The sequence below is a fragment of the Micromys minutus genome (genome assembly GCF_963924665.1).
Source record: "Micromys minutus genome assembly, chromosome: 1".
Classification (NCBI taxonomy): domain Eukaryota; kingdom Metazoa; phylum Chordata; class Mammalia; order Rodentia; family Muridae; genus Micromys; species Micromys minutus.
Genome location: NC_137969.1, coordinates 87,222,044 through 87,294,132, shown reverse-complemented (window position 1 = coordinate 87,294,132; position 72,089 = coordinate 87,222,044). Strand labels below are relative to the sequence as shown.

At 41.8% G+C, this 72,089-nt stretch overlaps 1 pseudogene across 1 annotated transcript; it reads left to right on the top strand.

The window, feature by feature from the left end:
• The first annotated feature begins 30,294 nt into the window (after positions 1–30,294).
• On the top strand, positions 30,295–37,773 carry LOC308433474 (preferentially expressed antigen in melanoma-like protein 7; annotated as a pseudogene). Its single transcript has 3 exons — positions 30,295–30,455; positions 36,566–37,158; positions 37,258–37,773. The product of its transcript is annotated as a preferentially expressed antigen in melanoma-like protein 7 (transcript).
• Positions 37,774–72,089: the final 34,316 nt, after the last annotated feature.

Here is a 72,089-nt window from a genome sequence, read left to right as displayed (position 1 = left end):
CAGTTGAGGAACACCGAATGGCCGAAAAACATCTGAGGAAGTGCTCGACATCCTTAGCCATCAGGGAAATGCAAATCAAAACAACCCTAAGATTCCACCTCACACCAGTCAGATTGGCCAAGATCCAAAACTCAGATGACAGCAGATGCTGGCGAGGCTGCGGAGAAATAGGAACACTTCTCCACTGTTGGTGGGGTTGCAAGCTAATACAACCACTCTGGAAATCTGTCTGGCGATACCTCAGAAAATTGGATATAGTACTACCTGAAGACCCAGCTATTCCACTTCTGGGCATATACCCCAGAGACACTTTAATACACAACAAAGATATATGCACCACAATGTTCATAGCGGCTCTATTCATAATAGCCAGAAGCTGGAAGGAACCCAGATGTCCTTCAGAAGACGAATGGATACAAAAATTGTGGTACATATACACAATGGAATACTACTCAGCCACCAGAAACAATGACTTAACCAAATTCTTAAGAAAATGGCTGCATCTAGAGAACATCATCCTGAGTGAGATAACCCAGTCACAAAAGAACAGACATAATATGCAGTCACTGATAGTGGGATGCTAACCCCAGAGGCTTGCACTCCCCCAGAAACAACTCACAGACTGTATGAAGTCCAAGAAATAAAGAAAACAAAAAATATACATATATTCACAAAACAAGAAGACTTTGACTATTTCCATGTTGCGTTTTGTTTTGCATGTACTTTACGCTTATTGCAACTAGTAGGTTTTCAATGCATACTGTCAAGCCCTTGAAAAAAATCAAGTACTGACTAAAAAACATATTCACATGGTTTTATGTAAAATTTATTTTAATGTCTGAAAAACAGTACTGACAAAAATGTATAATTTTAAGCAAAAAATGTTTAAAATCTTTACATTTATCTTTGTTTTGCAAAATAAAGTCGTTTAAAAAAAGAGCAAGTCTTCTACTAATTATACAGCTGGACATAAATGTATGAATTATCATATTTTTAATGTTTAGAGCTTCAGTTTTGCTGTACAAACATGTATGACTGGGGCTAGAGGTATGGATCAGCAGTTAAGCACGTTCGCCGTCCTTCTGGAGGACCTGAGTTTGGTTCCCAGCATTCATATCGCGTGGTTCACAACGGCTTGTAAGTCTAGCTTCCGGGTTTCTAATGCCTCTGGTCCCCATGGGCACTTGGTGTCTCATTCACATATTGACACACAGATACACATGCACACCCATAACTAAAAATAATAAAGATAAAGTATTTAAATCATGACTGACCATTTTCATCCTGTTTTATTATTGTATAATGATTTCTATTTCTTTTTTTAAACATTAGAACTATCTTTAAGGAATTTGTTATTTTTCTATCATTTGTATTTCTTTTATTTCTCTAGAGTTTTGCATCTCGTTTCTCTCTCTTTTGTATTTCTCTGTCTCTGGGATTATAAACATGTACTGTGAACTCATCCTCTATGGAGTTGTTTCCACAAGATTAACGCGTACGGGTTTATGGAGTTATCTATGAGATAAAAGCAGGTTGGTTTTTTTTTTTTTTCACACTCCTAAGTGTTTCAGTAAACTAAGACTTTATCATAAGGGATTTTCCACAGACAGATTAATGCAAATCATACAACACCTCCAGCAAGGTTTAGGGGTAAGCTTCTCATTAGTTGACCTGTTTCTTCGCAGTGTCAGTGGCTTAGTGAGTACAATGTTCTAGTTTCTATGGTATAGATTGACTTCCACTTTAAAGAATTAATTTGTAAATTTAATTTTTCTTCAGTCTTTAGACTTAAGCTTATGACCCTGGTACATGTTAAACCCTAGGCCTTGGGGAATTTACCTCATGTCTTTTTCATAGTTCACTGAGTTTAGGTTTTTGAATATTTTATTTTTTTATACCTGGGGAATTCCTTTGCTTCTTTCCAGTATTAGTTCTGTATTTAAAATTAATTTGGATTCATTATATTCAGTTTTCTAATCATTTTGTGTGGTTAAGGAAACTTCAAGAGTCAGAAAATCTACCACAATATTTCTTTGGTCTATATTATAGGAAGGGTTCCATTTGTCTGTTAAGTAAAACATTTTCTTGAATAATTTTTTTACTTTTAGGGGATATGCTATCAACCCATGCCTTCCTATCAAAAGAAACCAAAGTGTTAGAATATGAAAGTTTTCATTATTGTGGATCATGTTAATTTAATCTGTACCATCTAGGACTCCAAGTAGAACAGCAATCAAGTAGAATTTTAGAAGTATGCATGAGTTTTGCAGGCAAATGGATGGAATTAGAAAATATCATCCTGAGTGAGGTAACCCATATCCAAAAGGATATGCATGGTGTGTACTCACTAGTAAGTGGATATTAGGCAAAAAAGTACAGAATTCCCAGGATATAAACCACAGAACTCAAGAAGACTAACAAGTGTAAGGGCCCAAGTGAGGGGGGCCTTGATCCTGCTTGGGAGGGAGAAGAAAGCAATCACAGGATGGGGGAAGGGAGGCAGGTACCTGGGTGGGAAAGTTGACAGGGAGGAGAAGAGGGGAACAGGACTGGGTATTGGGGAGAACAGGACTGAAGACCTGAGGGCCAACAGGAAGAAGTGAAATAGTCATCCTTAGGAGGTAGGAGGTGGGGGAGGGGCTCTAGAATGTGCCAGAAACCTGGGAGATAAAAGGATGTCAGGACTCAAAGGGAGAAAGGTTAGATGAAATGCTCTACAGTGGGGAGAGGGAACTTGTAGAGCCCACCTCCAGGAGACAGACAGGGCATCAGTGGAGGGATGGGGTTGCCATCCCAAAGTTAAAAACTCTGAACCAGAATTGCTCCTGTCTGAAAGAACTGCAGGAACAAAAATGGAGAAAAGTCCGAGAAAAAGGAGGTCCAGTGACAGACCCAAATTTGAATCTGGCTCAGGGGGAAGCCTCAAGGCCTGACACTATTACTGAAGCTATGCTGCGTTTACAAACAGGAGCCTAGCATGGCTGCCCTCTGAAAGACTCAGATGTAGATATTTACACCCAAATAATGGACAGAAGCTGGTGACCCCTGTGGTTGAATTAGGGGAAAATTGGAAGAAGCTGAGGAAGAGGGTGAACCTATAGGAAGACCAGCAGTCTCAACTAACCTGGACCCCCAGGATCTTTCAGACACTGAGCCACCAACCAGGCAGCATATGTCAGCTGATATGAGGACCCTCAACACATATCCAGTAGAGGACTGCTGGATCTGGACTCAGTCAGACAAGATGTACCTAACTCTTGAGAAACTTGGGGTCCCAGGAAGTGGGGAGGTCTGGTGGGGTGGGGTGGGGCAGAGGGAAGGAGGTGTGGGGTGTAGAACAGTCAGATGGTGGACTGGGAGGGAAATAAAGTCTGTCTGGACTGTAAAAAGATTAAAGAATTTTTTTTTTAAGTCCACTAAAAAGAATACAATGATGATTCCGAAATTTCGATAAGAATGCATATTTTTTAAAATATAAAACTTCAAGGCCTGGTGAGACTGAGCTGTGCGTAACCAAAGCGCAGAGAAGGCTAGGCGGAGCACATGGAAAACTCGGCCCTTCAGTTCAGTGGAGCCAGAACTCTGGCATAAGGACTTGGCATCCGCCAGGAAAGCCCTGGCTCAAAGTCTAGACACACAGGCTCACAGTAAGGCACAAGCCCTTGTCAGTGGGAGTTGAGGTTTCCCTGGGAAAGGCAGTGCTTGAAGTTCAACTCTACAGATCCTCTTACACCTGGACCAGAGAGGAACCTGACAAATAGGCTTAGGGAAAGCAAATCTGGAATCCTCAGAGAGCTGAAAGTACTGTGCCATTGGGAAAAGGATCCATTGTGGCCTAGAGAAAGAGCCAGGTCCCTGCCAGTAGTACTCAGGACCTGTGGGCACAGGGCTGAGATACCAGAACAGCCTCACAAGAGCTCCCACATCTGAGCCCACAAAGACAGAGCTGACTCACTGCTACCAGAACAGACTGCTTGCCCACCAAAAGCCAAACACTCAGAAGCGGTTTTCTTCCTGAACCCACGGGCCCTCAGGTCCACGGGAGAGATGGGTACCAATCACTGACAACAAGACCACATATAATCACAGACAACAAGATGGCAAGAGGAAAACAAAAGAACTTAAGCAATGGAAACCAAGACAACCTGGCAACATCAGAACCCAGCTCTCTCACCACAGAAAGCAGTGGATTGCCAAACACTCTAGATAAAGAAGACTCAGACCTGAAATCATCTTGAGGACACAATGAGAAGACCAAACCTAAGGAATAGAAGAGGGCGAAGAATATCAACTAAGAGGCACAGTAAATATCTTCAACAAAACTGTAGAAGAAAACTTTCCTACCCTTAAGAATGAGATGACCATGAGCATAAAAGAAGCCTTCAGAACTGCAAATAGAGTGTACTAGAAATGAAATTCTTCCCAACACATAATAGTCAAAACGCCAAGTGTTCAAAACAAAAAAAAGAATACTAAAAGCAGTAAGGGGAAAAGGTCATGTAACATATAAAGGCCAATCCGAATTATACCAGACTTCTCAACAGAGACTATGAAAGCTAGAATATCCTGGACATACATTATACAGACACTAAGAGAACACAAATGTCAGCCCTGGCTGCTATATCCAGCAAAACTCTCAATCACTATAGATGGAGAGACCAAGATATTCCAGGACAAAACTGAATTTATACAACATCTGACCACAAATCCAGCCCAACAAAGAATAATAGGTGGAAGACCCAACATGAGGAGGGAAACTACATCCTAGAAATAACAAGAAAACATTTAAGCAAGAAAACCAAAAGAAGAAAGACACACAGACACAATACTACCCCTAAAAGCAAAAATAGTAGGAAACAGCAACCACTATTTCTTAATATCTGTTAAAATAAATGGACTTAATTCCTCAATAAAAAGACATAGGCTATCAGACTAGATACATAAACAGAATCCAGTATTTTGCTGCATACAGGAAACTCATCTCAGAGACAAAGCCAGACACTATCTCAGAGTAAAAGGGTGGGAAAAAAACATTTCAAGCAAATGGTCCCAAGAAACAGGCTGGAATAGCCATTCTAATATTGAATAAAGTAGATTTTCAACCAAAAGATACCAAAAAAGGTAAGGAAGGAAACTATTTACTCATTACAGGGAAACTTTATCAGGAGGAACTCTCAATCCTTAACATATATGCTTCAAATACAAGAGCACCCATATTCATAAAAGAAACTTTACTAAAGCTCAAAAAAGTACATTGCACCACACACAATAATAGTGAGAGACTTCAACACCACACTCTCATCAATGGACAGATCATAGAAGCAGAAACTGAACAAGAACACAGTGAAACAAGAAGAGGTTATGAACCAATTGGAATTAATAGACATCTACAGAACATTTCACCCTAAGACAAAAGAATACACCTTCTCAGCACCTCACAGCACATCTCCAAAATTGACTATATAGTCGGTCACAAAACAAGCCTCAATAGATATAAGAAGATTGAAATACTCCCATGCATCCTATCAGATCACCATGGACTAAGGCTGGTCTTTAATAACAACAAAGACAACAAAAAGCCCATATACACATGGAAGCAGAACAATGCTCTATTAAATGATAGCAGGGTCAAAGAAGAAATAAAGAAAGAAATTAAGGATTTTCTAGCATTTAATGAAAATGAAAACACAACATACCCAAACCTATGGGAAGCAATGAAAGCAGTACTAAGAGGAAAACTCATAGCTCTGAGTACCTCCAAAAAGAAACTGGAGAGAGCATACACTAGCAACTTGACAGCACAGTTGAAAGCTCTAGAACAAAAAGAAGCAGATACACCCAGGAGCAGTAGAAAGCAAGAAATAATCAAACTCAGAGCAGAAATTGACAAAAGAGAAACAAAAAGTATCATTCAAAGAATCAACAAAACCAAGAGGTGGTTCTTTGAGGAAATTAATAAAATTGATAAACCATTGGCCAGACTAACTAGAGAGCAAAAAGAGTGTATCCAAATTAACAAAATCAGAAATGAAAGTGGAGACATAACAACTGAAACTGAGGAAATTCAAGAAATCATCAGATCCTACTACAAAAGTCTATACTTAACAAAGCTGGAAAATCTCAAAGAAATGGGTGAATTCCTAGACAGATACCAGATATTAAAGTTAAACCAGGACCAGGTAAACCATCTAAATAATCCCATAATACCTAAAGAAATAGAAGCAGTCATCAAAAGCCTCCCAACCAAAAAAAAGCCCAGGACCAAATGGGTTCAGTGCAGAATTCTATCAGACATTTATGGACGAACTAATACCAATACTCTCCAAACTATTCCACAAAACAGAGTCAGATGGAACACTACCAAACTCAATTTTTAAGGCTACAATAAGAATCATTCCTGAACCACACAAAGACCCTACAAGGAAAGAGAACTTCAGAAAAATTTCCCTTATGAATATTGATGCAAAAATACTCAACAAAATCCTTGCAAACCGAATCCAAGAACACATCAAAACGATCATTCACCATGATTCATACCTGGAATGCAGGATTGGTTTAATATACAGAAATCCATCAACGTAATCCACCATATAAACAAACTCAAAGAAAATAACCACATGGTCATCTCACTAGATGCTGAGAAAACATTTGACAAAATTCAACACCCCTTCATGTTAAAAGTCTTGGAAAGAACAGGAATCCAAGGCCCATACTTAAACATAATAAAAGCAATATACAGCAAACCAATATCAAACTTAATGGTGAGAAACTTGAAGCAATCCCACTAAAATCAGGGACTCGACAAGGCTGCCCACTCTCCCCCTACCTATTCAATATAGTACTGGAAGTCGTGGCCAGAGCAATTAGACAGCAAAAGGAAATCAAAGGGATAGAAATTGGAAAGGAAGAAGTAAAAATATCACTATTTGCAGATGACATGATAGTGTACTTAAGTGACCCCAAAAATTCTACCAGAGAACATTTACAGCTGATAAACAAGTTCAGCCAAGTGTCTGTATATAAAATTAACTCAAACAAATCAGTAGCCTTTCTCTACTCAAAGGACAAACATGTGGAGAAAGAATTTAGATAAAAGATACCCTTCACAATAGTCACAAACAATACGAAATATCCTGGTGTGACTCTAACTAAGCAAGTGAAGGACCTGTATGACAAGAACTTTAAAGCTCTGAAGAAGGAAATTGAGGAAGATCTCAGAAGATGGAAAAATCTCCCATGCCCATGGATTGGAAGGATCAACATTATAAAAAATGGCCATCTTACCAAAAGCAATCTACAGATTCAATGCAATCCCCATCAAAATTCCAACCCAATTCTTCATAGAGTTGGAAAGAGCAATGTGAAAATTCATCTGGAATAACAAAAACCCAAGAATATCGAAATCCATTCTCAACAAAAAGAAAACATCCACGGGAATCACTATCCCTGACCTCAAGCTGTATTACAAGACAATTGTGTTAAAAACCGCATGGTACTGGTACAGAGATAGGCACGTTCATCAATGGAACAGAATAGAAGATCCAGAAATGAACCCTCACAAATATGGTCACTTGATTTTTTACAAAGGAGCTGAAAACATTCAATTGAAAAAGAACAGCCTCTTCAACAAATGGTGTTAGTTCAACTGGCACTCAGTATGCAGAAGAATGAAAATAGACCCTTTCTTATCTTCTTATACAAAGCTCAAGTGCAAGTGGATCAAAGATCTACACATTAATCCAGGTACACTGAAACTATTAGAAGAGAAAATAGAGAAAATCTTAGAACACATAGGCACAGGGGAAAACTTCCTGAAGAGAACACCAATGGCTTGTGCTCTAAGGGACTTAATTATATAAGGAAGGCTAAGGACACTGTGAAGAAAACAAAATGGCAGCCAACAGAGTGGGAAAAGATCTTTACCAACCCCACATCTGATAGAGGTCTACTATCTAATGTATACAAAGAACTCAAGAAGTTAGATGCCAGAGAACCAAACAATCGTATTAAAAATGGGGTAGAGAGCTAAACAAAAAATTCTTAGTTGAGGAATATCAAATGGCTGAGAAGCATCTAAGGAAGTGCTTGTCATCCCTAGTCATCAGGGAAATGCAAATCAAAACAACCCTGAGATTCCACCTCACACCAGTCAGAATGGCTAAGACCAAAAACTCAGATGACAGCAGATGCTGGCAAGGATGCAGAGAAAGAGGAACACTCCTCCACTGTGGGTGGGGTTGTACACTGGTACAACCACTTTGTAAATCACTCTGGCAGTTCCTCAGAAAATTGGACATAGTCCTACCTGAAGACCTAGTTATTCCACTTCTGAGCATATACCCCATAGATGCTCCAACATACAATAAGGGCACATGCACCACAAAATTCATAGCAGCCCTATTTATAATAGCCAGAAGCTGGAAAGAACCAAGATGTCCTTCAGTAGATGAATGGATACAAAAATTGTGGTATGTTTACACAATGGAGTACTACTCAGCTATCAGAAACAATGACTTTATGAAATTCTTAGGAAAATGGTTGTATCTAGAAAATATCACCCTGAGTGAGGTAACCCAGTCACAAAAGAACAGACATAATATGCAGTTACTGATAATTGGATACTAACTCCAGAAAGCTCTGAGCATCCCAGAAACAACTCACAGGCCATTTGAAGCCCAAGAAAAATAAAGGACAAATAATGAAAGACTCAGTCCTTTTTAGGAAAAAATAAATGTATAGCACCCTCTCAGAGTGTGGTACACCTGGACCTTAAATCATTAAAAATCTAAGAGCTAAGAATCTAGCCTTGTGGCAATTTTTGGTATTCAAAGATCATCATGCTTAATCTATACTCACTATGAAATCTGTTTCCATGTTATGTTCTGTCTGACATGTACTCTATGCTTATGGTAACTAGTGGGATTTCAATGCATGCTATCAAACCTCTAAAAGAATTAAGTACTGATAAAAAATATAAATATAGTGTTATGCCAAAATGCCTTTAAAAATCTGTATATGTACCCCTTCTTTTTTATAACAAAGTTATAAGAGAGATAAAAAATAAAATAAAAATAAATAAAACTCCACACAAAAATTCAGCTTTGTCTCATGTGCTCAATGTTATCTAAGTCTGTAAATAATTCTTCAACTAGCAGGTATTTTTCATCATTGAGAAGATATAGTACTCGGATAAAACAGCATTGAGGAGATGGCTTAATCAATAGAATTCTTGTCATACAAGCATAAGTATCTGCGTTCCTATCCTAGATATCTTTTTTTTAAAGGCTAGGCATGGCAGTGTATAGTTGTAATCCTAGCACTGGAAGGTAGAAACAGGTGAACCATTAAGATTTTATGGCGAGCTAGAATTCAACGGTCAGCTATCCCAGTCAATGAAAAGCATTGGATTCAATGAGAGATTTTGTCTCAAAAAGCAAAAGAAACTAATTAAACAAAACAAAGTAAGAATAATAGAAGACAATATCCCAGTATTTACTCAATATTAATCTGAATGTGCATGGACCCTAATACAAATGTTCTCATGTGCTGGTTAGTTTTTGTCAACACACAAAATAGAGTTACCTGAAAAGAGGGAACCCCAATTAAGAAATTGTCTCCATCAAATTGTCATGTGGATATGTCTGTGGGGCATTTTCTTAATGATTGATTTGGGAGGACCCAGTCCTGTTTAGGCTGGACATACAATGGAGAGCAAGTCACTAAGCAGCTTTCCTCCAAGCTACTGCCTTTCCTCAAGTTCATGTCCTGAATTACCTTCATGATAGACTGTTTCCTGGGAGTTTCAAGATGGCTAAACCCCTTTCTCACCAAGTTTCTTTTAGTTATGATGTTTTATCACATCAATAGAAATTAAACAGCATACACACACACACACACACACACATAAAGTATGTATACTGTCCACACAAAAAAGAATACATAAAAATAGTAAGAAGTAATGATAATATAGATTAGAATACATTTAACTTTATTCTGTTTAACTAACAAATATATATATTTATGTTTTATAACTGTAAGTATATAATTAATATCCAGTGAAGGACCAGGGAGGAATAGCTGGCCATGCTCTTAGGAAACAGTGTTCGTAGTCTTAAAGTGCAGCATTCAGGATCTGGATCTGAAGCCTGTGAGCTGTGGTATGTGTCCTTATGGGAGGAGAAACAGGAAACCGTAGATGTCCTGAAACTCTCTTGCCTTTTCAAAAGAAGCAACGGTCTATTAAAGAGACCATATACTGTAGTGACGACAATAATCTCCAATTGACTTCAAATCTGGAGAAGCTAGAAAGATATGTCTTCAATTTAAGAAAATTCTTTATGCCTTTGGATTATACCATATTTTTCTTAAGATGACTTTAACTCTGGTCTTTGTAAATGAATGAATTATCTGTAAGTCTTTGATTCTGCAGTACTTTGGAATGTGCATATATGTATTAGTGTATGTGTTGGGGAGCTGTTGTGTGATATTGTTCCTGAGAAGATGTGAACAAATGTCTACTCACCCCAAATAAGAAACCAACGACAGACCAAAATACAAGTAATACTAAAGTCCAAGTTGGAGAACCAGTTAATTTTGTTGGGGTTGCTTACAGGATCAGAAATGACTCAGACAACAGTACCATTAAAGCCCACCCCAGCATGGATAACAGCCCATGGAAAAGAAATCCTGAGCTCTCTGCACTACTTGCAGGCAGATTGGACAGTGTCCTTTCCTGATGTTCCAGTTGGTCTGAGCTCTTCTGTGAAGCTCAGCTCCTTTGGACAATTTGGCTGGTCATTGCTCCTTCCAGGGAGCTAAGCTTTTCTGAGAGTTTTCTTTCAACAGTCTTTACTGTTAATATACTCCTTGGGAAGGAAGGTCTTAGTGAATATGGTCAGTTCCAGGAACTTCTTGATAGTATTATCAGTTATTTGCTTTCTGTCATATGAGCTTCCTTGTAGTATTTTACCTTTCCTTATAACATCCTGATGGTTCAAAAGTAGGAATAAGTATTAAAGATTGAGAGCAGAATGACCCAGATTGACCTTGGGCAGAGGGCAGTATTCAAGGGGCGAGTCTTCTTTAAAGGTGGTCTAGAAGAAGACTTTAAAGAAATCCTAACTATATATTATAAAGTTGTAAAGAGCCCAAATAATCTCTAATTTTAAAATGTAAATATTAGTTTGCTAAGGTAAAGAAAGAGGAATCTAATGGTATTGTTTTGCTTTGTTTGGGGCAGAATTAGTCAAAGACAATTCTGCTTCTCTCACCAAAGTACATTGTCAGTCCTTTTGGCATAATTAAATGTTACTACACTGATAAAACTTTCTGAGTTTAAAGGAACCAGATGCAGAGAGTATCAGAGTTCTTTCTTGGAAGAACATATGTCAAGCTTGCTTTAGTTGATTTTACATAACTCTTACAGAATTGATTTATTTCATAACTAGGGACTTTTCTTAAGTGAAGGTCATCCCCAAAAGAAAATATTGTTTCTTCCTTGTATAACAACAGATAAACTGTCGTAACATTGATGACTCCTACCCCCCCCAAACTGTAATTTTTATACAGTCCACACTTCAGATGTTTCATCTAATATAGAAATTAATGTGCAAATATTTACAATATTTTTATGCCACGTGTTGGCATAAGTGTAACTGATTAAAGTTTACTTAGGTGTATAAAAAAGGAAAACAGAACATCTTCCGTTAAAAATAGCTGTGTCTGAAAAGAGACTTAATTATTAGCAATTCAGTTTAACTAATACTTGACCAAATTTAGTTTTCCACAACCATAAAATACTCTTATGTATGAAGGTTTCTGATACTTCCTAAATGTTGTACTTATAAATATCTCCAGAAATGGGTAGTAAATGACTATAAAATCTACTAAAGATCATCAAGAAGCATGATAAAGTTTAATTTAAAAATTTAAGGCCAGAGAGATGGCTCAGCAGTTAAGAGCACTGACTACTCTTCCAAAGGTCCTGAGTTCAATTCCCAGCGGCCACATGGGGGTTTAAAACCATTTGTAATAGGATGTGATGCCCTCTTCTTGTATGACTGAAGACAGCTACAGAGTCCTCATTAAAAAAATTAGATATAGGCCAGGCATTACCTCTTAGCAATCTTCCTGACTCAGCCTCCCAACTACCAAGATTACATGTCTAAGACTGCTTGGCAGCATATGCCAACATTGAAAAAGTGTTCAGAATTTTGTTTTTTTTTTATTAAGGAATAGTAAAGAATCAATATACACAACAATAGAAAACTTAATAGCACTCAGAATTCACAGATTAATTTTCAGAACAAGTCTGGAGACTGTGTATTTACTTTGTCAATTCTGCCTAAAATGCTATTCCACTGTTCATTGTAGATTAAAGGCTACATTTAAACCATGGGAAAGTTCCTTTGTTATTTCTACATTTATGTTTATAGTGGAAATGCTTCATCTCTATTATGATATATTACTATATATAATAACCATATATCCATATATATTCATTTATATATTTATATAAACTACAATCATGGTGGAGAGATATCATCCAAGTCAGATCTTTATGTAAAAACATTACATAAATTTGAATGTTATAAGATACTTCAAATGATTTTCTAATTAATTAAAAATTATGTTAAAATTAAAATTTTCACAATTAAGTTTTATGGTCCTGTTGTGTATATCAAGCAAAATATTTCAGCAGAATTTTTTTTCTGTATTGTTCCAATTTTAGTATATGTGCTGCCAAAGCAAGCACTCAGCAAAATTTTCTCAATACTGAGTGCTAAAAATTTTAAGCGTGATGGAAATTGACAATTAATGTCACTTCACTTGCATATCTCTTAATAACTTGCAAGGCTGAGGGTTTTGCCATATGCTTATTAATTGTTCATTCCTTAAAAATAAGTTATTTTTTGATTTACTATTATTAATCCAGCTGTCTTTTTATTTGTTCGACTGTAGAATTCATTACACATCAGCCATTGCTTATTTCACCAGTTGCAATTATTTCTTTTCTGATTTAAAATTAGATTGGTTTTATCACGTGATTTCTTTATTTTATTTTATTTTATTAGTTTTATTTTTCTGTGTTAGTAAACAGTGCATTTCTGTATAGTCCTTACTGGCCTGAAACTCACTATGCTGGCTAGGTTTGTTTTGAGTTTGCAAGAGTGCTCCTGTCTGTCCCTCCTAAGCCATTTTGTCCTGGACCATGCCAGCCTTATCACTCACATTTTAATGTAGCCATTTCCCTTTCTGTGTAGTCTTGTGTTTGTTTAAGTTCATTAACTTATTTTTCTCAATTCTTGTGTTAAAGTTTATTCAATTGTTTTTCTTAATCATGTTAGTATATATCGAATATGTTGTATATGCAGATGGTCCTGCAGCCGTTTGTATTTTGTTGTTAATTCTACTTCCCCAAGAAGGGCTGCCTAGTGAAGTACTCAGGTGACTTCATCTGAACCTTCCCATTTTTAATGAGTAAAATAAAGGCAAGAGCCAGTGATTGGGCGGGGCGGGGGGAGAAAGAGAGAGAGGGTCAGAGGGGAGGGGAGGGGAGAAAGAAAGGGAGGAGAGAGGACCAAGGTGGAGCTCAAGAAGGATGAGTTGGACCCAGGTGGACTCAATTGGCACTAGGTAACTATGAACATTTTAAGGATTTTATAGGTCTGTTATCTCATATGGAAGGGCAGTTTGTATCTCTGTCTATTTGATGTAATCTTATTGTGTAGAGGGTTTGTAGTTTGAGAGTTTGATAAATAACCTATATGAAAAGCTATTGGGCCTTAGAGTCATGTTTGTGCTGGGCGAGGTGGTAATTCCACCCGGGGTGGAGGCAGTCCTGTGGGCAGAGTGAGACCGTGGGGGAGGCTTGGACCAAGGGACAGAGTCCTTGCGCTGGCTCCATACTAGAAGCAGCGCCCGAGGAGTGAGACTGTGGGGCCGATAAAGAGACAAGCCTTTCCATCTTTAATATTTACTGCAACAGTATATGTAACAGAGAAGAAAGTATATGTGTTTAAGTTGTAGAATCTTTGGACAGAAATTTCTTTTTACGGAATTTCACTCTATTGGTTTATATATTACACGATTCACATTAGTGCTCTTTATGATGAACTTTGTTGTTTGACAAGCCTTTCCCCCAAAATTTAAAGATATATAAACAATGATATGAGTACATTAAAAACGATTCTTAAATGCAATGTGAATGTTTCCTTCATATGAACAGTTCTGTTTGCTCTTCTTTATGAAGAAGTCAGAAAGTCAGAAATCAAATGGTTCTTATTTTCAATACCTAAACACCAGAGTGTCTTTGCTTTGATATTGTTTTTGCAATAAATAGCTTCATTGTCTGAATTTGAGTGTTTTTCTGTGTCAAATGAATTTGTTTTTTTTTTTTTTTTCCTTTTGGCAACAGTGTGGCATATTGTCTCATTACAAAGAACCTACACTTAGCTGAAAGAATCCCCCAACCTCGCCCTGAGTGGGACTTTCACTAACTAAAAGTCCCATCAACTACTTAACATATGGTGGCCTGGTCCAAAGGAAAAGCTCCTCAGAGCCACTGTTACATGCAGATTATGCAGTTCCATAATAATCAGAAAGTGTCAGAGTTTTTTTTTATTAGCTCTTTTAAGAAGCTAATCTCAGTACATATTTAAATTTATGTATCTATTTTCTAAAATATATAGATATGTGTGAGTCTTCTACAAAAAGAGTTGGGAAACTGTTTCTTCTTTGTCATTGTTCAACATGTGTAACAGAGTCCCAGTTTTTAAATTGATTTTCATAGCAAAATTTAAAGAGTTTTTGTTTTTTCTTATATTAGCAATTGCTCCGAGGAAACATGACTGGACTGAAATGTTGCACAAACGAACAGTCTCAGAACAGTTCAACTCCCGTGACTCAGAGAGAGGACCGTTTGTCTCTAACCTGCTCTGGGGCAGCTTTGACAAGTGTTATAACAGGCCTGCTTTGAGCCACAGCGAATATGCGTTTATAAAACAGTATCTGTTCACTAAAAGAAAGATGTATAATTCATAAACTTCTTGAATGGGATAGATAATATGTCATATTCTCAGCTTTCTCTACTGTTCACAAAAGTCCTAGCAAACATTTTGCCTATGCTTTATATAGGCCTGGATTAAACGACAGGGAGTCTGTGCTTATAAAAGAGAATCTATTGATGGCAGGCAAACGATGTATCAAAAGACGGACCTTTGAGCGTATCTGTCTTGATTTATCTTCGGTATAGGAATGGGTGTGTGAAAAAGTCATCTTAATTGTGGTATGACTGTTCCCCGGCAGGGTGTCCTAAGTTGTACGTAATAAACAATCTAAGCAGTGAGTAGGCAACCCTGGCTTAATAATTCCGTAGTCTATACATCGTTACTGTGAATGCAATGTGACCAGCTGCTTGAACGTCTCATTTCGGTGACTTCCATGAAATTATAGACTGTAACCTTGAACAGTGAATTAAAATTAATTCTGTGGAAATCAGTATTAGGGTCAGGAGTCAGATTCAGGATTCAGGGTTCAGAGTTAGGGATCAGGTTTGGGGTTAGGGTTAAATTTTAAACAACAACAAAAAAAAGCAAAGGAAACTTGGGCAGGAAATGCTTGATATTGTCAGGGGCTATCCTACTGTCTATGATTCCTCCAAAGACTATCTTGGGTTTTGTGGGACCCAGTTTCATTCTGGTCTCAGAATGAAATGTGTTGGGAATGTAACATTCTTGTTTAGAAGATGAATGTCTCTGAAGTTTTCAAATAAACCTCAGCTTTCTTGCCATCTGTATCATGTTATAATAACTGCACCATTCCCCAAGAGTGTTCCAGGACACATCATTCATAGGAGGCAGGGTGGCTGTAGAAGAGGTGCTTGGTATGGTTCTTCTTGAGTGTTTGATTCCCTCATACCTCATCAGAGAATGGACTAGTGGTTTGTGGTCTATGTTTGAAGAAACAATTGGTATGATATTCTTTGGTTGGCTCCTCAGTAAATGGGATCAGCATTAAAACCACACTTTGTTCATTCCCATCTTTCTCAGATTGGTTCTTGTTGTAAGTCTCCTGGCTGAGGTATCACATTTTCAGGTAGGTTTGGGAGAAGGCCAAGACCATAAATATTATTATTTTCTATTTTCATCATAGTGGATTCTGTCTTTAATGTGTTCTTGGATTCAGTTTCCAGTATTTTATTAGTAATTTTATGAATAAGTATCCCCTTACATTTATAGCATAGATATTCATAACCAAGACATCTCATAGTTCATTTAAAATTTTTTTTAATGTGAAGTTTCTGTCCTTCCATAACTTTCACTGAAACTATGTAAAATATTAGGATGGCTCCACTAACTAGTTTCTTGATCTGTTTTCTTGGAAAGACTTTTTCCAGCCCTTTACATTAAGGTAATGACTATCTTTGTTGTTGAGGTCTGTTTCTTGTATGCAGCAAAATGAAGAACCTTGTTTTCATGTCCATTCTGTTAGTCTGTGTCTTTTTACAGGGAAATTGAGTTCATTGATGTTGAGAGATATTGATGACTAATGATTGGTAATTTCTGTTTTCATGTAGATGATGATGATGACGACAATGTGTGTGTGTGTATGTGTGTGTGTGTGTTTCTAGTTTGGGTTTGGTGGTGTGGAATTATTTTATTTCCTGTGTTTTCTTGTGTATAGTTAACCTCCTTGGGTAGGGGCTTTCCTTCTAGTATCTTCTGTAGGACTGTATCTGTAAATAGTTATTGTTAAATTTGCTATTATTAAAGGCAACCTTGTTTTCTCCATCTCTGGTGATGCAAAGTTTTGCCTGGATATAGTAGTCTGGGCCAGCCATCTGTGGTCTCCTAAGGTTTGCTAGATATTTGCCAAAGACCCTCTGGCTTTTCAAGTACTCTTTTGAGAAGTTGGATGTAATTCTAATAGGTCTCCCTTTATATATTACTTGGCCTTCTTCCCGTGCAGCTTTTAATATACTTTTTTGTTTGTTAAATTTAGGATTTTATTGGTATGGGCAAGATCTATTTGGTGTTTTTTAAGCATTTTATATATTTACAAGCAACTCTAGCTTTAGAATAGAATTTTTTTTCTTCTATGATTTTTGTTTAAAATATTTTCTGGGTCTTTGGGCTAGGAATCATCTCCTTCTTCTATTCCTACTATTCTTAGGTTTGGCTTTTTCATGGTGTTACAAATTTCCTAAATATTTTGTGTCATAATATTTTTTAATTTAACATTTTCATTGACAGATGTATCAATTTTTCTCTACTGGAACTTTGACACCTGAGATTTGTTTGCCATCTCTTATATTATGTTAGAGATGCTTGTACCTGTGCTGTCTGTTCTCTTACCTAGGTTTTTTTTATCTATAGGGTTGCTTCAGTTTGTATTTTGTTTACTGCTTCTATTTCTATTTAAGGTCTTAAACAGTTTTATTAATTTCTTTCACTGGCTTGGTTATATTTTCTGTTTCTTTAAGAGATTTATTTATTGCTTCTTTAAAGGTGGCTATTATCTCCATAAAACTGGATTGAGGGTCATTTTTCTTGTGTGTCGGCTACATTAAGACATCAAGGGCTTACTTTAATAGGATATCTGGGATTTGGAGGAGCCATATTGCCCTGGTTCTGGTTGGTAGCTTCTCTCTGATGCCACCAAGACTTCTGAAAAGTAAGCAAATTTGTGAGACAGCAGACTGAGGGCAGAGTACAAGATGCAATTTGCTCTGTTGTGTGTGGCCTGAGAGTATCTTGGAAAGGAACCTACCTGAACTTCTCAGACTCTGAGAGGACTGCAGAAATGCAGGTAGATTCATGGTCTGGAAAATGGGCTCAATGGACAGGGCACAGCTGGGTGTGATCAAGGAAGATCTATGGCAGGCAGGTGACATGACAGTAGATGGAATATTTTTAAGAAACTATAATTTCAATGTGTTTGGTTTTGTAGACTGTGAAACTCTTAGTTTTCCTGCCTTAAATTCCTGATAATTTTTAACTGGAGATCTTAGTGATGAATACCTCAAACCCCTACACCACAACAAGGAAGGGTTATTTTCTCAAAAAGTGTTTTTGTATCAAGTAGACAGGGGTCAATTGTGCTAGAAAATGTTATGTCAACTCACACAATCTAGAGTCATCTGAGAGGAAGGGAACTCATGTTGAGAAAATGTCTTTATAAGCTTGGACTCTAGACAAGCCAACAAAGAATTATCTTAGTGACTGATTGGGATGATCCAGACTATTTTTGATGGTGTTATCCCTGGGCTGGTGGTCCAAGTTTCTACAAAAAAAAAAAAATCAAGATACAGAGAGCAATCCAGCACATAGCACCTTTCCTTGACCTCTGCATCAGCTCTGGCTTGTAGTTTTCTACCCTGATTTCTGTCTTGGCTTCCTACAATGACAGACTAAATTGTGGAAATGTCAGCCAAATAAATCCTTTCCTCCCCAGCTTGCATTTGGTTATGACCTTTCACCACATCAATGAAATCCCTATGACACCTTGGGGTGTGTGTGTGTGTGTGTGTGTGTGTGTGTTTCAATGATCTTACCACACAGTTCTTAGTGGCTTGGAACATATTTGTGGAAGAGGCTGGAAAGCAAACTATCCACATCTTTGTTCCCTGAGTGCTGGAATAAAAGGCGTAGTCTCCCATGTTTTGGGCAAACTTTTTGTTTGCTTGTTTTTGTTTTAAAATGTCTGGATTTATTTAGGTGTTCTCCACTAGCATAGTTGGTCTGGAAATACCTATCCCATGGCTCTTCTACCTTCTACCCTATTCTGGGAGAAGAGGCCAGAACCCCCAAGTCTGAAAAAATATGTTTAGTAACTTAATCAGATTGTAAGCCTTTAGTGATACTTCTTGGATACCGATTTTTGTGTTTGTGTGCATTAAAGTTTCTTTGGCTGTCCTTTCTTGGAAGGTTCCCCAGGATCCATCAGGATGGCAGTTCATGGCCCACACACTTTTCTGGAGCTGAAAAGGAAGAAGGTACTGAAGGATGAGGCCTGGTTGTCTTCCCCTGCACTGTTCAAGGATGCCTTTACTGACAGAGTCACTAATGGTGTGAAGGCTCTGGTGCCAGCCTGGCCTACCTTCTACCTCCTTTGGGTGCCCTGCTGTACAAACCCCAGAAGGAACTATTTCATGCTATGCTGGATAGACTATATGTCCTGTTGACACAGAAGGTTCAGGGCAGGTAAACTTGACCCATGTTGCATCAAATACACTGGTATTTAGAGAAGCAAACTACTGGGTCCGGCAGTGTGGGAGCAGAGGTAGATCCGATATTTCAATAGCATCAGCTTGGAAGACTGCAGAAGCCTTGACTTCTGCTATTCTCTGATGGCAGAGTACGATTCTGTAGAGTGGAGGAATAGAAAGGATGTAGGCACAGTGGAAGGAGCCTGCCCTGGTGTCTCCCGCAGCCTCCTTCACAGTACCAGGTCAAGAGTAATTGAATGGAGTCAAGTCAGAGGGCTATAGAGCCATTACCTGGCACCATGAGGAACTCGTTGGACACTCAGCACTGGGAGAAAAACCAAGCATTACCTAGACAGGATAGGAGAAATAAAGAGCTAATGATACCAATGTGAAACACAGCTGACTCAATGGAATGTCATCTCTTGTCTTCAGACACTTAACCCATAGGAGGCAGAAACTTCAATTACTCAATGTGAAGAATGAGCACAATGCTAGAACCTGCACAAAGGCCGGCTGTGAGGCTGATAACTGCTTGCTTCTGCTATGGGAGCCTTGAAGTTGAATGCAGAATATACTTCTAGGATTGGGCCAGGAGATAAAAGTTCTCTTACAATTCCAATGTATAAAGTTGACATTTTCATCTGCAAATAGCCAGCTTAAACCTCTATGGTAAACTGAGGCTGGACATGGTACCTGATTACTCAGCATACTTTTGTCTGAAGGAGCAAAGAATGATTCTCAGGGGTTGACAAGCAGCAATCTGTGGCCAGCAAAATACTCCTTGGGGCTGGCAAGAAGGATTGAGAGAGTCATACACAATCACACACACACACACACACACACACACACACACGCACATGCACATGCATACACACACTTGGTGGTATGAAGCACACTTCAACAACATCCAACTTCATACTATTCATAGGTACAAACACATTTGATGGATGAAACAATGCTCCAACAGTTTTTTATCCATCACATCTTAATATCTAACAATATCTTTTAAGCAGTACAAAATAACAATATACTTACATTCTATTGTCTTTAAGTGAAAGGTTACAATGAGTTTACTAAGAGAAAAATGTTTCCCAATACCCTCACCTGATCAAATGTCTTATGTATTCTGGATAAAAAAAATCCCAAGAACATATGTAATTACATTACAAATACATTTATAACTAAGCAAGTTGTTATATATCAGCAAAGTGTAAACAAGCAATGTTTTTTTCTCAGCCAGTTTCTCGTACAAGCAGGTTGCAATTTGTGGTTAAAAAGTAATCTTACCAAAAAATCAAGAGCATCGGAAATCTAAACGTCTATATAAAAATCAGTCATTTCTACTTTAAATCCTTAGAGTGCACTTCTACTCATTAACAATTTCTTATTAAATCATATCATGAAAATGATGACAGAAAGAAATTAATCATCAGCTTAAACATCAACCTAAGTTTAGCAATGAAGGCACATGAGCTACTGCCTGTAATCACCTCACCCTGGCACAAGAAGTCACTGCAGGACTAGGTACATCTCTCCAGTTGAGACTAGAAAAGAAGCCCAGTTACATTCTTAGACATGCAGATATTGAGTTAGACCAGCACCATCTGTTGAAGATTTTTTTGTTCTGTTTTACGGTTTGGCTTTGTCAAAAATCAATTGTCCATAGTTGTGTGAGTCATCAGTTCAATTACATTGATAGGGGTGTCTGTCTCAGTACCACCATGCAGTCTTTATTACTACTGCTCTCTAGTACCTCTTAAATTAAGGGATAGTGATAACTCCAGAAGTTCTTCTATTGTATAGGATTATTTTAACTATCATGGATTTTTTTTGTTTATTTGTGTAAAATTGAGAACTGCTCTTTCAAGGACTGTAACTAATGGAGTTGGAATTTTGATGGAAATTGCATGGAATCTGTAGATTGCTTTTGATAAGATGACTTTTTTCACGATGTTAATCCTACCAATCTGTAGAGAAATGGCACGATTCCCAGCCTGCTACCTGTGAGGTAACATATGGATTTCTGTAAATCTCAACATACTGGGCCATCTGGAGACAATTTCTCAGCAGAGAATCCTGATGTTCAGCCAATTTAGATGCATACCCGAGGAAGTGAGCTTCATGATTATTTTCTCAGGGAAACTTACTTTGTTTTTAGTTAAACTAAGAACACTTCAAAGACATGGAATGCAGACAGATGTTTTAGTCTGCAAGGAGGTTTCAGTCAGCTTGAACCTAGATAAGTTATTGCTTGTGATACGGAAGCTGTTGAGAATTAGAAGGTATAGGAAATCTTTTTTTTTAATTGAAAACTTTATTTTTAAAAACAAAGATAAATGTACAGATTTTAAGCATTTTTGCATAAAAGTATATGAATACATTTTTGTCAGTACTTGACGTTTTTTTAAGGTTTGATAGTGTGCATTAAGATCTTACTACTTACAATGAGCATAAAGTACATGTAAAACAAGATGTAACCTGGAAATAGTCAAAGATTTCTTGGTGTGTAAAGATTAAGCATAATGGTTTTTCATTTTCTTTTCTTTCTTTTTTTGGGGGGGCCTTAGTTTTTCTTGAACTTTGTTTTTCTTGAACTTCATATAGTCTGTGAGTTGTTTCTAGGGTGTTCAGAGCTTTCTGGGGTTAGTATCCAATTATCAGGGACTACATATTATGTCTGTTCTTTTGTGACTGGGCTACCTCACTCAGGATGATATTGTCTAGATGCATCCATTTTCTTAAGAATTTCGTGAGGTCATTGTTTCTGATAGCTGAGTAGTAGTCCATTGTGTAAATGTACCACAATTTTTGTATCCATTCATCTACTGAAGGACATCTGGGTTCTTTCCAACTTCTGGCTATTATAAATAGGGCTGCTATGAACATTGTGGTGCATGTGTCTTTGTTGTATGTTGGAGCTTCTCTGGGGTATATGCCCAGAAGTGGAATAATTGGGTCTTCAGGTAGGACTATGTCCAATTTTCTGAGGAATCGCCAGACTGATTTCCAGAGTGGTTGTACAAGTTTATGACCCCGGAAATCCTTATCCTGCTTGCCTATAAAAAATGCTTGAACATTCAATAAACTATGCATTCTCTCACTGTTGCTATGCATACCCTGTGTACTGTTTAATGTGACTCCACCCTTGGGACCACAATATGCTAGACATTGTTACTGATCCGTGAGCCTAGGGGATCTTGCCATGTTGTGATATCTTCCTCATTTTCTTTTCCCAAAGACTTGACATTCTTGTCATACAGGTCTTTTACTTAATAGGTTACACGAAAATATTTTATATTATTTGTGACCATTGTGAAAGACATTGTTTTTCTAATTTCTTTTTCAGCACATTTATTATTTGTGTAAAGGCAGGTTACTGACTCTTTAGTTAATTTCCTACCCAGCCATTTTGTTGAAGGTGTTGTTCAGCTTTTGCAGTTTTTTGGTAGAATATTTGGGTTCATATACATATATTATCATATCATCTGTGAATAGCAATGCTTTGAATTCCTCTTTTCCAATATGTATCCTTTTGATCTCTTTTAGTTGTCTTATCCCTCTAGCTGGGACTTCAAGTACTACTTTAAAGAGACAGGGAGAGGGTGGACAGCCTTGTACCTATTTTTAGTGGAATTACTTTAAGTTTCTTCCCTTTATTTTGATGTTGGTTTTTGTCTTGCTGCATATTGTCTTTATTGTATTTAGGTATGTGCCTTGATCGCTGATCTCTCTAAGCCTTTCAACATAATATGATGTTGGATTTTGTTAAAGTCTTTCTCAGAATTATGTAGTTTTTTCCCCCACAGTGTGCTTATATGGTAGATTATATTTATGAATTTTTGTATTTTAAACCATCCCTACTTTCCTGGTATAAAGCCTACTTGATCATTGTGGATTATGTCTTTGATATTTTCTTTAGTTCCGTTTCCCAATATTATACTGAGTATTTTTCACCAATGTTCATAAGGGAAATGTGTCTGACATTTTCTTTCCTTTTGAGGCTTTGTATGGTATATGTGTTAGGGGAAGTCTGGCCTCAGAGATTAGGTTTGGCAATGTTCCTTCTATTTCTATTTTGTGGAATAGTTTGAGGAGTAGTGCTATTACCTGTTCTTAGAAAGTATGGTAAAATTCTGCACTAAACCCATCTTTCCCTGGGTTAGTTTTGGTTTTGAGACTTTTAATGACTACTTTTTATTTTCTTGGAAGTTTGCATTAGTTATGGTTTTACTGCTTTAAAGAGACACCATGACCAAGGCAACTCTTATATGACAATATTTAATTGGGGCTAGCATGCAGGTTCAGAGGTTCAGTGGTTTATGTTACACTGACGTGATCAATGGAGACACACCCTTCTATGAAGGAGATTTTAGAAATAACAAACCATTCAAATCCACGGTGCTCAGTCCTGGAGTCACCTTGGATGCTTCAAGCATAACCAAAGGAAAGTAGCACAGGGCGGGGGAATGGACCGGAAGCCACAGGATTCACTCTGCTTTGCATCTTTCTTTATACAATTGCCAGGTAACCTGTTAGTCTTGAACTGTGTTACATAATTTTTTTTCCATCATTTAATTATTTGAGGAGGCATTATACTAGTGCAAGTGCTAGAAGCATAGGAGGCTGGAGGTGTCGGGTCCTTAGAGTAGAGTTAGACAGCTGGGACCTGTCTGCCATGTGGAGAGAAACAGAACTTCTCTCCTCTGAAGGAGGAGCAAGTGTTCCAAAATGCGGATCCCCCACCACCTGATGGTCCAGAATTCTTGCTTCTCTTATTGGTTGCGTCTCCACTGAGATAACAAACATGGGCTACTGCATCCGCCCTGCCTGCCACATGGCTATTGGGCCACACTCTTCTGGACTTCTAAGAGCTGGGTGATTAATGGTATATGAAGGTCCTCAACAGAATTTTTTAAGTATCTTAAATCACTCAATGGATCAAATTTTACACTTTGATTGTAATCTACAATTATTTTTTTCTCTTTAACAGTCTTTAAATAATCAATTATACCTTGTTTTATGGATATAATATAGTAATAATGAAAGATTTATCCTGTACGTTTTACTGTTTATTAAAATACAAACTGAATAGGTGGGGTTTTTTTGTCATTGTTATTGGCTTAGAAACTGTAAATTGGGTGTTTTTTTCTTTTTGCTTGTTTTGTTTTGTTTTTGTCATTGTTACTGTAAAAGGGTTTCCTCAGGACATGTTTGAGGGTAAGATCACATAGCTAAGCCTTGTTCTGTGTCTGGCCATGAAACTTACAATCCCCTGGCTAGTCTGGTGCTAAGACATTTTGTTCTGGTAGGTCGCTGCCCTCTACCACATATGCAGGTGTAGCAGCTGCTTCAGAGTTGTGCCCTTGGTATTTAGCCTTCCACATCTACCTAGCCCATGCTATTCCTTTCTGTTTTCACTCCTGAGCCTCCACAGTTGGAACTGGGAAGAAATACCATTAGCCTCAGAGAAACACCGCTTTGTTGCCCAAAGCCAGGAGCAGCCATTTCCTTCATTGCTTGGAAGTTGCACTCAACCAGCAGAGGTATGGGGCTGAAGATTTGGATTCCAAAGGAATTGCTGAACTTGGCTTCTCCATCTTATTTCTACAGAAATTGGGCTGTTACAGGACACTGGCCACATCTAGGGTTGGTCCTCAGCTTTTGCAAATCTAGAAACTCTCTGCCAGATGTGCCTAGAGAGTAACCTCAGGAGTCACTTTAGTATCACTTTTTCCAGGAGGACAGACAGCATCAACCACACAGGACACAAAGGACAGTGTATAACACAGATCTGTTGCCTTTCAGTCTAGGGAACAACTTTGAATGGCTTACCAGCTACACGTGTGTCAACAACCTTTCCTTAAGACCGTGGCTAACTTTAATTGGGGTATTTCTTGTGTGGATATCTGATATTTTGTTGTATTTATAGGGTTTGAATATCATCTCTCCATCAGATGTAGGGTTGGTAAAGATAGTCTTCCAATATTTAAACTGCCATTTTGGCTGCTGATACACTCCTTTGCCCCATAGAAGCCTTTCGGTTCCATTAAATCCCCTTATTATTGTTGGTCTTATTTCTGTTCAGGAAGTTATCTCATGTGTCAATGTGTTCAAGGCTAATCCTCCACTTTCTCTTGTATTAGATGCTGTGTATCCAGTTTTATGTGGACATCACTGACCAATTGGACTTGAGAGTATTGGAGGATGACAAATATAGAGCAACTTGCCTTCTACACTCAGACATCCATTTAGACGGGCATCATTTGTTGATGATGCTTTCTTTTTTTCCAACTTCTCTTTTGCCTTCTCTGTTAAAAATCAAGTGGCAATAGTTGATAGTTGTGTGGGTTTATTTCTGGGTCTTCAGTTTTATTCCAGTGATCAACCGTTTTCCTGCCAACACCATGCTGTTTTTATTATGCTATGGGGATGTGATACAACATCAGAGATCAGAAGATCAGAGATGGTGATACTTCTAAAAATTCTTTTATCATAGAGGATTGTTTTAGCTGTCATGGTGTTTTTAGCTTTCCATATGGAGTAGAGAATTGCTCCTTTAAAGTCTGTAAGAATTTTGTTGGAGTTTAATGGGACTTGCTTTGAATCAATAGAATGCTGTCAGTAAGATGACATCTGTACTACATTAATTCTCTAGATACAGGAGCAGGAGTGACCTTTGTATCTTCAAGTAGATTCTTCAATTTGTTTCTTCAGAAACTTGATGTTCTTTTCACACAGGTAGTTTGCTTGCTCAGATAGAGTTACACCTATACATTTTATAGAGTTTTGCTCTTTTGTAAGGTGTTGTTTCCCTAATTTCTTTCTTAGCCCTTTTATCTCTTGTGATAAGGAGGGCTTCTGAATTATTTGAGTTAACTTTATTTCTAACCACGTTGCTGAAAGTGTTTATCAGCTGAAGCAATTCTCTGGTAGAATTTCAGGGGTCTTTTATTTATAATAACATATTGCCTGTGAATAGAGATACTATGACTTCATCCTTTCCAACTTTTTCCCCCTCAGTCCCATTATTTTTCTATTGCTTGGGCTAGAATATAAAATTTTATATTGAATTGATAGAGAGATAGTGGACTGCCTTCTCTTGTTCCTGTTTTTAGTGGAATTGCTTTACCTTTCTCTCCATTTAATTTAATGTTGGTTATCAGCTTTCTGTATATTTCATTTATTGTGTTTGTTTATATGCCTTTTATCCCTGGTCTTTACAGTATTTTTATCATGAAGGGTGCTGGATTTTGTCAATGATTTTTTTTTTTTTCTGCATCTCATGAGATGACCATGTGGCCTTTTCCTGTTTGTTTATATGGTGGATTATACTGCTGTGTTTATTTTACTATGTTGAACCTTTCCATTCAAACCATGGTATGAAGCCTACTGGATCATGATAGATAATGTTTTTGAAGTGTCCTTGGATTTGAACTCCCAGTATTTTATGTAGTATTTTGTATCAATATTCATATGGAAAAAATGGTCTGAAATTCTAATTTGTTTGTTGAGTCATTGTTGTTTGGTCTGGGTATCAATATGAGTATGACTTCATAGAATAGATAGACAGACAGAAAGACAGACAGGCAGGCAGACAGGCAGACAGACACAGTTTTCTAATGCAAACTGCTAATACTCTTTCATTCCTCCATGCTGCAGGCCTTAAACTAGAACCCAGAGTGAACTAGGCAAATGCTCACCAATTGAGCTCAATGCACACACCTGAAACTCCACATACACTCTTCATTGTGTGATGTAGGGGAATAACATTGGAGCCACAAAGTCAGGCAGAAACCATGCTAGTTAACATCACCATTTTAATTAATTAGTTTTATTGAAGTCTTTGTGAAATAGAGTTTTTCCAAGACATTCTCAATTAGGTGTATATGCATAGGTATTGTGCATTTAAAAGCTGAGATCCACAAAGGTCTGAAGAGATGGGCCTCGAATCTGAAACCTGAGTTCCAGCTGAGAGCCATTGATGATATTAATTCTGAAACCAAACATTGGTCTTTTTTTAAAGCAACATGTGCTCTTAAAACATGAGGCATATACATCATGTATGTATGGGTTGCTGGACTTTTGTTTATTTGTTTATTTGTCTGATGAACAAGAAACAAGTTTATTGTGATTAAACCTCGAGCAGGTTTACAGGTTCCAAGCAAAAAGGCCTGCAAGACTGGCAGGCAGACGGAGAGACAGCGTGTGTGTGTGGGGGGGGGGGAGCAAGAAAGAAACAAGGAGTGTGAGGGACATAGAGGTTGTTTCTGTGATTTTTCTGTACCACAGGCTAACCTAAATGTTCATATGTGAACCACCTTAGCTAATAACTTTGAATCATGACATGCCAGGCATCTATGTGTATATTTTGACTCTCTCGGGAGGACATTTGTTGCAGATTTCTTAAATTTCGTTACTTTATTCTACTCAGACAACAATAATGACATCTAAAGAAAGTATCAATGATTTATGTATTCACTAAATATTACAATGAAAAACAAAAAGTTTAAATAAAGATGAAAAATCACCTATTTAAACAATTCTGCCAAGTTGTGTTTCTGTCTGCACAAGGCCTCTCTTCCACAGTTTATCTGACTATTCTCCATGTCAAGTTCAGATTCCAAGATCCCAGTCACTGTACATCTTTTTGTTTCCAACCACCTGAGCAGTGTCTGACGTCACAATCTCTGAGAATCCCAGATATCTAGACATCTGGATTAATGCAGGGTGCACAGAAAGACATTAAAACAACCTTTCTGTCTCTCCCCACACACTTTCTCAGGGCAGGGCCAAACTCACAACATACCTTGTTATACTGAGTATGTTCTGAGGTTTGCTAATATTTATGGAATTACACAATCACAAGTTATAGAGATTCCCAACCTTAATCTTAGCAGGAAGAAGGATGCAGAGGCAAAGAATTGCTGGAACTTAGAGTTCTAAAACAACCCTGGTTTCACAGAAAGACCCAGTCCTGCGACAAACTCAAAACTATGTAATAATTAAGCAAATGAAGGGAAAAACCCACAAGTTCAGTGATACGTTGTTAATCAACAAGTGAAATGTTTGATGGGTGGTGTGGAGGTAGGTATTCATAGAGCTCCCATTCAACCAATGAAGTTGATGGATGTTATATATAGATTTAAAAGGGTGGAGTGGAACCATCTCATCCAATTCCAGTTTGAGGTTGGAGGGTGTGGCTGCAAGAGGGAGGAGTGAGCAGAAAGGTATACAAAGGCCACAGTGGAGCCCGAGAAAGTACTTAGACCCGGAGCCAGAATAGCTGTTTGGTTTGGCTGGGACATGAAGACCTATGTGCAGTGCTCCGAGCTGGTATGCAATTGGTTTTCCTTAGGTCATATGGTCTGTAGTAAAGACCTGTAGACTCCCCGATATGCCAAGACATTTTACTTTGTTTCTTTAGATGAACACAATGAAGATCTTGGTTTTAATTCCAAATGAAATTTTAGCTTCATCTGAAACATCTATGTTAGCCAGTTGTTTTTATTCTTATGGTTGATTTTGGAAAAGGAAGTCTTACTATGTTGTCCAAACTCTCCTAGAAATGGCCATGTGGCTCTGAGTTGGCTAGAAATCAAGATCCTCCTAACTCAGTCCCCTCCACAGTGGTAAGATTACTAGCATGTTCCCTCATATCTTCATTCACACAAATGTTTGCATTCATTTGTATTTCTGAGATCCTGGCTCACACTGTAGACCTGTAGGCCATGTATCTTTGATCTGCTTTAATTTACAGTAGCTAGAATTATACTTGTGAGTTACTCAAATGCCTTGCCTTAGGCTTTGCTTTGCATGTTTTTTCCAGTAACTTTGGTTTTTGGATATGGTCTGCTTTTGGGACCTAGAAACTTGAAAATTGTACCAATCCACTTAGTAGAAATTCAATATTGGTCAACAAGACAAGGGTTTTTTGTTTTGTTTTGTTTTATTGTTTGTTTTATTTTTTGTTGTTTGTTTTGATTTTTCCTTTTTCCTTTTATATTGATTATCTTATTTATTTACATTTCAAATATTCTACGTCTTTTCAAACTTCCCTAGGCAAGCTACCCACCCAACTTCCCTCCCCTTTGCCTCTAAAGGGGTACTCTCCCAGCAACCCACACACTCCTCCCTCACCTCTCTAGCATCACCCTACGCTGAGTCAACAAGCCTCCACAGGACCAAGCACCTCCCCTTCCATTGATGCCAGATAAGGCAATGCTCAGCTGCATATATATCGGGAGCCATAGATCCATCTATGTATACTGTTTGGTTGGTGGTTTAGTTCCTTGGAGCTCTGAGGGATCCAGTTAGTTGATATTGTTGTTCTTCCTATGAGGTTGCAATCTCCTTCAGTTCCTCCTGTTCTTCCCTATCTCTTCCCTTGGGGTCCCCAGCCTCAGTCCAATAGTTACCTGTGAGTGTCTGTAATTGTCTTAGACAGGTGTTGGCAGAGCCTCTCAGAGGACAGCCATACCAGGCTCCTATATCTAAGTACATCTTGGCATCAACAATAGTGTTGGGGTTTGATGTCTGCTGATGGGATGGAACCAAAGGTTGGCAGTCTCTGGATGGCCTCTCCTTCACCCTGTACTAAAATTTTTGTCCCTATTTTTTCTTTAGACAGGAATAATTCTAGGTTAAAAATGTTGAGATAGGTGAGTGACCCCTTCTCTCAACTGAGAGGCATGCCTATTCAGTGGTGGTGGTCTATTCAGGTACTTTCGCCCCTCTATTGCATATTTTAGCTAGTGTCAACCCCATTGGGTCCTGGGAAATCTCTCCCATTTTTGTGTCTTTCTTTTGTCATTTCTTTTTATTTTAACAGAAGAGTCACACATAAAATATTTGGCCAGAAAAGTATATAACCATTTGAGTAAAAGAACGGCTCCCCTGATACCACTGAGGGCGTCTGTCTTTTCACACCAGTTTAGGATGAAGTAAATTTATGTTTCTACCATTGCCAGAGCAGTAAGTCAGAAGAATAGTGGTTGATTTGATGGTGAGGAAGTTTTATAAACTTTGTCTTGAAGGTATAATCTTTTCTGACTTGTTCCCAGGAGCCTTCTGACTGGAGACCTTAGAGGATGAGTGTTCGGAGCCCACCCACACTCCAGAAGCTGGCAATTCAGACTCTGCTGAGAGACGAGGCTTTGCCATGGGCTCTTCCCAGCACTGGTGAAGGAGGCCTGCACTGGCAGATACACAATGCTCCTGAAGGCAATAGTGGCAGCATAGCCTTTCCCCTGTCTGCCTATGGGGGCATTGATGAAGACACCTAATCTGGAAACTTTGCCTAAAGGGAAGAAGACAACATAGGAGAAAGTAAGCAGGCTTCCCACTCTGGCTTTGAACTCTGATCGTTTTGTCATGTCTCCATGAGATTACTAAGGAGCACGTCTATAGCCAGTCTTTATGCCACATGTCCTATGGACTCCCAAGCTTTATGGAGTACCCATAATGCATATAAAGATGTACAATTATATGTAGGTCCCTCTACTACATAAAGCATTTACTTTACAAAAGAATTGTATTTTAAGGCTTTGGTTTTAAAAAAATAGAAAAAAAAAATCACCTTCAGTCTAGTCATTATACCCCCTGTCTATATAGTAAACTATCAATAAAATAATCTTTTTTTGAATGGTTTCTGTATTTATTGAATTATCACTGTACTTATTAAATACATAAAACATAGGTTTGTTTAAATATCATTGTTATTGTCTGAATCGAATAACATATCTAAATTTAAGGACTCTGCAACAAATGCTGTCTGGAAAGAAACCAGAATAAACTCAGTGATACTAAAAATGTCATTTACAATCTTGGGAAGGTTGTTGAAGGTATTGGGTAAGGTGGGACACTTATGGACATCTAGGCTGGCCTAAGGTACAGTGGAAGATAAAAACAATCAAACCTCTCTCAGGCTACTTCTTTCTGTCTTTCCCCACAACCTCTCTGTACATCCAGTTCCCTAACCTTGTTCCTTGGGACCACTGAACTCACCTGAGAGTTGCTCACAATAAACATGCTTTTATTTTTTTTTTAAAGATTTAGTTATTTAATATATGTGAGTACAACATGGCTCACTTCAGACACACCAGAAGAGGACATCAGATCCCACTACAGATGGTTGTGAGTCACCATGTAGTTGCTGGGAATTGAACTCAGGACCTTTGGAAGAGCAGTCAGTGCTCTTAACCACTGAGCTGTCTTTCCAGCCCAATGCTTTCATATTCTTAAATCAAACAATCCATAGATTGGAAGAGATTGCTCACAGATTAAGAGAACATGCTGCTTTTGCAGAGGACCAAAATTTGATTTCAGAGTTAATAATCATTGGCTTTCAAATGGAGCTCAGGCTTCAGGTGATAGGGCCCTCTTTTCTGGACTGTGTGGATCCTGGCTTTCATAGGAACAAATCTACACAATACACATACAGATCTAGCTGAAGAAGACTTTAAATAAAACGGACTCAATTTCACAAAGGAATAAAATATGGCCCAATAATGGAAAATGGGGATGTTGATCAGTAGCACATGCATGGCTCTGTGAAGAGAGCACGTGGGGTTTCAGGTGTGTCCACTGAGCTCAGTTGGTGAGCAATGGCCTAGTTTGCTCTGAGCTTCAGAGTCTGAGCTCCTGCACCGTGGGTGAGTGAGAGAAAAAACTAGGAGTTTGTCAGTGTACTACATTTATTTCTGTATGCATTTGATGTATATTCCTGTTCCATTTTTCGTATGCTTGCATGAGTGAATGAAAGCATCGGAACCCTGTATGGTTATGAGCTGCCAGGTGCTTGCCTAGAATTGAACTCAGGTTGTCTGAAAAAGAAGCCAGGACTCTTAATTATCGAGCCATCATCCCTCCAGGTCCATGTTTGACTGCAAAAAGCACTTGTGCAAATAGAATCACAAGGAATCGGGTGTCTTTTTTTTTTTTTTTTTTTTTTTTTTTTTGCATAAAAACTTACCGGTGTGGCATGACTTTAATTCATTACATTTTAAATGTTTTCTATGTGTGTATGTGTTGATGGTTTGCTTGGTTGGTTTGTTCTTTCTTTCTTTCTTCCTTCCTTCCTTCCTTCCTTCCTTCCTTTCTTTCTTTCTTTCTTTCTTTCTTTCTTTCTTTCTTTCTTTCTTTCAGATAGTTACTACCTAGATCTGCCAAAACAATTCCAATGTCCTGACACTCCAAGAAAGGTCTGGATTTAGTTCATAAAGTGCTTACCTATCTGTGAATACCATTAAACAGGATGTGATAATATGTAACAGTTATCTCAACACACTACAGGTTGGGACTTAAGAGCAGAAATTCAATACCGTTCTATTTACTTGGAATACTTAATATGAATATGAAAATTCAAGAAACTTCCTCTTGACATGGAACTAGAATCTCTCAGCACTTTTCTTCTGTTCTCTCTGAACTTTATCTAATCCCTGATCAGGAATGCAAGAAAAGCTGTGAAACATAAGTAAAAAAAATTAAAATAATAAAAACCTGAACAAGTTTTATGGTATAAACTTTAAGCATGTATTGATATGAGAAGAGAAGGAGAAAATGTGCAGAGAAAGGGAGATAAAAAACTAAAATAAATATACCCTAATCTATTTATATCTATAGGAAAGTGTCTGACTGAAACTACATTGGTTGTATAATTTACAGATGCTAATTATGTTATAAGTACACACTAGCTGTGGCCACCAAGCTTCACAACAATCCACACAACTTTATCTCATAGCAAAAAAAAAAAAAAAAAAAGTATATTTAATGATTTTTTTAGTGTACGTATAAGTGGCCCATGAAAACATACGTTGCTAATGTGTTTCAGAAAGAACTTGTTTCTATTCAGTGTGCAGTAGACATAGTTTAAATGTTAAAAATATCTGTCTCCCTATCTGTCATTTCTTTTTATTTTCATTAATTCATTTATTTATTCACTATACCACCTGATCACATCCTGTCTTTCTTTTCCTCCCAGTCCTATGCTTGGACCCTTTTCCCTCATTTTCTGCTCCCATTTCCCCAGAGAAGGAGAGGCACCCATTCCCCACTGCCACAAGTTACCAAACCACCCTGGCATACCACATTGCATCAGGACTAAATGGATCCTCTTTCACTGAGTGTGGAGAGCCGCGATAACATTTGCCACCACTAGATGGCGCTGACTTCTGTTGCGGCAGCCTGGCTCCTCCCTGTAAACAAACTGGGCGCATGCGCATAGAGTGGTGCGCGCCAAGTCACCGCCCATCCGGGGCAGAAGGATCCTGGTGTCCGCGTGCGTTCTTGCTGGCGAGACGGTAGCGCGGGACAACTGAGGCCAGACAAGGCAGCCCAGATAGGGAAAAAGGTTCCAAAGGAAGACAACGAAGTTTAATAAGAGACAACTCCCATTCTTATTTTTAGGAGACCCACAGTAAGACCAAGTTTCACATCTGCTCCACGTCTAGACCATGCATGTTCTTTGGTTGGTGGTTCAGTCTTTGTGAACCCCAGTGGTTCCAGGTGACTTGGTTCTGTAGGTCTCCTCCTGGTATACTTGACCCCATCTGGCTCCTTCTATTCTTCCTCTGACTATTCCACAACACGTCCTGAATCCTGCCTAATGCTTTGCTATGGGTATTTATCTGTGCCAGCCACTGGAAATCCTGACTGGCTACAGGAGGTGGCCACTTCTGTCTTCTTATCCCCATCTACTTCGGTCTCAGCCAAGGTAATTCCCATGTCACCCCAGGAGCCAGCACCATCCCAGGTCTCTGGATTGTCCTCCACATTGATTATTCTTCCCTTTCCCAGTCTTCTCACCCCCACCACCACTCCCACCATACCTGATCTCCAAAACTGTTTCTGTCCCCATACCCTCTCCCATCTAGTTCCCTGTAATGAACCCCTACTGATATACATTCTATTTTCCCTTCTGCGTGAGATTCAATCATATTACCCTGGGCCCTATTGTTCCTTAACTTCTTTGGGTATTTGGATTGTAGCTTGGTTACCCTGTACTCTGACTGATAACCACTTATCAGTGAGTAAAAACCATGCAAGTCTTTCTAAGTCTGGGTCACCTCACTCAGAATGGATATTTTCTAGTTTCACCCATTTGCCCAAAAATTACATAATATTCATTATTTTTTAACAGATACTTAGTATTCTGTGGCATAAATGTACAAGATTTTTCTTGTCAATTCTAAAGTTGAGGGACAGTTTCTGGTTAATGAATAAGGGTGCTATGAACGTAGTTGAGCACATGTCCTTGTGCTATGGGGGGAGCATCTTTTGAGTGTATGCCCAGGAGTGGTATACCCGGATCTTGAGGTAGAATTTTTGTGAGAAATACCCAGATAGATTTTCAAATTTGTTTGAAAGGTTGGCACACTTACCAGAAATGCAGGATGCTCTCCCTTGCTCCATATCCTTACTAGCATGTGCTGTTAATTGAGATTTTGTTCTTAACCATGAGGATGTGTCTAGGATGTAATATTAGTGTCCTTTCAATTTGCATGTGCCTAGGAATTTTAAATATGTTTAAGTGCTTCTTGGTCATTAGAATTTCCTTTGTTGAAAATTCTCTTTGACCTCTGCACAATTTTTTAAGTGGGATATTTGGTTGGTTGATGTCTAGTCTCTTGAGGTATTTATATTGTTTGGATATTAGCTCTCTGTTGAATGTACAGTTGGTGAAGACCGTTTTCTATTTTTTTAGGCTGCTGCTTTCACCTACTGGTGCTGTATCTTGCCTTACTGAAGATTTTTAGTTTCTTGAGGTCCCATTTATTAATTGTTGGTCCTAGCACCTGAACTATGGGTGGTCTGTTCAGGAAGTAGTTACTTTTACAGTGTAACTCGCTGAGATTGAACCACCAACCAGAGAGCACGCATAAGAAGAGACCCAGGTCCCTTACACATATATAACAGATGTACAGCTTGGCCTTCATGTGAGACCTGGAACAGCAGGAACAAGGGTTGTCTGTGGCTTTTGTTTGCCTTTGGATCTCTTTCCCCTGACTGGGCTGCTTTGTCTACCCTCAGTAGAGAAGGGTGCATCTGATAAACTAAGGCATATCCATGGGAGGCCTCTCTTATTCTGGGGGGAAAAGGGGACATGAAGGAAGGGTAAGTAAGAGGAAGAAGAAGCTGTGATCTGGATATAAATGTCCTAAATTAATTCAGACAAACTAATGAGTCAATGCAAACATACCAAGGCCTCTTTTCCTCCTATTGTGTTACCATGTACAACCTTGATATGGAGAGATCTGCCCGGTCTTATAGCGTCTTCATTTGTCCTGTCTGGCTGTCTTCTCTGGGGGCGAGCGTGTGTCTCTGGGGAGGAGCGTGTGTCTCTGGGGAGGAGTGTGTGGGGGGAGCTAGTAGGAGTGGATACTGAACATTCGCACTATTACAGTTTGTTTGGTTCTAAACTTTTATCACTGTGTCTTGTTTTTTTTTTTTTTTTTTAAATTCTTCTTGAAGTAAGAAAATACTTAATTTTGTTTTTACAGGAGCCCACGTTTGAGAGACTGTGTAAGCAGCTTCCTCCAAGCACCCTTACTCCACAGTCTAAGTGAGGGAGCACCACACATGGCCTTTTTATCTCATGACACTAGGATCAGGTAGTCTGCGTTACCTCTGTGCCCTACACCCAAGAGTCACCATAAGCTTCACCCTAAAGAGGAAGTTGCTGTTTCTGTGAACTTGGGACCGTTGAGCAAGTGTGAGGAAGAGAGACTGGCCTTTCTCATCAACGGTTGCCTTACTCACCAAGCTATACTGCTAGAAAAGGCAGAAAAGGAAAAGATGAAAACGGGTGGAGTAAAATCACTCTGAGGCCCAGGTGAGTCGAACAACCTTGAAGACACATGAGAACACTGTAGCACACTTCCTATTGCCAGAAAGATCAGTACAAGCCCGGCTTTTGTTAGCTTCATTTCTAAAGAATGTACATCTACTTACATTTTAAAATACAAACTAATCGTGCTGGGGGCGGGGGGGGGGGGAATGTCATGGAGGGAACCCAAGCACCACAAGCACCACTTTTTCTGTGTGTCAGTGCTGCCCTCTGCTGGCCAAGAGGTTGACCACAGTCACAGGAGTGCTTTAGAACCTTAGGCCTTAAGGAAACTAAGACCTACACTCCCAACCAATAAGGATCATTCTTCAAAATAGGATGTATTTTCTGAGACAAAAAGATCACAATCCGTTCATTGCTATGTTCTATGGACTTGAGTAGATCTTATGGACCAACTTAATTATCTTCCTTATGGTTTCTATTGCTGCAATGCAAACTCATGACCAAAGCAAGTATTTTGTTGGGAAAGAGTGACCTCCATGAATCTGCTGACACTTTACCTGTTTCACCCTCAGCAGGGGAAAACTTCAGGTGCTGGACCTGAGGAATATGTACCATGCCTTCTGGAACACACGGGATGATGGAGATGACATAAGCTGTCCTTCAGAGACCTTGAATGAGAACCAAGGAGTGAAGGTCCATCCCAGATATGTGTTTAGCAGGCAGCTGAAGGTGGTAGCTGAGCTGTGCCTCAGGTTCCACCTCGATGAAGCACAGGCATGCTTCTTGAAGTGGGTTCAAGAGAGAAAGGGCTCATTACATTTTTGGTGTATAAGATGAAGATCTGAGCTATGCCCTGGACTTTATCAGAGAGTTCTTGAATATTTCATCCAGAGCACTTCGAGGAATTGGAACTGAACACCGAGTGGAATGTCTTCAAGCTGGCCTGTTTTGCTCCCTGTCTTGGGCAGATGAAAAATCTTCGAAAACTCCTTCTGTCACCCCTCTACATGAAAGTCTTCAAGATTGCCGTTAGGACAGGAAACAGAGAAGACAAGTGTGTCAAGGTGTTCATTGCTCTCTTCTCTAAATTCAGTTGTCTCCAGCATGTCTCCATGAGTGGTGGCCAAGTTCTCACTGACCACTTGAATCAGGTCTTCAGGTCAAGGTCAGCAGATCAACCTGGATTCGAATTGAGTAAGCTGATTCCAAAAGGGAGCATTTTAAACATTATCTTTGCTGATTTGGTCGCCTGGTAAACCCCACCCCATGCTCCCCTGAAGACCCTTTCCATCACTTACTACTAAATTTCACAGTCAAACTTGGATTCCTTCTTCTACTCTCAGAGCCTGTTTCAGCTAAAATATCTGGAGATGTAAGGTGTGGTCTTAGTGGCTTTGGATATTATGCCTCTGGGAGGTCTTCTAGAGAAAGTGGCAGACACTCTTGAGACTGGATTTGCAGGGATGTAGGATGAAAGACTTCCAGCTCAATGCCCTCCTACCTGCCCCCAGACAATGCTCTCGGCTCAACAAGGTCAACTTCTACAACGATGACATCTCCCATTTTGAAGAACCCTTTGCAGCACATGAACAACGACAAGAACAAACGCAAACAAGCAAGATTGATGCGGAACAGCACTCTGACGCTCTGGAGAAAGATTTGCCCAACTCTGCCTGAAGCTTATGGATACCCTCTGGGCAAAAGGTAGCCCAAGAGCATCTCTTTCACTACAGATATGTGCCACAAGTGTGGAAAGCACTGTCTCTTTTGCTGGCAGTAAACATACATACAAGAAGTCCGGATGTGAATAAATGACAGATTTGTGATACATCTGTTATCCAGAGTGCTCAGAGACTGTGACGTCAGACACTGCTCAGATGGTTGGAAACAAAGGAATGTATACTGACTGGGATCTTGGTGACTGAGCTTGACATGGGGAACATTCAGGTGGACTGTGGAAACAGGGACTTAGCAGAGCCAGGGACAACTTTGCAGTTTTGAATGACTTCTGCCAGGACAGTTTGACTAGATGTTTTCTTATGAACTTGTAAACAAACCCTTTGTTCTTCACTAAGAGATTTAATGAGTGAATACAACATGTGTTGTTTCTTTAGATACCAGTACTGCTGCTTCACTGGAAAAAATGTATCTAATTTAAAGGATTTTGCCACAAATGCCCTCTGGAGAGAATCAAATAGTAGACATTGATGCCAAGCATGTCAGGATACAAAATCTAGGGCAAGTGGGTAAACTTATCAGCTAAGGTGGTTCACATATAAACATCTAGTTGGCTTGTGATACAGATTAAGTAATAAAAACAACTTCTATGTCTCTCATTTTTTTTTCTCCTTCGCATATAGTATCTCCCTGTTGACCTGTCAACTTTTCAGGCCTTGTTGCTTGGACCTGTGAACCTGCTTGAGGTTTGCTTACACTAAACTCATTTCATGCTCTTCAGACAAACAAACAACCCATAGATGAAGGACGATGATTCATGTCCTAAGAGCATATACTGCTTTAAAAAGAGGACCTAAGTTTGGTTTCAGAATTATGATCAACATGATCAACAGATGGCTCTCATCTGTAATTTACGCTTCATGTGGTAGGGCCATTATTTCTTCCAGCCTCTGTGGATCTGAGGTTTTACATGCAAAATATACACAACACCTATCTGTATACACCCAACTGAGAAAGTCTTGGAAAAAATCCTCCATTTCACAAAGTCTTCAACAAGTGAACTAAGTAATTAAAATGGAGATGTTCAGTAGCTCTCGGTGCTTTACTGAGTGGCTCCAATATTATTCCCCTGCACTACACAATAAAGAGAGTATGTGGAGTTTCTTGGGTAATCTGAGATTTTGGGCTAATATCCACTTATCAATGAGTGCATACCATGGGTGAATTTTTGTGATTGGGTTATCTCACTCGGGATAATAGCTTCTAGTTCCAACCATTTGCCCAAAAATTTCATGAAGTCATTGTTTTTAACAGCCGAGTAGTACTCCACTGCATACAGGTACCACATTATCTGAATCCATTCCTCTGTTGAAGGACATCCGGGTTCTTTCCAGCTCCTGGCTATTATAAATAAGGCTACTATGAACATAGCGGAGTATGTATCGAGTACAAGTGGATCAAAGATCTCCACATAAAACCAGGTACACCGAAGCTATTAGAAGAGAAAGTGGGGAAAAGCTTAGAACACATAGGCACAGGGGAAAATTTCTTGAACTGAACACCAATGGCTTATGCTCTAAGATCAAGAATCCACAAATGGGACCTTCTGAAATTGCAAAGTTTCAGTAAGGCTAAGGAACTGTCAAGAAGACAATAAGGCAGCCAACAGATTGGGAAATGATCTTTACCAATCCTACATCTGATAGAGGGCTAGTATCCAATATATACAAATAACTTAAGAAATTATACTCTAGAGAATCAAATAATCCTATTAAAAATGGGGTACAGAGCTAAACAAAGAATTCTCAACTGAGAAATATGGAATGGCAGAGAAGCACCTAAAGAAATGCTCAACATCCCTAGTCATCAGGGAAATGCAAATTAAAACAACTCTGAGATTCTACCTCACACCAGTCAGAATGGCTAAGATCCAAAACTCAGATGACAGCTGATGCTGGCAAGGATGTGGAGGAAGAAGAACACTCCTCCACTGTTGGTGGGGTTGTAAGCTGGTACAGCCACTCTGGAAATCAAGAACATAGTACTACCTGAAGACCCAGCTATTCCACTCCTGGGCATATATTCCAAAGATGCTCCAACATTTAACAAGGACACATGGTCCACCAGGTTGATAACAGCCTTATTTATAATATCCAGAAGCTGGAAAGAACCCAGATGTCCTTCAACAGAGGAATGGATATAGAAAGTGTGGTACATTTACACAATGGAGTACTACTCAGCTATTAGAAACAATGACTTCATGAAATTTCTAGGCAAATGGATGGAACTAGAGGCTATCATCCTGAGTGAGGTAACCCAGGCACAAAAGAACAGACATAATATGCACTCACTGATAATTGGATACTGGCCCCAGAAAGCTCTGAATACCCAAGAAACAATTCACAGACATTATGAAGCTCAGAAAGAAGGCCAAAATGGGGATGCCTTAGTTCTTCTTAGAAGGGAGAACAAAACAATCATGGGAGGAAATACAAGGTCAAATTGAGGAACAGAAATTGGAGAAAAGGTCATTCAGAGGCTGCCTCACCCGGGGATCCACCCCATATGCAGCCACCAAACCCAAGCACTATTGCTGATGCCAAGAAGTACTTACTGGTAGTAACCAGATAAAGATGCCTCCTCAGGAGCTCTTTCAGAGTCATACAGATACAGTTGAGCATGTTTGCAGCTAATTATTGGACTGAACACGGGGACCCCAATGAGGGTAGTAAAGAAAGGACTGAAGGAGCTGAAAGGGGTTGCAACCTCATGGGAAGAACAACATTATCAATCAACCAAACCTTCAAAAACTCCCACGGACTAAAACACCAACCATTTAGCACACATTGAGAGACCTATGGCTACAGTTGCATATGTAGGTGAAGATAGCAGTGTCTGGCATCAATGTGAGAAGAGGCCTTTGGTCCAGGGAGGGCACATTTTTCCAATGTAAGGGAAATGCCAAGGCAATGGGGTGGAGAGTGTGATTGGGAGCAAGTGCACCTTCATGAAAACAAGTGAAGGGGGAGGGGGGATGGGAGCAGGGTGGGGGAAGAGGATAACATTTCAAATGTAAATACATAGAGTATCTAATAAAAAATAGGTTTACCCTCCAGATATTTTTTAAATTTAAAAGCAATAGAAATAAATTGGAGATTCATGCATAGTAATGAAAATCTGCTTTTTAGCATATAACCAAATGTGAAATTCAGACCCTCAGATTTTACTTTGGTTCAGAACATTAATGTATCATTTTCTTTTATGTATTAATTTACAAGACAACCATAATGTAAAATTGATTTGCAAGTGAAACTACACAGGCATAGAGGGCAGGAGGTTCAGACCAAAAACAAAAACAAAAAACCATATACCACACAAAAGTTTCCTGTTAAACAAAAGAATAGACTAGAGGGTAAGTTGTCCCCAGGCTAAAATCAATTCTTTCACATTCATAAAAATTCCTTTCAGAGCTGAGTCACAACTACCTAGGACAAAAATAAAGTCTGGTTGGGAATCTAGAATTTTCTAGGTTTTTCACATAAGAGAAAAATTGACTTCCAAAAGAAACTGCTAATGTAGCTTGTCTTGTCCAGAAAGAACTAAAGAAAAATCTTAAATAAATGCTTCTAATACTACTAAGTAGTACACACCTAAACCTGAAATTTCATTTAAATAACACTGTCCATGAGGGAAGAGAGTGATTTGAACAGGAGAAAAGAAAGTCTGAAGACACAGGATACGAGAAAATGCCCCTTAACAAACAATAAAAAGATACGAAAAATATCCAGAAGCCCTCTTGAATGTGAGAGAGTAGAGTCCTCGTTTTAAGATGCTTTTCTCTGTATATTTCAACTTACACTAAACAGTAGTTTTCTAATTTCCCTACACCTATGATAACAGAGTCCAGCCAATTTGAATAAAGGAAATATAGATTTGACTGAGAAAACTCACAAATACTTTCCAAAGAATACATTGTTATCAATTCACACACACACACACACACACACACACACACACACACACACACACACGTCAGTTTTTTTAAGAATACAGACCTTTGAGATCTGTTATATTTCTTACATCCGGTGTGATAAAGAGGAAGTCAGTACCAGCATGCCTTCCAGAGATCTGATGTCTGGGTGCACTCAATACTGACACCGTCTCAAGGCAAAAAAGAACACTCAAACCCAAACTAATTCTTCTCATGAAAAACAGATTTAGTTAATTTTAGAAATCACATTTAGAAAGAATGGTATCTTAACATAATGTATAATATATTATGAACTGTATGCTACCTTTTTTTTCTTTTTTTAAAAAAATTATTTCTTTTAAAAAGTTTTTAATTGGGTAATTCCTTTTTTATTGAATATTCTCTGTATTTACATTTCAGATGTTATCCGCTTCTCCCTAACTCCATCCCCCCTCCCCCTCCTATTGCCTCCATGAAGATGCTCCCTCTCCCAACCACCCTCTCCCAACTCAGCACCTTGGTGTTACCCTACACTGGGAAAATGACAATAAAGACTTGGGAAATAAGTTCGTATTGCATTATACTTGTCCAATCTAGACATATGACTTATAATTAAAATATTAGATTGTGTGTCTTTTAAATGGGCTACCAGGGTTGGAAATTTTAGCAACAAATTGACGAACTTACGTCTGGCTCAGAACTGAACTAATCAGAGATGAAAATCCACCCCTATCCACCCAATACAAACAACTAGGGCTTCACTCTAAAGCTGCAGGAGGGTGGAAGCTAAACATGTAATGAATCTAAGGGGTCTACAGAGAGCTAACTGAGAGGCTTCCTTCCCCAAGCAAACCTAAGCAACCAGAGGTAGCATCCCCACCCTGAGCTGGGACAAAAGGTGGCACCAGTGTCACAACATAGTTGGGGTTCCCTGAGCCTGAGAGAAAAACCAAGGACCCAAAGTCAAGGCTGCCTGAGAAGGACCCTTCACAACTAAAGTTCAGCAACTGAAAGAACAGCAGCTACTTTTCCAAAGCTTTCTCACAGGTATAACGAAACAGTCTAAGCATCTCAGCCCCAAGCCACCTTTCCCTGCTCGATTTCCAATTTCTGATATCCCCGCTTCTGAACAGGACACAGGACAGCCAAACCAGCTCTCCCAACTGCTTACACTTTGCTGCAGGCTATAGCCCAGACAAAAGCCCCAGAGGGTTCAAAGCTGACTTTGCAGTCAGCCCCTCCCTACTAATAAAAGACTTGGAAAGGACCTAAGTTGTGCGCTAAACTGAACAGAGAGAAACCAAGATATGAGAAACTCCAGACCAAATAGTAAGAATTAAAATAGTAATTACTGCAATCTTTTTCACCTTCACTTCCTCCCATGTGAGTAAAGGGCTACAGAGAATTGAGTCTCTTAACTAGTGATTATAAAATCAGTGATTTTGTTTTTGTTTTTACCATTCTTTGCGTCTCAGAGAATATATGACCAAAGCCTCAAAAATTAAATTTGCCAAGGTACGTTGAAGAAAAATTTGCATTTTCTACATTTTCAGCTTGCTTCCTCCAACAGCGCCGCCTCACGGTAGGTGGAGCTTCTGTATGGAGAGAAAAAAAAGTCAATTTTATAGCATAATGTATTCTTCATTGGCATTTTATCAAGAGAAAAGGAAATTTGAAAACTCAAATGTCCAGTTAATGCAGGACAAAGGTATAATGCCAAGTAAACTTTTTCAAATGCATCATTTTCAGGTTGCTTTATCAGTGCAATCTGTCCTGAGAACATCCTCCCTACAGGTTAAGCCTCACATTTAAATACTTTTCAACTTTCAACTGGGTAAGAGGGGTGGATGGAGAAAGAATCTATGCCCTCCTAAATAACAACACTTAACACTCTTTTTGCATTAAACATCAATAAATCCAACTGTCACATACTTACTTGTTACCACTAATTAATTAAACAATCTACTAAAATATTCCCATCATCATCTGACCTGAAATGGCTCTTAAACTGAGTCATACTAGCCACTCAAGAAAACACATACAGTATAACATCTGCTGTACAAAATGCACCCCCCAAGAAGTTCATTAAAAGAACACATCATAAGGGACTGATTAGCGTGATAACAATTTAGTACAGGAGGCTGAATTAAAACACAGCAAGGGAGTATTACTGCAGACCCATGCCGAGATGTGCTCTTGAACAGTTACCACATGCGAGAAATCAGGTATAAGGAGGTTTAGTGTAAGAAGGGCCTGGAGTCTGGGTAGAGGCAGGCAGACAAGAGGAGAGCCCTGAAGGCAGAGAAGGGAAGAGGGGGGCAGAGGACAGAAAGCACTGGCGTTCTTTAGGCAACACCTAACTGTACCATGCATGCCAAGATTACCAGATGCTGGCATATCTCAAGCTTCAGGCTTGGGGACTAACTAGCAAGCTAGGTAAGTCATTGTCACATCAAAAGAGGTACAAAGTCAAATTCTTCTACCTACAGGTTAGGCTATCACTGAATTATCTTTCATAAATTAATAAAATAGTTACAGTGCTTTCTGTAATTATATAAGTTTATATTGAATATTATGATATGAAGCCTTATATACACTATCAAAGTTAAATTAGCTATGGTAAGATATATGAGAATCTTTAACACTTAGACAATTTTTTTTTTGTATTTTTAAAATCTTTACTATGTTTTATATTTGGGGTTTTCTTTCATTAGGAAAAAAAGAACAAAGATAAAATAATGACAAACAAAATTGAATTGGACAAAATATGCAACCAAAAGAAAAAGGGAAGCTTAAGTAAGAGTAACAGAAATAAATATACATGCAGAGAACCACATTTACGTGCAGAGAAAAATCTGATAAAGACGAAATATCAGAAAAAAATTAAGTGTGTGTGCATGCGCACACCAGCACTCGCTCACTCAGGCCATCTACCAGAAGACAAATCAACCCCCTCTGAGTTCCTGTTAGGTTGTTTACCTACTTCTATGTTTGGAGCCTGTCTTAAGGGTGGTTGGCATATCTTGGGCAAGCACTTAGACAATTTTTAAAATAACATTCCCCCAAATCTTCAGTTTCTTTCTTTCTCTTTTTTTTTCTTACCGGTGGCACTTCAGGACATGAAATTAATCTTTTCAGTTGTGGGTCCAGAGAAACATGCAGCTTTCTAGTGATTGGGATCGAATACCAAAGTTGAATTTATGAAGGAGTGCGAGAAAGAAGGGCAATGAGAGAGATTTTATTTGAATTATCTCCTGCCTTTCTGGGGGGAAAAACCCTTATGTTTGTAAAGTTAGTTTTGAAAAGATTACTGATTGTTTGCAAACTCTTTTCAAATATCTAAGGTGGAGGAAAGTATTGAACTTCGGGAGACGAGTTACTGTCTTCACGTTTGAGTATTCTAACAATAAAGACTATGACAGTAACAATGGAGTCTCAGATGGGATACCAGAGGCCTCCCTTGCCACCAAGGCTATGCCACCCCCAACTCCGGAAAAGGGCGGGGCCTTGGTCTTCTTGCTCTCAGTGATAGCAGCCCCTGTGCAGAGCCTGGTCACCTGTAGCGTGGGGGCAGGGCGTGCTAGAGGGGCGTGGTGGGGGCGAGAAACGGGGCGGAGCCAGCTTGGAGGCGGGAGGGAGGCTGGAAGCAGCAAGGGAGCGCTGCGTCCTGCTGAATGGCCACCTTCTCCCGCATTCCAACACGGAGTGGCCAGGGCGCCAGAAAGGCCAAAGTTTGGTGTCTTGAGACTGCGCAGTTGGTGAGCGACCCTGAGCCAGCGGGTCTGGGAATGGCGCTGAGCCTGGAGGCCTCGGTCCACCGCGCCTCCCTTGTTCCTCAGGCAGCCCAGTATTGTAACCGTGACCTCGGTTCCCACTCCACCGCAGCATGATCACCCGGCTTTGTCACCTGAACTCCTGTTCACCCTGCTGTGAGCCCACCGCCCTGCCTCGGAGTCCCAGGCTGCGTCTCACCGCCTCAGCTTTTCCTCTCCTCAATCCATCCCTCGCGCACAGGCTTCTCCCTCTGCCTTGCTCTCAGCTCTCAGCTATCCGGTGTCAGTATCCCCAGGCAATGTTTTCCTCACTCCTTTTTCTTTATTACTTATCTGTCCCTTTTATATGCAGGGAACAACCCCCCCCCCCCCCCCCCCCGTCTCAATACCTGTTCTGTTCACACTTGTGTGTGCTGTTAAAATAGCAGTTGGGATAGACTGAGAGGGGCACTTGTCCTGGTTTGGAAGTACTTAATTTCTGTGGCTGGTTTGGAAAGCCCACACCATCTGTACCAAGTTGTTAATTGTTTACAAAACAGCACAAGTGACACACTCTAGGATTTTACTGATTTTCTTGGCCAGGTATAACAGAATTACAGGTATAACAGAACAAAGTCGGACAGGACTTTGCCCAGGGAAATGCCTCTAGAATATGCTTTGTGAAGTTCTAGTGCTACCTGTGCTGGACACTTGGAAGTTCACTAGAAGCTCTCCATGCAGGAATTGAGAGAGTGCACTGAGCTTACTATATAGCCTAGCTATTTGCCATTTCCCCCAAATTACTCTTTTCCTGTTAGGTTAGTATGAACCACTTTGTGAATATGATTGAGGAACTTTACTCCTTTGTATGGTAACTAATACGTATTTGTTCACTTTTTAGAGGAGAATTTACTTCGATAATTAATTTCTATGTTGTCTCAGAAAAGTACAAATTTCCAGAGCTGATGTGTATAAACATATAGCTTCATTACCGTAACCAAAATTGAAAACAAACCTTCTAAATGGGGGCCGGGGCTTAGGGATAGAATTAAGGTTAGGGTTAGGGAAAGTGTTAGCGTTAGGTTGGGGTTGGGGTAAGAGATAGGCTTAGAATTAGGATTAGGAAAAGGGTTACAGTTGAGGTTGGGGTTGGGATTAGGGTTAAGGTTTAGGTTTGAGGTGATGGTTAGGGTTCGAAGTTAGGGTTCAGTGTTAGGGGTTAGAGATTAGAAATTAGGGTTAGGGTCAGGTGAAAGACCCCCGCTTAGCAACAGTAAATGCCATTTCTGTAAGGCTGTGCACACACGGGGCAGGCTAGGTCAGGGTCCCAGGTGGCCAAGCAAGATACCGGTGGGCAGCCAGCTAGCAATAGACAAAGAAAGGGAGACACTCAGACAAGCCCAGCTTTCAGATAAGCTGCAGCCCCCGACTGGAACCAGGAGTTGTGTCCTTGGAGCCATATTTCTGCCACCGTCCCCACACTTAGATGAGCCCAAAGCAATTATCCTCGGAAGCTGCAGCCCAACTAGTACCAGGAGTTGCCTCCTTAAAGCCATATTTCTGCCATAGTTCCCACACTTAGATAAGCCCAAAGCAATTATTCTCGGAAGCCTTAACCCCGGCTGGTATCAGGAGCTGTGTCCTTGGAGCCATATTTTCGGGCTCACTCCCTGGCCTCATTTAAACTAGCCAATTAAAACCCTGTTACTATGCTTCTGCTTCTGTACTTTTCTTCTGCCCCCCAAACCCTATAAAAAAGAAACTGTCCCTTGGTCCGGCGTGCCAGTCTTCTGAAAAGGCTGTCGCCCACGGACATCAGTGACCAATAAAACCCTCTTGTGACTTGCATCCAGTGGTCTCGGCTGATTTTTGGGTCCTGGGGTCTCCTCAGCTAAAGGTCCTCGTAACGAGGGTCTTTCATTTGGAGGTCCCACCGAGATAGGCCCCTGACCTATAGATCTCCGACTCACCACCAGGAGGTAAGCCGGCCGGCACTTCTGTCTATTGTGGAGCACTCCTGTCTATTGTCTGTGTGTTCAGTGTTCAGTGTTTCTCGAATGTGGGGCGCCGCCCTACATGCCATTGCAAGATGGCGCTGGTTTCCGTTAAGGAACAACGGTAAATAACCAGAGCATGCCAGCCTAAAGCCTAGCCACGCCCCTAGACCCGGGTGCTCGCTTCTGACATCACATCGCATGATTTGGCCCTAGCCCATCAGGAGGCGCCACGTCCGAGGCGAGACAAAACCCCTATATAAGGGGAGGGTTTGGTGCACTCAGGGTCTCCGCTTTGTATAGCTTTGGCTCTCCCTCTCAAGAGTTATTAAAGCTTGCTACAGAAGGATCCTGTGTGTGCCGCGTCGTTCTTGCGGGCGAGACGACTTGCGCGGGACATCTGGTGCCGAAACCCGGGAAAATTTTGACCAGACCATCGTCCGCACCTCCGGAGACCCCCGTGGCGGGGTGGATTCAGAATTGTAGCGCAGACTACGCTTCAGAAAGGTATGTCAGATTTTTCTCCTCTCTCTCATTTATTGGGTCTCTCCGGTTCGTTAGTAGGTCTCCCAGAGGCGATAGTTGGACTTGTTCTTGTTCTTTTGCTACGCATGGGTACAAAAGCTATTTGGAAAATGGTAAAAAACTGCCTGGAGGATGAGGCCTGCGAGGAGGTTAAAAGAGAGGGACAGATGGTCCTAGAAACTGTGCAAGATGGCATGTCAGAATCTGAACGTAGTGAGAGGATGGGTGCGCGCGCCAAAACATAAATCCCTAGACATATAAGTGAAAAAGGCCCTCCCGCAGACCCGAAGATAGGGCGGGAGAGAAGACTGGGCCCCAGGCCCGTCTCACCTGATAGAGGGTCCGACTCATGGTGGGAACCTGTTGCCCGGCCTCGTTTTAAGACAGGCCTCATTTTTCCAACACAAGAACTTGCGGCGCTTCGCGTCAGCACCCCTAGAGATTCCTCTGAAGAGGAGGATGAAAGGTTAGATGCAGAAGAGGAAGCAGATCTAGAAGAAGAAGCTGCACGATATGAAGGAGAAAGATATCACCCTGATGAGCGGTGGCACAGGAACCTTGCGACCAACCGGGCGCCGCGTTCAGGGCCTGAACCACGAGCTCAAGTAAAGGCTTCCCCCCGGCCAGCTTCGGTGGCCCCTACGGCCCCGCCGGCTCCGCCGCCCTACGAGACCCGCCCCAAGGCTGTTTCGCGCCTTACAGACAAAGTCCGCCATCAGCTCAGCCTTGCTTTCCCGGTTTTTGAGAGTCCTGACGATGCCAGAGTTTATGCCCCTGTTGAATTTAACCAATTAAAAGAGCTTGCAAAATCAGTAAGGGAATGTGGTCCCAATGCCAATTTCACAATCATGCAGTTGGAGCGACTGGCATTAAATGCCTTAACACCCGCTGATTGGCAAACCATCGCTAAGGCTGCCCTCCCTAGTATGGGTCAGTATATGGAATGGAAGGCATTGTGGCATGAGGCAGCGCAAAGTCAGGCGCGGGCTAATGCTTCCGCGCTTACAGCTGAACAAAGGGATTGGAGCTTTGACCTTCTTACCGGGCAGGGCCGCTTTTCGGCAGATCAGGCAAATTATCCATGGGGAGCCTACGCCCAGGTGTCTGGTACGGCCATCAGGGCGTGGAAGGCCTTAAATAAGAAAGGGGAAGGAGGCAACCAGCTCACAAAAATTCTCCAAGGCCCCCAAGAACCTTTTTCGGACTATGTGGCACGAATGATGGATGCCGCGGGCAAAATTTTTGGAGACCCTGATGCCGTGGGTCCTTTTCTAGAACAGTTAATTTATGAACAAGCCTCCCAAGAATGCAAAAATGCCATAGCCCCTAGAAAAAATAAGGGCCTACAAGATTGGCTTAGAATCTGTAGAGACATTGGCAGCCCTTTGAGTAATACAGGACTTGCTGCCGCCATCCTACAGGCGCAGAGGCGGCCTCCCCCTACTGGGCGAGAACGCACTTGCTTTAATTGCAAAAGGCCTGGACATCTGGCAAGAGACTGTCAAGAGCCAAAGAAAGAACGTAAGGCTCCTACATTGTGCTCCAGATGTCAAAAGGGTTATCATACGGCCAATCAATGTAGATCGGTCAGAGATTTGAGGGGCAACCTCTTACTACCCCTTCAAAACTCAGCCAATGAGGAGCCAAAAAACGGGCCAGTGGGCCCCCGGTTCCGGGGCCCGCAAAAATACGGAACTCCGTTTGTCAAGGCCCAATTTCTATCCAAGGGGAGCCCGCAGCCGGACACTCAAGAATGGACTTGCGTGCCGCCTCCTCAATCTTATTAATGCCTCAGATGGGGGTGTGCCCAGTCCCTGCACAACCACTACACCCCTCTTTGCCCAAAGATACGGTGGGCCTGATTATTGGCCGTGGTGCACTTACTGCCCGCGGACTGATTGTTTACCCAGGAATTATTGATAATCAACATGTCCCTGAGATCCAAATTTTGTGTGCAAGCCCCCAGGGGGTGTTTTCTGTACAAAAGGGGGACCGTATAGCCCAAGTTTTACTGCTCCCCGCCCCCGGAGAACCTATACAAAAGAGTAAAAACCAGATGGGGTCCTCTGGGACAGACTCAGCCTACTTAACATTAACCTTAGGAACTCGCCCACGCCTGACATTAACCATTTGTGGCAAAAGCTTCGAGGGCATTTTAGATACAGGGGCAGACAAGAGCATCATTTCTTCCCATTGGTGGCCAAAAAGATGGCCCCTCACTAAGTCATCTCATTCCCTTCAAGGGCTAGGGTATCAATCCAGTCCAGACATGAGCACTGAAGCCCTGGTCTGGAAAACGGCTGAAGGAGAAACGGGGACATTTACCCCATATGTGTTGCCATTGCCAGTTAACCTCTGGGGTCGAGATGTTATGACTGACTTAGGGCTAACTCTCACAAATGAGTGTTCGCCCCATGTGAGAGACATGATGGAAAAACATGGATATCAAGAGGGATCTGGTTTAGGAAAATATGAACAAGGAGACCCACGCCCCGTTTCTCCACGGACACACACTGATAAAACAGGTCTGGGTTTTTCCTAGGTGCCACTGGGGCAACACGACCCATTCCGTGGAATACAGAGGATCCGGTGTGGGTTCCCCAGTGGCCTCTTACCTCTGAAAAATTAACGGCAGCAATAGACATTGTAGAAAACCAACTTGCTCAGGGAAACATCGAGCCCTCTACTTCCCCGTGGAATACCCCCATATTCGTCATCAGAAAAAGATCTGGAAAATGGCGTCTCCTCCATGATCTGAGGGCCATTAATAAACAAATGTCCCTGCTGGGGCCGTATTATGGATGATTTACCCCATGGCCCGAGAGTGGCGCTCTCTATGGCTCTCTTTACATTGAATTTTCTAAATTTGGATGATGAGGGCCGGAGTGCTGCTGACAGGCACTGCTCCGAGCCAAAAAGGCCAAAAGAAATGGTAAAATGGAAAGATGTCCTATCTAACAAATGGAGAGGCCTGGATCCTATCCTTATAAGATCCAGGGGAGCTGTTTGTGTTTTCCCACAGACTGAAGAAAATCCACTCTGGGTCCCAGAGCGATTAACACGCACAATCACCCAGGAAGATGACTGTCCTCCGGCTTCTGCTGATGACAACGCTGGCGGGAATGTCTGCTCATGAGTATCGATGGGGGATAATGTCAACTTTCCCTTTTCCCATGCCGGTGATGTATAATGCCCAAATTTTCCCTCGGTTCTTTACTACGGATAGAGGACTAGGTTTGCCCTTTTTTCCCTGGGATTCACAGATAGAAAGGGTCATAGACAATAGAACTCATTATCTCCCTGGGAGCTTATGTTTTGTCCTTAATTCAACAACCCCTGGGTGCCTGGGGCTGCATGTTCAGTCTGTGTCTAATATTGTTAATGGTTGGGATAATAAGACCCATTGGGGCCAGATCTTCTATACAGAGCTTACTGGAACCTGGCCCCACTCAAGCTATTCAGAAAACTTAAAGCAGCCAAAGTTAGCCCCGTTTTGCCGAGCAAAAAAAGACATGCGCCATATCTTACCCTGGTCGGGGTGCCAGTCGCGCATGGTGGGCGAGGTCGGCCCATATTTTTCCCTGTCCCCGCTCTTGTCAGATAACACAGGAAATGTGGTTAGCCTTAATGGTAAAGAAAACACAGGAGCCTCTGGTAGCCCATTTGATCTCTGGATCCTTTGTGGTTCTAACGGTAGCTGTTCAGACTTAACCCCGATGGCTATGATTTTGGGAGGTCGGGTGGGAAAAGGGAGTCTGATGTTCCCCAATAGCAGAGATAATAAAGCCAGCATTGGGGCCAGATCTTCTACCCACACAGAAAAGACCTTTTCCCCCACTCCTGTGTGTGTTTGGCCCCCCTTTTTATGGATTTTGAGTAATACATCATTTAATGAAAGCTTTTCTGAGCTTGATTGTAGAATTCACTCCTGTTATTATGCTCTCTGTTGGAATGTTTCTGAGTTTTCCTTTGCCTTGGTGGCTCGTCTGCCAAGGTTTGTCCCCGTCCCTGTAGAAGCCCAGAGCTCTTTGACCCTCTTCAGAGAAAAAAGAGACTTTGGAATTTCAGCCCTGATTGTGGGCATCATTGCTGCCACAGCCGTGGCTGCCTCTGTAACTGCTTCTGCCCTGGCGTTGTCCGGCACAGTACAAGCCGCAGCCACCATTAATGAACTTTCCTCCACTGTAACTACAGCCATGGAGGCTGGGCATTTGGCTTATACCCAAATCCAAGGAGGACTACTGATAGTCAACCAGCGTATAGATCTGGTGCAAGAACAGATAGATGTACTGTGGCAGATTGCTCAACTGGGGTGTGAAAACCGCCTGCCCTGACTGTGTGTGACCTCGGTCCAATATGAAAAATTTACTAAAGCTGCTAATCTTTCTAAGGCTTTGTCTCAGCACATTTTGCAGAACTGGTCGGTGGAGTTTGACCAGACCCTGAGAGAACTTCGCACGGCCATCCTGCAGATTAACTCCACACGCCTTGATTTATCGCTGACCGAAGGATTCGTCCCCTGGATTTCATCTGCGCTGTCCTACTTTAAGGAATGGGTGGGGGCGGGTTTGTTCGGGGTTTTGTTTAGCCTTGGACTTGTGTTTATTTTTTGGTTGCTTTGCAAATTTTACAATCAAACAAAAAGAGATAAGATGATGATGACTCAGGCGCTTGTCGCCCTAGAACAGGGAGCTTCGGCAGGCGTTTGGCTCGCGGCTCTGAAACAGTAGGCAGCCGGTCGCCGGCCTGATAGCTCTTGCACCCTCTGTGTCCTTAGACACACTGCACGAGGATGAGTGTCAGGCTTGAGCAGCCCAAGAGGGTTGTAGAGCAAAGGGCATCGCACAGAGAAGTCGCCCCCGCCTTCTCTGGGAGACAAGCCTTCTTGCAGAGGGTTGCCTGCCCCAGTGTCCCTCCCTCACAAAACGGCAGAGAGACCGGTCAGGGCCCTGTTAGGGTAACGTCAACAACCCTGACGGGGTGCTTGTACATAGTCCTGACCGCACGCAACTAATTGTGCGCCATGATCATTCGAGGAGAATGGCCTCTATCTCCACCCTCCGTTTTTTGGGTGTCCGGCTGGCCTTGTAATAAATAATAAAGGGGGAGATGTGGGGCGCCGCCCTACATGCCATTGCAAGATGGCGCTGGTTTCCGTTAAGGAACAACGGTAAATAACCAGAGCATGCCCGCCTAAAGCCTAGCCACGCCCCTAGACCCGGGTGCTCGCTTCTGACATCACATCGCATGATTTGGCCCTAGCCCATCAGGAGGCGCCACGTCCGAGGCGAGACAAAACCCCTATATAAGGGGAGGGTTTGGTGCACTCAGGGTCTCCGCTTTGTATAGCTTTGGCTCTCCCTCTCAAGAGTTATTAAAGCTTGCTACAGAAGGATCCTGTGTGTGCCGCGTCGTTCTTGCGGGCGAGACGACTTGCGCGGGACACTCGAAATCGGTGTACTTCTCAGATCTGAGTTGCCCTGTATCTGTTGGGCCAGGGAAGGAGCTGATGAGCTCGGACTTCTCCCCCGCAGCCCTGGAAGACATTCCAAGGGTGTCTGGAGCCCGATTTTTTGGTGCTCAGCCTGTATCGGAAGGATATGTGGTCCTGGTAGGGGACGAGGGATCCGGACCCTCTAAGTCCCCGTCTGAGTTTCTGCTTTCGGTTTTCCGCCGAAGCCGCGAAGCGCAGTTTTGTCTTGATTTCGTTGTTACTGTTTGTGTTTGTATTGTCTCTCTGTTGGTGTTCTTCGAAGAAACTATGGGTCAGACAATAACCACACCTTTGAGTCTTACACTAGATCACTGGTCTGAAGTGCGTGACTGCACACACAACATGTCGGTGGATGTGAAAAAGAGAAAGTGGCAAGCACTGTGTGTGGGAGAATGGAATTTAATGGGTGTTGGGTGGCCTAAGGAGAGTACTTTTAACTTGGATATTATTTCCCAGGTCAAGGAGCGAGTCTTTGACAAGGGTCCGCATGGCTATCCTGACCAGGTGCCATATGTTGCTATCTGGGAAAACCTAGTCCTGGAACCCCCTCCCTGGGTGGCTCCCTTTGTATACCACACGGGGCCCTGGTCAGTAACAACAGCTTTGGCTACCGCCCCTGCCCTGACCTCCCCCTCTTCCCCACCCCCCTCTTCCTCTTCTCTCTACCCTGCCCTCACTAAACTCCCTAAACTTCTCACCCCCTCCAAAGAAGTGATTCCCCCAGACCCTAATACCCCCCTTATTGAACTCCTTTCTGAAAAACCCCCTCCCTACGGATCCCAGGTCCCACAAGGAGCAGGGACCGCTGGGCAAGGGGACCAGCCTAGAGAGCCTCCGGCCCCCTCCCCGGTGGCTGGGAGACTCAGGGGAAAATGTGAGCCCCCTGCAGAACCCCCCTCCCACCTGTTGCCCTTGAGGGAAAATCCAACTGGCCAGATCCAGTACTGGCCCTTTTCTGCCTCGGACCTCTACAACTGGAAGCAGCATAACCCTGCTTTCTCCAGCGATCCTGCAGCCCTTACTAACTTAATTGAGTCTGTTCTAGTCACCCACCAGCCCACCTGGGACGATTGCCAACAGTTACTGCAGGCACTCCTGACTTCTGATGAGAGACAAATGGTCTTCTCAGAGGCCCGCAAAAATGTTCCAGGAGATGATGGCGGTCCCACTCAACTACCTAGTGAGGTCGATGCAGCTTTTCCCTTGATCCGACCAGACCAGGACTACCGCACGCCTGCAGGCAGGGGAAGCCTACGTCTTTATCGCCAGTTGCTTATGGCTGGTCTCCGAGGGGCAGGTAAGCGCCCCACTAATTTGGCCCAGGTTAAGCAAGTACTGCAGGGATCAGATGAGCCACCGTCAGTGTTTCTAGAAAGGCTTAAAGAGGCCTACAGGAGATATATACTCCCTATGACCCAGAGGATCCAGGGCAGCAGACTGGCGTGTCAATGTCATTCATTTGGCAATCGGCCCCAGACATTAGAGTAAAGTTGCAGAGACTGGACAATCTGCAGGGATTCTCAGTGCAGGATTTGCTTAAAGAGGCAGAGAGAATCTTTAACAAGAGGGAGACGCCAGAAAAAAAGAGAAGATAGAGCACATAGAGAAAGGGATGAGAGAGACAAGAAGAGAAATAGGGACCTGAGTAAGTTGTTAGTCACTGCCATGCAGAAGACAGAGAGAAAGGGAGATAGGGGAGATGAGAGGAGCCGACCCAAACTAGACAAAGACCAATGTGCCTACTGCAAGGAGAAGGGACATTGGGCCAGAGAATGCCCTAACAAGAAGCCCCGGGAACCCCGGAAGCAGCGACCCCAGACTTCCCTCCTGGCGCTAGATGAAGACTAGGGAGGTCAGGGCCAGGAGCCCCCCCCCCCCCGAGCCCAGGATAACTCTCCAAGTCGGGGAGCAACCTGTCACCTTTCTGGTAGACACCGGAGCCCAGCATTCAGTTCTTACCAAGACCCCAGGCCCATTAAGTCCTCGAACAGCCTGGGTCCAGGGGGCTACCGGCAGTAAGAGCTACCGATGGACTACTGATTGCCAGGTGGAGCTGGACACCGGGCAGGTAACACATTCCTTCTTACATGTTCCTGACTGCCCATATCCCCTGCTGGGGAGAGACCTCCTCACCAAATTACAGGCCCAGATTCACTTTAAAGGGGAAGGGGCGACAATCACTGGACCCAAGGGGAGGCCTCTTCATGTCCTCACCTTAAATCTCGAGGATGAATATCGCCTCCATGAACCTGAAGCCACCAAGGAGAACTCAAATCCTGATCTTCAGGACTGGGTAAGCAAGTACCCCCAAGCTTGGGCTGAGACGGGGGAAATGGGACTTGCTGTATTGCAGCCCCCGTTAGTAATTGGTCTTAAGACGTCAGCCACTCCTGTCTCAATCAAACAGTACCCCATGTCTCATGAGACTCACTTTGGAATTAGACCTCACATAAAGAGACTGTTAGATCAGGGTATCCTAGTGCCCTGCCGGTCTCCCTGGAACACACCCCTTCTACCAGTAAAGAAGCCCGGGACTGGAGATTACCGACCAGTACAAGACTTGAGGGAGGTCAACAAGAGGGTCAAAGATATCCACCCAACAGTCCCCAACCCCTACAATTTGCTTAGCAGACTGCCACCCTCACATCGATGGTACACAGTGTTAGACCTGAAAGATGCCTTTTTCTGCCTCCGATTGAGTCCCCAAAGTCAGCCAATATTTGCCTTTGAGTGGAAAGATCCTGAGCTGGGGATCTCAGGACAGCTAACTTGGACTAGACTTCCCCAAGGGTTCAAAAATAGCCCCACTCTTTTTGATGAGGCCCTACATCGGGACTTGGCTGACTTCTGGGTACAGCACCCATCCCTCATCCTTCTTCAGTATGTCGATGATCTTTTGTTAGCCGCACCCTCCCAGGAAGAGTGTACTCAGGGAACTGAGTCTCTACTGCAAACTTTAGGACAATTAGGCTATCGGGCCTCAGCCAAAAAGGCTCAGATATGTCAAACCCAAGTCACCTACCTTGGGTACCTATTAAAAAATGGACAGAGATGGCTAACACAGGCTCGTAAGCAGACTGTGGCCAGCATCCCCGCCCCCAAGAGCCCTCGACAATTAAGAGAGTTTCTGGGGACGGCGGGGTTTTGTCGCCTCTGGATCCCCAGGTTTGCTGAAATGGCAGCCCCTTTGTATCCACTGACCAAACAAGGAGTGCTCTTCCAGTGGGGAGCTTGAACATCAAGTGGCCTTCGATAACATCAAAAGGGCCTTATTAACCTCCCCAGCGTTAGGGCTCCCAGACCTGACCAAGCCTTTTGAACTATTCGTGGATGAAACCCAGGGCTTTGCAAAAGGAGTCCTTACTCAAAAATTGGGACCCTGGCGACGCCCAGTCGCCTACCTGTCCAAGAAACTAGACCCTGTAGCTTCTGGGTGGCCTCCTTGCCTCCGGATGGTTGCTGCCATAGCAGTGCTCATCAAAGATGCCAGCAAACTAACTTTGGGACAGCCTCTGACAATCTTGGCCCCACAGGCAGTGGAGGCTCTGGTCAAACAGCCGCCCGACCGGTGGCTATCTAATGCCAGGATGACTCATTATCAGGCCCTCCTGCTTAATGCAGACAGGGTGCAGTTCGGGCTGGTTGTAGCCCTAAACCCGGCAACTCTACTCCCCCTCCCTGGAGGAGCAGAGCCCCATGACTGCCAACAGATTCTAGCAGAAGTGCATGGAACCAGACCAGACCTCACGGACCAACCAATGACGAGTGCTGACTTCACGAATGGCAGCAGTTACCTTGTCAACGGAGAACGGAAGGGTGGAGCAGCCATCACCACCTCAGACCAGGTAGTATGGTCAAGTGCCCTCCCAGCAGGGACTTCTGCACAACGCGCCGAACTAATAGCCCTGACCCAGGCACTCCGGATGGCAAAAGGTAAGAGACTCAATGTCTACACCGACAGCCGTTATGCCTTTGCCACGGCCCACATACACGGAGAAATATACCGGAAGAGGGGGCTACTCACGTCAGAAGGCAGAGAGATTAAAAATAAGACTGAGATCTTAGATCTCCTAGAGGCCCTCTATATGCCAAAAAGACTGAGTATTATGCACTGCCCCGGCCATCAAAAAGGCAATGATCCCATAGCAAAGGGAAATTGCCTGGCAGATGCCACAGCTCGGGAGGCAGCCATGGAAACAGTCGCCCTGGCCCTCCAAGGAAGAGCGAACCCTGACGATCCCAGACCTATCCCATGGAAATATCGCCAAGAAGATGTCCACATGCTAGAGAAAATGGGGGCCTCCTATGACCCGTCACTACAACACTGGGTCTATGAGGGGAAGCCTGTAATGCCTGAAAGCTTGACTTTTGAACTCATCTCTCATTTACACAAACTGACCCATCTAAGTCCTAAAAAGATGCGAGAACTGTTAGACTGAGAAGAAGGGGGTCCCTACCTCTTAAACAAGGGAAGAGCCCTCCAACGAGTGGCTGAAGAATGTCAGGCATGTGCTCAAGTCAACCCTGGAAAAGCAAAAATAGGACCTGGAATAAGGCCCCAGGGACACCGACCTGGTGCTCACTGGGAACTGGACTTTACAGAAGTTAAACCTGGAACATATGGATACAGGTATCTGTTAGTTTTTGTAGACACCTTTTCAGGATGGGTAGAGGCCTTCCCAACAAAAACTGAAACTGCCAGGACGGTGGCCTAGAAACTGCTAGAAGAAATCCTGCCCCGGTTTGGGGTACCACAGGTATTGGGTTCTGATAACGGGCCTGCTTTCATCTCCCAGGTAAGTCAGGCGGTGGCTAGGATACTGGGGATTAATTGGAAACTTCATTGTGCTTATAGACCCCAGAGTTCAGGACAGGTAGAACGAATGAATAGAACTATCAAGGAGACCATAACCAAATTATCGCTTGCAACTGGCTCTAAGGATTGGGTTCTCCTCCTACCCTTGGCTCTATATAGAGCCCGAAACACCCCAGGGCCCCACGGGCTGACCCCATTTGAGATTGTCTTTGGGGCACCTACGCCCTTGACCAATATGCTGGGATATAAACTGCCCTCGGGTGCTAACCCCCCTTCTCTGGAAGCTCATTTACAGGCCCTCCAGATTGTGCAGAAAGAGATCTGGAAGCCCCTGGCTGCTGCCTACCAAACCCAGCATGAAGTAGGAGCCCCCTACCTTTTCGAGATTGGAGACTCCGTGTGGGTAGGACGGCATCAGACCAAGAACCTCGAACCCCGCTGGAAGGGACCCTACACTGTACTGCTCACCACACCCACAGCCCTCAAGGTCGATGGAATCGCCACTTGGATCCATGCTTCCCATGTAAAAAAGGCGACTTCTGGTGAAAAAGACACTTCTTCTAATCAGCCATGGTGAGTACACCGGACTTCCAATCCCCTAAAACTCAAACTCTCCCGGGACTGATACTTGTCCTGTGTTTAAGTCAGACAGTTGCTATAGACCCCAAAGATAGCCCCCATCGAGTCTTTGATGTCACTTGGACAGTCTCCAACCTGATGACCGGCCAGGTAGCTAACTCCACCACTGTCCGGGGGGCCCTGGGAGAAGCTTTTCCCACCCTGCATCTAGACCTTTGTGATTTGGTAGACACAGACTGGGACCCCTCACCTCAGGAACCCTTTCCAGGCTATGGGTGTAAACACCATGGAGAGAGAGTAAAAACCCGAGGGCTGGGGATTTACGTATGCCCTGGTCACAAAGCAAAGCCCGAATGCGGGGGTCCAGGGGACGGATACTGTGCTAGTTGGGGGTGTGAAACCACAGGAGATGCCTATTGGAAACCTTCCTCCTCCTGGGACTATATCACACCAAAGAGGGGAACTTTGTGTGGTTTCTCGGGCACCGGCTCTTGGGCATGCAAAGATCCAAATGTCAAGGGAAAACAGATCCCCAAGGATTGTGGCCCTTGTTTTGATTCTTTAACCACTACGGGGGTTCGAGGTGCCACCCCCGGAGGAAAGTGTAACCCAATAATTATAGAGTTTACTGATGCAGGACGAAAGGCTACCTGGAACGGACCAAGGTCATGGGGACTCCGGCTTCACCGTAAGGGAAAAGATCCTGTAACTTTATTCTCCCTCACCAGACAAGTTAACAACCCTGAAACCCGGCCCATAGGCCCAAATTCTGTGTTGCCAGAACAAAGAATGCCATCCCCCAGGGTCCCTCCCCCAGTGACAGCACCACGGGAGCAGACCACCAGACTCCCTTATACCCTCCCAGTCAGTGGGCCCACTTCACCACCAATCACCCCCACCCCTTCCAACAACTCTCCTCCACAACCACTTCCCAGCACAGGAGACAGACTCATCAATCTAGTACAGGGGTGTACTTCACCCTCAACTTTTCAGACCTGAAAAGACACACGAATGTTGGCTATGCCTGGTATCCAGCCCCCCTTATTATGAAGGAGTAGCAGTCTCAGGAAACTATATTAACTCCACCACTACTCCTAAAGCTGCACTTCTATTCCTAGTCATAAGTTAACTTTGTCTGAAGTATCAGGGCATGGGCTTTGTATAGGGACGGTACCCTCTACCCACAAAGCTCTTTGTAACAGTATCCAAGGTGTCTCAGCTGGAAACTATTACCTAGCCGCCCCCCAGGGCACCTACTGGGCATGTAATACAGGACTAACCCCCTGTGTATCTGCTGCGATATTTAACCAAACATCAGAGTTTTGCGTTCAGGTAGAGCTATGGCCCAAGGTAACTTATCACAACCCAGATTATGTCTACGCTTTTTTTGAAGAACGGACCTGGTTCAAAAGAGAGCCAATTACTCTAACCTTAGCTCTCCTACTAGGAGGTATTACTGTTGGGAGAATGGCAGCGGGTATCGGAACTGGCACCGCTGCACTCTTAGAAAACAATCACATGGGGCAATTACAGGCGGCCATGCATAATGATATCAAAGCTCTAGAAGAGTCAGTGACAGCTCTAAAGCAGAGTCTTACTTCCTTGTCAGAAGTAGTCTTGCAGAACAGAAGAAGACTAGATATTCTGTTCCTCAAAGAGGGAGGTTTGTGTGCCGCTCTAAAAAAAGAATGTTGTTTCTATGCAGACAAGACAGGATTAGTCCGAGATAGCATGACCAAACTCAGAGAACGATTAACCCAGAGGCAGAAACTGTTTGAAAACAATCAAGGGTGGTTTGAAAGCTGGTTTTCTAAGTCCCCTTGGTTGACCACCCTACTCTCCTCCCTGATGAGACTCATAGAGATCTTACTCATGATTCTAACATTTGGGCCCTGCATCATCAACAGACTCCTGCAATTTATTAGGGAAAGAATTTCCGTTGTCCAGGCACTGGCCCTGACTGAACAGCACTGCCAAAGATTACAACAGCAGGATACAGAGGTACCCTGATGCAAATAAGTGAAAGATTTCCCTTAATGCAGAAGAGAAAATGGGGGAATGAAAGACCCCCGCTTAGCAACAGTAAATGCCATTTCTGTAAGGCTGTGCACACACGGGGCAGGCTAGGTCAGGGTCCCAGGTGGCCAAGCAAGATACCGGTGGGCAGCCAGCTAGCAATAGACAAAGAAAGGGAGACACTCAGACAAGCCCAGCTTTCAGATAAGCTGCAGCCCCCGACTGGAACCAGGAGTTGTGTCCTTGGAGCCATATTTCTGCCACCGTCCCCACACTTAGATGAGCCCAAAGCAATTATCCTCGGAAGCTGCAGCCCAACTAGTACCAGGAGTTGCCTCCTTAAAGCCATATTTCTGCCATAGTTCCCACACTTAGATAAGCCCAAAGCAATTATTCTCGGAAGCCTTAACCCCGGCTGGTATCAGGAGCTGTGTCCTTGGAGCCATATTTTCGGGCTCACTCCCTGGCCTCATTTAAACTAGCCAATTAAAACCCTGTTACTATGCTTCTGCTTCTGTACTTTTCTTCTGCCCCCCCAAACCCTATAAAAAAGAAACTGTCCCTTGGTCCGGCGCGCCAGTCTTCTGAAAAGGCTGTCACCCACAGATGTCTGTGACCAATAAAACCCTCTTGCGACTTGCATCCAGTGGTCTCGGCTGATTCTTGGATCCTGGGGTCTCCTCAGCTAAAGGTCCTTGTAACGAGGGTCTTTCACAGGGTCATATTCAGGGGTTAGGAGTGAGGGGTCAGGGTCAGCGTTAGTTGGGTTAGGGTTAGTTGGGTTAGGGTCAGGGTCAGAGTATGGATTTAGAAGTTAGGGGCTAGGGGATGGGGTTGGGTTACGGTTGGGGTTAGGGGTAGGATTAGGGTTTTGGGTTGTGGTTTAGGGGTTGGGGTTGGCTTGGGGTTAGGGTTTTGGTTAGGGTTAAAGGTTAGTGTTAGGGGTTAGGTGTTACTGGTTAGGGGTTAGGGTTGGGGTTGGGGTTGGGGTTCGCCATGGGGTTATGGTTAGAGGTTAGGCGTTAGTTCTTAGGCATTAGGGTAAGGGTTAGGGGTTAGGGTTGGAGTTGGTTTTTGGGTTGGGGTTAGGGTTGTGCTTGGGGTTAGGGTTAGGGCTAGGTATAGGGTTATGGGTTGGGTTTGGGGTTTGATTTGTGGTTGTGGTTGGTGTTGAGGTTTGGGTTAGGGTTAAAGGTTAGGAGTTACTGGTTAGGGTTGGGGTTTGGGTTACGGTTAAGTTTTGGGGTTAGGGCTAGGCTTAGCGTTAGGGTTGGGTTTGGGTTTTTGGTTGGAGTTGGGGTTGGTGTTAAGGGCTGGGGTTGGGGCATGGGCTGGGGTTAGAGCTTCGGTCAGGGCTGGGGTTCATGTTGGGGTTGGGGTTAGGGTTGGGGTTAGTATTAGGGTTAACATTAAGTTTAGGGCTAGGATTAGTGGTTAGGGTTGGGATTTGGATGGCATTGGGGTTCGGGTTTGTGTTGGCGTTCAGGTTAGGGGTAGGGTTAGTTTTAGGGTTAGGGGTTAAGGTTAGGTTTAAGGTTAGTGGGATTCCAACTGGTTGTGACAGGGCAACCATTTTGTGTGTGAGTAATTATGTGTGGACTTTTCTTTCTTTAGTACCATCTTTTGTTAAAATTAAACTAGAATTGATATAAACGGATTCAAACCCCCTAAGGATTTGTATTAGTTATTAACTTAATTTGTATTTATATTGTATAGTCCCCAGACTATTAATAAGAGAATAAGAGAAGTTAAGTTACTTAAAACAGTTCTTACTGATTATAACCCGTATGGATCTGAGTTTGGTCACTGCTGGGCTGGTGATGTCACTGTCTATGAGTTTAATAAACATGCTGAGAATGGATTCAACCTAGCTTCAAGTAAAACAAAATAAAACAAAACAAAACAACAATGAGTGTACTTATCTGATAACATTGTTATTGTGTTATTGACCTAACATCTAAATGAAAATAAAGTTTAAAAAACCTTAGAAGCAAGACTCTATTCACGAAAAGATTACCCACTAACGAATCTTGGCACCAGTAATACAAGTTAGCAAATGAGTAATAGCTATAAGGAAAATGTTAGACTTTAAACACATATCAATGGACTAGAACTTAGCTTTTGAAATGTGGAAATGGAAAAGCTGGTAAGAGACGGATTATTTAAGATCAGACAGGTGGAAATGCAGCATCTACTATGAGGTATTAACGAGAGATGCCTCAATAGCTGAGATCTGGAAGTTCACATACTATGATTAGTAGTTTATATATAGTTGTGTCAGAGAAGGATTTTCACATACGCATTTTAACATATCTATGTCTAGGCCCTATTGAATGTCATAAGCTATGTAATTATTTGTGTCTGGCTTCTTTTACTTAGCATCCTGTTTTTAAGAAATAATTATGTTAAAGAAATATTAATACCCTGCAATCTGTATGCTATAGAAACAGCTGTGGTAAAAGTGATCAATAGTCTTACATAACTTAGAAAGTGGTGAGCCCTGGAATTAGGTTAAATACCACCATAGCAAAATAGAACCATGCTCTGATTAGTGGCTTCACACTCTGGAGTATATGGATGGTAAAACATATATATATATATATATAGTATAATTATATAAATATGTACTATATAAATATATAATAAAATGTTGTAATTAAAATATAATATAATGTATACATTTCATTATATATAAAATATATACAATATACATATGCATACATACACAAACACACACATATACATAAGGAATTCAATGGTGTTATTTTATAACAAGGAGCAGTTTCTAGGGCAGACACCACCGTCTAAAAAATCTGCAGTGCTAGGCATAGGTAACCCTTCCTTTAGGCCATATATATGTCTCCCCCCATCTCCCAGAATGGGATATTGCCTTGGGTCTTGGTTACCATTTAAAACTCAATGGTACGGTCCTTTCACGGAAGACATTGTATATGTGAGTTATAGGACATGGAGAAATCAATCTGGTACGAACCTGTAGTCTCTTCCTGCTAGTAGACATATTATTAGATATGGTTTTCAGGCTAATGTGGAAGGAAATAATCAACGGTCTTAACCCTGTGATATACAATGATCATCAGCCTGGCAAGACATCCTACCATGTGAAATTGTGGTGTGAATGGTCTGATAACAAGTAACCACTTTGTTACTGGATAAGACATTTCACAAGGACTCATGGTTGCTACTATTGACTGAACCAAATACCCATGGATGCTTAGAGCACAGGCACTGAGAAAGAGCTTTCTATTTTTATCCTTCCATATGAAAATAGTATTGAACTGTCTCCTAGTTTTCGTTTAGACACAAAGAGTAGTACAACTTTCAGCCATCATCAGAGAAGATTGTGTTTACAGTCGACAGCCATTATTAGAGACCCACAGCACCAGTCTGTAATTCTACACAGAATAGTTGACTGTTGAGTGCTCAGCTCTCCATGACATTTCTATATCTCAACCTAAAATGCATAGCCTTAGAGAACACATTATAAGTAGGAGAAGAAAATATTGTAAGATCCATAGGTAGTGCATATCTATAATAAAACAGTTTCTGTTGTCTACGACAGGGATGTTGCGTACAAGAAAACACAGCAACTATGACTGCATGCACAGAACATGCACAAGATTTTTCCAAGTAGCATATAGGCATTAATGAGGGGGAGACTCATGACTTCCTGTCCTTAGGTGTAGAGCTACTGATCACTGACAGCTGCTGAGGAGAGGAGAGTTAGTTTTCCTCAGGGATGAATAAATGGACCCTATTTTCTTTTTAAGAAACACTTGAATTTGATAAGGAAAAGTGGTAAGGGCAAAATGAAAGATTGAAGGGGAGTAAAGTGTCAATCTGATCAAAATGTATGTGTTCATGATATTTTTTTCACAAGATTAGATGTCAATTTGTTAAAATAAGATGAAAAAGAAAAGAAGAAAAAATTTATAAACTTTCTTTTCTCTCCCACATTAATTATGTACCACATATCTTTTACTTCCCACAACTTTATAATATGGTCACAATCTAATCAAAAGTCAATGCTTGAATTGCTATGAATTACTACTGGGTGATTACATATACAATTAACAAACATTAGCTTCTCTTACTCAGAAGTGAGTTAACAGACTTTGTCGTCCCTTTCCTCTTCTTTCTAAATGTTGGTGAGCATTTTCGTCCCATGCTCAAAATGTAAGATTCCATCAAATCAGGAAGATGATGTGAAATGTTCATTACTATTTATAAAATGAGCATTTTTTCCTGATTATTTCAAAACATTCTAATACACAATTCAAAAACATTACTTTAACTAGTTGATTACATAGGATACATAAATGTTGGAGATACCATTAAAATGTAGCTTTACCTTTAACTTTATTAAGCAATTGAATTAGTCAAAATAATTGCATTATTCACTATAATTAAATCATCTCTTTAGGTTGTGAACTTATGACATCTACATTTTAAATGAGAATTTAAGATCTACTTTTCTTTTATTTTACATATTTTATACAGGACTCAAAATTTATTCCTTGTGAAGATATAAACTATTTGATTTATGCATTTTCCTATAATTTTTCAAGTCATTAATACTACAATTTAACATCTGAAGTAAAATTTTTGTGGAAAATAATTTCATTGTGTTTTAATATAAGTGGATATTCTTTTTTGTTTTGCTTTGTTTTGTTTTGTTTTACTATTTTAAGATTATTTTTATTTTCTTTTTATTGGATATTTTCTGTATTACATTTCAAATATTATTCCCTTTCCCCCTACTCTCCCTCACCCTCCACTTGCATCCATGAAGGTGTTCCCTCTCCCAAGCACCCTCTCCACTTCAGTACCATGGCATTTCCCAACACTGGGAAAACGCTCCTTCACTGGGCCAAAGGCCTCTCCTTCTATTGATGCCAGACAATGCTATCCTCTGCTACCTGTGCACCTGGAGCCATGTGTCTCTCCATGTGTGTATATTGGTTGGTATTTTAGTCTCTGGGAGTTCTGGAAGGTTTGGTTAGTTGATAATGTAGTTCTTGCCATGGGGTTGTAAACTCTTTCAGCTCCTTCAGTCTTTTCTCTAGCTCTTGGTGTCCCAGTGTTCAGTCCAATGATTAGCTGCAAGCATCCTCAACTATATCTATATGACTCTGGCAGAGCCTCTGAGGAAGCATCTATATCTGGCTCCTGCCAGTAAGCAGTTCTTGGCATCAGCAACAGTGCTTGGGTTTGGTAGTTGCATATGGGGTGGATCCCCAGGTGAGTCAGTCTTTGAATGTTCTTTTCTTCAATCCCTGCTCCTCTATTTGTCCCTTTATTTCCTCCTATGAGTGTTTTATTCTTCTCCTAAAAAGGACAGGCATCCACATTCTGGCATTCCTTCTTTTTGAGCTACATAAGACCTGTGAGTTGTTTCTTGGGCATTCCAGGGTTGTTGGGGGCTAGTATCTGGTTATCAGTGAGTGAATGACATGTGTGTTATTTTGTGACTGAGTTACCTCACTCAGGATGTTTTCTAGTTTCATCTATCTGCCTAGCAATTTCACAAAGTAATTTGTTCTAACAGTTGAGTAGTACTCCATTGTGTAAATGCACCACAATTTCTGTATCCATTCCTTTGTTGAAGAACATCTGGGTGTTTTCCAGATTCTGGCTATTATAAATAAGGCTGCTATGAACATGGTGGAGCATGTGTCCATGTTCCATGGAGCTTTTTGGGGGGTATATGCCCAGGAGTGGAATAGCTGGGTCCTCAGGTAATACTATGTCCAATTTTCTGAGGAACTGCCAGTCTGATTTCCAGAGTGGTTGTACCAGCTTGCAATCCCACCAATAATGGAGGAGTCTTCCTCTTTCTCAATTTCCTCGCCAGCATCTGCTGTCACCTGAGTTTTTGATCTTAGCCATTCTGACTGGTATGAAGTGGAAACTCAGGGTTTAGATTTGCATTTCTCTGATGACTAGGGATGTTGATCATTTCTTTAGGTGCTTCTCAGCGAATTGTTATTCCTCAGTTGAGAATTCTTTGTTTATCTCTGTACCCCATTTTTCAATAGGATTGTTTGATTCTCTGGAGTCTAACTTAAGTTCTTTGTATATATTGGATATTAGCCCTCTATCAGATGTAGAATTGGTAAAGATCCTTCCCCAATCTCTTTGTTGTCGTTTTGTCTTTTTAACAGTGTCCTTATCCTTAGCCTTAAAAAAAAAAAAAAAACAAAAAAACAAAAAAAAACTTCGTATTTTCATGAGGTCCCATTGGTTGATTCTTGATCTTAGAGCATAAGCCACTGGTGCTCTGTTCAGAAAAATTTTCCCTGTGCCTATGTGTTCTAAGCTCTTCCCCATTTTCTCTTTTAATAATTTCAGTGTACCTGGTTTTATGTGTTTATTGCAAAGGGAGAAAGACCACAAGCACAGCTGTTCCCCACCCCACCAAAAAAAAAAAAAAAAAAAAAAAAAAAAAAAAAAAAGAACCACAATAAGAGCCACCTATTGGTCATTTAAACTGGGCTCTAATCTTGCAAGTTGCTTCCTACCTATGATCTCACATGACCCCTGCAAAGCAAATGAGCTACAGGCCCTGAATTCATCACTCAAAACTCTGTGATACTCTAAAGAAGGCTCCCACAAAGCATTGCTATAATGTAATCTTATGTAAGTGTGTGACGTGTGATTAACCTATCTCCCTTAGTGAAGTGCATCTTCTATTTGAGCAGGAGGGTTTGCTTGCCGATCCTCCAGTGTCTTGCAAGAGGCTAACACCACAGACAAGCTTGTAAAGGATCACATAAATGAACAGCTGGATAAGACATAGTAGAGCCTGGATAAGGAGGAGGATGGTTTCATGGGTTTGACTGCTCTGCTGCTTCATTCATTCTACCTGCTGCTGTTTGGCACCATGGCTTATGGAACTTCATGCTGGCCTCCACACAAAGTCTGTTTGCCTTTTCACAGGACTCTTCCAGAGCAATCTACTCACCTCATAGCATTCTGTTTTCATTTCACAATGTCTTTACTTTGTGCTTCAACTTGGTAGACTCACTCAGGAAGTCGTAGTACCTGATGACAATCCACAAGTAAGAAATGGTATATCCCAGCCAGCTTCCATTTGTCTCTACCTCCTCTGTCCCGCGCAACCGTCTCGCCTGCAAGAACGACGCGGCACACAAAATAGAATCCTTCTGCGGTAAACTTTATTAATCTGGAAAAACCGGTACTTGCTTCACGTAACGAAAAAGACGGAGAAAACCAAGAGATCCAAGGAGACGAACAGGACGAACAAGCTCCACGAGACGGCCGAAAACCAACGGGAAAAAGAGAGGAAGAAGAGAGGAAGAGAGAGAGAGAGCTATCCAGCTCGCCCCCTTATAAAGGGATCAGTCCTTGCCTTGGACGCGGAGCCCCCTGATTGGTTGAAACTCACCAGGCCCTATGACGCCACGGGAGAGGCGGAACTCATGAAGCGGAAGTTACCCAGCCTGTGCGCACATGGCTTGTTTACTGCTAACTCCAGCCAGATATCAGCGCCATCTTGTAATGGCGAATGCGTGGGAATGTGTGGGCGGCGCCCCACACTCCTCCAAGTACCATCATCCCTGCAAGTACCCTGGTCCCCAGACAACTTAATACTAAAGTCCATGGTGGCCATGACAGTATCACCTAGAGGCAGGTCAAATCCAGAGAACAGCCACATTCCTGAAAATTCAAGTACTTCAGAAAATGCTGACCCCAAGAGGGATTCATGTAAATTCCAGGAGAGGACAGGATCCCGTGTGTGCTTACAGGTCCATGGTACTAGAAAACCATCAGGAGACAAGACCCAACAGTTCCACAAACTTTCTGTCTGCCTCATGGAATCCAGATCTTTAAATCTCATGTTAGAGCACGAAGAGTCCCTGGGCTGACTGATATGCCCATCTCGTTCGGTGCAAAATGGTTTCTAGGTAGAGGATCTTAAATTAGGTAGCACATGGTCTGAAAGGGCTCATAGACACTGCATGTTGTATTAAATATTAAAAAATAAAAAAATTGGTTTATCACTTTACCGGTTCTGAGGTCTCACTCCTCAGGCCCAACCCTGATACAGAGCCGGTCGCACCCCTGGAGCCCAGTCTGAGCCGCCAACAAAGCCCAACTTGTCCGTGCAACTCTCTTTGCTGGCAGTTTTCTACCATCTGTTCTCTGCCTCCGTCCCTGGGTATTTCTCTACCCCAAAATCCCACACAAACACAACTCTAAAGTCTGGTAACTTTTCATACAGGTTTATATGTTCAACTCTTAATCCACAAACCCTCTACACAGCAAGATTACATCAAATAGACAAAGATACAAACTGCCCTTCTATATGAGATACTAAATCTATAAAATCCTTAATGTTCATAGTTATTTAATGCCAATTAATATCACCTGGGTCTAGCTGGTCCTTGGGAAGTTCCATGTTGCCACGACCTTCACCCTCCATCCTCTGACCTCCTTAAACCTCTCAGCCCTCTTCACCTCCTTCACCCCACCCAGTCATTGGCTTTCCTTTATTTTACTAATTAAAATGGGAAGGTTCAGTTGGGGTCATGTGACTAGGCAGCCCTTCTTGGGGAAGTGGAATTAACTTTAAAATACAAACAGCTTCAGGACAGTCTATAACTGCACACTTAATAAAAACTGAGTACAAGCAGCATAAGTCCCAGAAGCTCACATAAAGCAGACTCCTTGCTATGAAACAGACAGAATAGAATCAAAAGCTTCACTTTGGCTCAAGGACAAAGAAGAGCTGAAGCATTCCCTGCCAAGGGTTGGAGACCCAGCCAAGTCAGTCACTCACCAGTAAGATTGGTTCACTTCATTCAGCTCCTTGTACTTATCCAAGGTCTCACTTATCTCCTGGGTCTACTACCTCACCATCCGGTGTTGCATGCTGAGCAGCTCCTTTTCAAAATTCAGCTTATGATAGGTCATGGCCCAGCAAGTAAAAGAACCCCTCCACTAATGACTCAAGAATCACCTAATTCAAGCTGAATCTTGGTCTACCGCAGCCCAGGACTTGCTACATTGTGGACCCTATGTACTGTCTCCTCAAGGTACTTTTTGAACGCTTTATTCTGGGCCCAGGCTAGCAGAAGCCCTGGACGAAGGGGAGGCAGTTGGCGTGCATGAGCTCCCAGGATTGTGCCTGATAGAATAGACTAGCTCTCCAGAAAGTTTCCAGGACTCTGTACCACAGACTTGGGTCTAGTGGAAACCTGTGATATTTTTTCTGTATTTAGAGCAGGCATTCTCAATCCTGGGTTCTTTGCTACTAGAATCCCCAGGAATCACAGAGGCTTATAGCCCCTCTGCATGGAATTGAAACATGCCTCCAAGTTGAGCACAGGAGCCAAGTTCACTGCTACACAATGTGGGGCCCTTGGCCTCATCGATATCATTACCTGGAAAAGTGAGGCAGGCAAATCCTCAGGCCCTACAACAGGTCATAACCTCCCAGCATGTGGGGGAAAATACACACACATACACACACTTTGCTTGTTCCCAAACCTGGTTATGGTTTTGAATTGTATAAAAATGTTATCCTCCACGAGGAATAAGCCAGTAAGCAATGTTTCTCAGTAACTCTTAATATCTGCCTAAGTTTAGAACATATTCTTTGTAGTGACTTCCAATCCAGACATGTCTTAAAATTGAGACCCTGCATAAAAATGATAACGTTCACAATGATGATGATGGTGGTGGTGGTAGAGGTGGTGATGGTGGTAGTGGTGGTACCAATAAAGAAAAAATATATCTTATTGTTTAGGCACAAAAAGTTCTTCTTCATCTATGTCAATAAGTAATAATATTTCTCTTCTGGTAGTATCTCAAAAATCTTGCATGTTCCATGTCTATGTTTCTTTACATTGTCACCAACTGACTGAGTGATCCAACTACTACTTTGTCTTCAGGCCCATAAAACCTATCTTCCTCATGATGCATTATACTTATGAGGTTCTGCATAAAACTTCCTATTTTTCTGTATTCATTTTCAATTCCTTCATCACTAGAGTTTAGAGGTTCTTCATCATTTCTCTCCCTTTGATTGTTATTTTCATATTCTGAGCTGACATTATTATTTCATCCTGCTTTCTGTGTTGTCTTGGAAGATGATTATACCTTCTTTGAGTTGTTTGAACATATTTAAAAATCTTCTTTTAAATTTTAGGTCTTAAAATTTCTAGGCTATTTGGGGGATTGGTCATTTTTGGGAGGACACAAGCGGTCTTGGTTTTTCATGGGACTTCTATATCTGGAGTTAGATCATTGGTTAAGATTTTTTATTGCTGTTTTATGATTCGGGCTGCCTAGAACTTCTAATAAAGATGTTTATAGCATGCAAGAAAGACTAGTTATAGTAGGGTTGCGGTGATGTGATATCCTGTTAGACTGTTCGTTGTTCAGGGCACCTGTCTCTTTCCAGACTCCCACTTCAATTTCAGAACTGGCTGCAAGTACTCTTGTGTCCTGCCTGTAATTTTTACAGAGGTAAAAGAGAAACAATAGGATATAGAAAAGGAATAAGAAAGGAAAAACACTGAAAACTATATAAACAGGGAGTAGCTGAGAATAAGAACAAGATGGGGTGGAGACTGACTGTCAAATGAATTGAAGACTCCACATAAAACCATGTACACTGAAATGGAAGAGAAAGTGGGGAAGGGCTTAGAACACATAGGCACGGAGGAAAATTCCTGAACAGAAAACCATTGCATATAAGGTGAATCCTCAGGTGAGGCAGTTTCTGAATAATCTTTAATTCAATCCCTGCCCCTCTATTTGTCCTGTATTTCCTCCTGTGAGTGTTTTGTTCTCTATTCTAAGAAAGACAAAGGTATCCAACTTCTGGCCTTCCTTCTTTTTGAGCTTCATAAGGTCTGTGAATTGTATCTTGAGTAATCACAGCTTTTGAGCTAATATCCATGTATCAGTGAGTGCATACCATGTGTGGGGTTTCATTTTAGAAAGTGGGGACTGGAATACCTCACTCAGAATAATTTTTAAGTTTCAACAATTTGCCTAAGAACTTCATGAAGTCATTGTTTTTTATAGCTGAGTAGTACTCTATTGTGTAAATGTACCACATTTTATGTATCCATTCATCTGTTGAAGGACATCTAAATTTTTTCCAGCTTCTGGATATTGTAATAAGGCTGCTATGAACATAATGAAGCTTGTGTACTTGTTATATGTTGGAGCATCTTTTGGGTATATACCTAGTAGTGGTATAGCTGGGTCCTTCGGTAGTA